The 72,089-nt window shown below is 36.0% G+C and overlaps 1 protein-coding gene across 1 annotated transcript; it reads right to left on the reverse strand.

Annotated features, from left to right (window-relative positions):
* Positions 1 to 1,874: 1,874 nt before the first annotated feature.
* On the reverse strand, positions 1,875 to 40,491 carry LOC141649492 (uncharacterized). Its single transcript, XM_074458182.1, has 4 exons — positions 39,941 to 40,491; positions 22,097 to 22,100; positions 21,858 to 21,944; positions 1,875 to 2,275 (listed from the first exon to the last, which is right to left on the reverse strand). Exons 1-4 carry the CDS (start codon positions 40,457 to 40,459, stop codon positions 1,875 to 1,877), a joined length of 1,011 nt encoding a protein of 336 aa, XP_074314283.1. The 5' UTR covers positions 40,460 to 40,491.
* Between the last annotated feature and the right edge of the window lie 31,598 nt (positions 40,492 to 72,089).

Below are 72,089 nucleotides of genomic sequence, written 5' to 3' on the forward strand. Positions count from 1 at the left end.
CGGCCTCAAGCAACTTATCAACTTCCTTCCTTACCACCTCCTTCAATTTTTCATTTAACCTTCTCATAGGTTGGGCGGAAGGAGTGAATCCATCCTCAAGTGTGATGCGATGCATGCACACTCGGGGATCGATTCGCGTGAGTTCATCAAGGCTATACCCAATGGCTTTCTTGTTTTCCTTAAGAACTTTCAAGAGTTTTTCTTTTTGTGAAGCCAATAGGTCCGCATTGATGATGACGGGGAAGGAGTGTGCCTCATCGAGATAGGCATACTCAAGGAAAGGGGGCAAAGGTTCGAGATCTACCTTAGGAGGGTTTGGACCCTCAACTTCATCCAAAATATGTGGTAGAACTTCATAATCTTCCTCCAAATGCTCCCCCGAGCACTTGTATTTGGCTTCTTCAATAACTTCTTCCAACATGTCTATGGAGCAAACACTTTCAAACATAGGTTGTGATATGGCTCCGATCAAAGAGAACTCAACAACATTCCCTCCCACCTTGAAGGTGAGTTTACCCTCCTTGACGCTTATATTAACATCTCCGGTTGCTAGGAAGGGTCTTCCTAGCATGATTGGTGTTTGTTGATCCTCCGGAATGTCAAGTACTATGAAATCCGTCGGGATGTAGAAGTTGCTAACCTTAACCGGCACATCCTCAATCACACCCATCGGTCTTTGGACCGATCTATCGGCAAGTTGCAATGTCATGGAGGTGGGAATCATATCATGTAACCCAACTTTCATTGCAATGGGAAGAGGTAAAATGCTAACACTAGCGCCAAGATCACAAAGTGCTCTTTTAATGCTCACATTACCCAACGTGCACGGGATGTAAAAACTACCCGGATCTTGTAATTTCTCCGGCATGGGATTGAGTAAGATTGCACTATAGTCTCCTCTAAGAGGTACTACACCATCTCCTCCAATGCTTCTCTTCTTGGTCAAAACATCCTTCAAGAATTTTGTGTAGAGCGGCATTTGTATCACTACCTCGGTGAAAGGTAATGAAACCTCAAGCTTTTTCAACACATCCACGAATTTGGAGAACTTTATCTCCTCATTCATGACTCTACTTCTATTAGGAAATGGGAGTGGAGGGTTAATTGTCTTTTCGGGAGTTGTGGCTTGCTTAGTGTTAGCTACTACATGTGCTTCCTTCCCTTTCCCTTGGTCTCTTTTAACCACTCTTTCTTGGTCTCTTTCAACCACTATATCCTCCAAAACGAAGTGATCATCATCCTCAACATAGTCACTTACCTTCCCCTTCTTAGTGTTGTCCATTCTACCTGATCGATGGTGATGGAGTTGGACTCTCCTGCCCATCTCTCATGACATCTCTCTTTTTCTTTGATTCATACTCCTTGTAAGGGTCCTCCAAGTCTTTCCCACTCCTCAAGGTAACCACATGAGCTTGTTGGTGTGGTGGTGGTCCATCCCTAGGATGAGAGCCTTGAGGAGGCAATGAGTGGGGAGCCCTTTGTGAAGAAGAAGGGTTTTGGTTGGCCATATATGAGTCAAATGTTCTTCGGTGTGCTTGAACATTTGAAAGTTCGGTCTTCAAAGCTTTAAATTGATTGTCAACCTTGGCATCCATGTCCCTTAGCAATTTCTCAAGAGAAGAGGTGAGGTTGGGTGGCTCTATGTATTGTTGTTGATTTTGTGGAGGTTGGTTGAAATTTTGTTGTTGTTGATACCCTTGTTGGTATCCTTGTTGTTGGTTGAATGGTTGCTGATGTTGTTGGTGTGATTGGTAGCCTTGTTGGTATGGAGGGTTTTGGTTTTGGTTGCGGTAGTTGTTTCTTTGATGAGGTGGGACATAGGTGGGATTATCATGTTGCCTTTGGCCTCGGTAGTTGGAGCATTGGCCTTAGTTTTAATTGTATTGCCGAGAATTATCGGGCTTTGGTGGAGGCATGTATTGAAGTTGTTGATACTTTGGGTCCAATGGTTGCCCCGCATATAAAAGTTTTGGGTCTTGATTAGAGGAGGCGTGGTAGAAGGACTCATGACGTTGGTAGTAGACCCTCGATGCACCTTGCCCTTGAAGAGCAAAGCACTCTTGTTGGTCCTCTTGAGGAATAGATGAACAATACTCAACGGTGTGCCCCACACCGCCACAATAATCGTAAAACATTTGAGGAGGATAGTGCATAGGTGGAGACCTAGGTTCTTGAATGTAATAAACCTTGGAATGGCTAGGTCCACCTTCATTGGCATGTTTCGAGTCTCCATGCTTCTTTGCCAATTTGAACTCTTCAAATTTCTTTGTCAAAGCTGTAAGATTCATTAACCTCTTATTAGACACATCTAATAACTATATATGTTTAGTTTAGTCATAAACTAATAAGATCTTATGCATGCATAACAAAAATATAAAGTAAGGAGAAAATCAATCAACTTACAAAGGAGGTCCGAATGGTTATACTAATTGGACACCTTCCAAATTAGTCTTCTTAAAAAAAATCCTAGTGCTCCAAGGATGGTCTTAGATTCAATAGTAGAATCTACTCCTCAAGCATTTGTACCAAGATAACACACTTAATACTTTTACTAATTTTGTTACTAGAAATTAGTATAAGTGCCCTAAAATTTACAACTAATATTATAGTTTACTACTTCTAGTAATGATAGAATAATATAGCGATTTTTGAGATTTTCTTTCTTATTAGTTCTTCACGAGATCTAGAGAGAATATGTGAAAATTATCAATATAATTATTTGTGTGAATGAATAATTGTAGAGAACAATTCTCAATATGATGAGAGAGGAAGGGGGTGCCGGTTCCTAAGGCTGTATAGGGGAACACACTTCTCTTTTTAAGACACCCTTTTTCTCTTATCTAAGTATAGGGTAGGGTGTTGTTCTTGTTTTATGCAAAAGGCACATCATTATGTCCTTAAGCATGCTAATAAAATAATTGACAAAACAACATCCACTATCACACCCTTTGTACCGGTTTTACCTCATATTAGGTGACCTCCATTTTAACTTTGTCAATTGTCAATTTGTGTAGTGTGACATATTGGACATGTTACTAGACATGTTACTTAATAATGCATTTTTAACTTATTAAAACTCATTATATAAACAAAATAAATCACACACAAAAAAATAATTAGTAATTCATGATTACAAGAACTTAAAATGGGTCATAGAATTATAATCACAACTACTTGTATTTATAATAAACCATTCATTCTTATTTTAATTGTTTCACAAACAATAATAAAACCTAAGTAATAAAACAATTTAATTACTTAGTACGAATCTTATTTAATCAAATTACAATAAGATACGTATTCTCACTCACAAAATCATTTGTTCAATTTTAAGGAATTAATTAACTTGTATCAACATACAATTAATTAATTAATCAATTAAGAGTGTTACCCTAGAGGTATGACCTTAAGGGATCAACTGATCACCACCGTCATACGACAGTAATGTCAAACTCTAGCCAGCCAATAATTACCGATTAATGTGGATCAGTTGACAATAAAATATTATATTCCCTCAGCATTCTTAATATGAGATTTAAACATGTGATCGCATTATTGTCGAGGACACAAACTCCAACAATCTCCCACTTGTCCGCAACAAGTGTGCGTCACCAATTCTCCCTTCCTATTACTATCTCCCACTCAATGCAAGGTGTCTTGCAGGTCGTACTTGCATTTGATCATATCATGAGTGGTTTGGTCGATCTGGAGAATAACTTGTTGGGAAATGTGTCCTCAACAATAGTGCGATCACATGATTTAAATATCATTATTAAATCTCATTTTAAGAATACATGTGGGATGTAATATTTTACAGTCAACTGGTCCACACATATCGGTAATGATTGGCTGACTAGAGTTTGACATTACTGTCGTGCGACGGTGGTGATCAGTTGATCCCCTTAGGTCATACCTATAGGGAAATACTCTTAATTGATTATTTAATTGATCGTATACCGATACGAGTTAATTAAATTACTTAAAATTGACGGATGATTTTGTGAGTATAATTTACGTATCTTATTGTAAATATGATTAAATGAGATACGGTCTAAGTAATCGAATTATTTTATTACTTAGATGAAATTATTGTTTAAAGAAACAATTGAAACGGAATGAATAAATTATTATAAATACAGAATGTTGTAGTTTATAATTTGGAAACATTTTTGGTACAAGTAATTACGAATTACTAGTCGATTTTGTAAATGACATATTTTATGAGTATGTTGATTTTTAATATGTTAAAAATACATTACATTGTGACATATCATGTAACATGTTACATGTGACAAATTTGACAAATTACAAAATAAAATGGGTTCTCCATTTTATGCTTAAAAACCGAAAATGAGGAGGTAGTGTAAGATATATATTGTGTTTTTATCTTGAGTGGAAAACACAATCATGATATCTAAGTACTAGCCTTGCAAGCCTAAGCTTTTGAGAAGAGCAAAAACAAAAGGCATTGGGTATACTACCCAATGCTCTCTTTTTCGGCCTCCCACAAGAAAGAGAGGAGAGCTCTTCTCTTTAATTTTAATTATTCATTCTTCCCATCTTTTTCTTGTGTAAGAAAATCCTCCAAAACTCTCTACAATTTATGATAATTCTAGAGAAATAAAATCTCACAAAAACATCACCTCTTGACCGAAATTTTCAAGAGCCAAAATACAATTTATTTTGTGTCATTTTTATGGTGAAACTAATATTATTACTAGATCTAAATAGTATTGGTTTATTAAGATGTATTCCTTGGGTATATGCTTTTGGGAGGGATTCTACATTTGAGTCCTTGTTCTTCCATTTGGAGAGCTCAAGAACAAGTGAGTAGGTGAACTCACTTGTGCCCATAAATCCGAAAATCACATGGTGAGATATAGATTTTTCCATCTCTTTAATTAATGTTTGCATGCATAAGACCTTTATTAATTTTATGACAAATTAATTTATAAACATATATGAATATGTTAGTGTATATAGATCTACATTTCCTTCAATCGGTATTATGAGCCACGGTTGTTTCATGCAAATCGGTTAAAAGTTTTTCCGAGTTATAAGAATAACATATAAAACTTGTAAAATTTGTGTTATTATGAGATATCACGAAATTAATCCATACATGTTAATATTTCTGGTCCTAAACTGTTTTAGGATATTTTGGTTAATTTTACGGATTTTTATTGTTCATATTAATACAATAATGGCATTTAAATATGATTTTATGAGTAAAAATGTCATTTTTGGTCTAAAATTAGCTATACTTCGAATTTTCAGTTGATTTTTGGATATGTTGTCACATATATTATTTTGAGATAACCTGTAAATTTTCATAATTTTTGGACTTGTTATGCTCGAAAAATGATTTTTTCATTATTAAATTCGGATTTAGGTGAAAAATAGGTTAATATGAGTTAAATTTCGAATCTGGTCATAGAAAATTAATATGTTGTCACATGCAATTTTACAAGATGTGTGTAAAATAATTGGCTATAAAGAAGTCTTTTTGCATGATTTATGGATTTTTGAAGAAAAATAGCATAAATAGTGACATTATTAGTGAAAAATTAATAAAACATAATCTATGACTTAGGAAAAACGTCTAATGTTGCTTTTTATTATCTTTTTCAGATCTAAAATTGAAAAGTTAATGAAAATAATTTTTCCATGTTTTTATGATTATTTTATTAAAAATCGATAAAACGCAACATTGTTTTTCCGGAAAAATTTCGAAATTTTTAACCTAATATTTTTAACATTATGAGTGTCATGGTATTTTTCCAGAATGTTCATGAATTTAAATTTCAAATTTTGAATTTATTTGAAATTTCGTGATTTATTTGAAGTTTATGGCTTATTTTTGTAATTTTTGGTCCTTTTATGAACAATTTTGTAAATATGGGTTAATTATGGTCAAATTATTAGTGAAGACTAAATTTTGAGTCCTAAGAGGTTAGGGTAATTAACTTATGCATAAATATGAGTTTATGTATTTTTGTGATTATAAAATGTTGAAATCACGCAAATCCGTAAAAACCGAGTAATATACGATATTGGCTAATTAAAGGCGATTTAGCATAAAATTGAGCATGTTCATACATATTATAATGTTGCATTTTTCTTTATGATTGTCATAATTTTAATTTATGTAATTTTGAATTATGTAATTTTTACTTAGTATGGCCTTAGATTTTAATTGATATTGCCCGAAATGTATGGGAATATCGATTCGGTTGTAATTTTATTGTGATCTCGTATCACCGTTTTGTAATTTAATAGATTTATTTTATTTTAGTTACAAATGTATAATAGGAAATTATGTAATTTATTATGTAATTTTATTCATTCCGGAGTTCCCAAAGACGGATTTCTTCAAGAATGGCGATACATAAAGACGGTGTTACCTCGAGATGCGTGCCACAACCGAAGTTCAAGGGACCAATGGAGTTGGTTTCCGAATATGTAATAGTTAAATAGTTTTTCTATTTTAGGAAAGGCCATACTAGGATTTATTTATTTTTTTATGCTTGCATTTTATTTTATGTCGCATGCATCGCTAAATCGCCATAACTAAAACATGCATCCTATTTTATCGAGTTCATCGACCGTGTCAATTAAAATTATCGTAGTTCACCGCTTTAGTTCACTTAAAACGTGATAGATAATAAATTGACATGACCTCTCGCTAAAACAATCAATTGAGACATAGCCTTACCAAATAGTAGAAACCATGAAAACCTATTTCGCGAGGGAGTGCGCTCGGCCCCACCGGGGTACAAACCTTGTTACGTAGGGGAAGTGGGTGATGAATGTTAATCCACCGAATTCATGTTGATAAGGGATGTATCGGCCACACCGTGCCCAAGTTAATATGGGTTTGGATCATGGACACATTTATTCGAAATTTGGATTGAACTCAACAAAAGTTTTTGATAAGGGATGTATCGGCCCCACCGTGCCCTTGTCGGATGTGTTTTGGGCTAAAGATAATTGTTAATGTAATATTATCGACCAAGAGTTCTAAAAGTAGAATCGATTAAACGTTAATCCACCGAGTTATATTGATAAAGGATGTATCGGCCCCACCGTGCCTAAGTCAATATGAATTTGGGTCTTGGAATCATTTATCATAGTTGGGTAGAGGTCACTATGTAAATGCTATACTTGTTCTTACAAGTATTAATAAAACGATAAATGTTAAGTTTTTTCCACTATTCCGTTGTTATATTGTTCTATTTCTTTACCACAATTCATATACGATATCATTTCGTTTTTGATTCAAAACTCCATTAAAACATCGTAACTAAAGACAAATATGAATTTGCTTCTAAAACCTCATATGAACCATTGCTAAGGATCTCTTCTAAAGAGTATAGATTAAAGTTATTCATTATCAAACAGGTTTTTGATTCTTGATTAACACATCTACTTACAATGGATTATTTTTCATGTACTTAAATGAATTAAGTACCTTGAAGCGATAAATTGTTTTGGTAATTAGTTTTGTCAAGAATTCGTAATTGACCAAAATAACGAAACCACTTCAATGAAAGTTTTAAGACTAAAACGAACAAATGAAGAGTGAATCTTCATGAATTCAATTTTGCTTCTCAAAGCAAAGACTCATTGAATTAAGTGGGAGCATTCTCTTAAACCGTTAAGATGAGGACGAGGTTCAAGAAGTAAGGATTATAATGGAATTGATACAAGGTAATGTTAAAGGTAAAGTTGTTGAGAATGACGATACTAAACCTATCAATCCCGACCAATAAAGTTTCCATTGTCCTAAATGTTGGGAACAAGAAAGGAAACTACCCCAAATTATTGAAGAATCAACAAGTTAGTTGTGGGACATCTAATGGGACCTTCTTCGTTAAATTTTTATTTGATTAAACATAATTTTGCTAGTATTACTTCGTCAATATTAGAAACCGGTGGTGGTTTTCATCATTATGTTTGACACATAGGATGATTAGAATATGACGACTAGCAACAATGAAGTCAAGAGATAGAGTAATTGTGTACTCAATCTAGTTTTTGGATTTAAAGTGGTACTTAATTGTGACTATTAAGTGCATAAACTCTAAATAAGAATATAAACTTGTTAAGAGACAAAAGAGGTTTTCACTTTTGTGACCCTATACACCACGATTTGATGTATGGCTAGCCCATTATCAAGGTGATTATATTCTAAACCAAACTAGTATAATATATATCATGTAGATGATGTAAGACTCAAATTGGTAACCCAAGATTAAACCTTAAATTTTGGAAAGATGAACATAAAGAGTTATCGAGTACTCTTGAAACCATTAGATTGTTAATGGTATATGCGTATCTTGTATTCAAAGCAAGATGTCTCGTGCTTTTTGGTTGAAAAGGAGATCGAGGTTGTATATCATCGATCCAAAATAGGTTGATCATTTTCTTTTACCAACGATATAATTTGACGCTAATATGTTCACTTAATAAGGTAAAAGGAGAAATCTTTGAAGAATTTCAAAGAGTTCAAGGAATCACGATTTAGTCGTGATGGGATTATCAAAGTGAAGACTTTGATATAAGCCAAAGGAAATGTGATATAGTATCACAAGTTAATCTCTCTTAGCACGCATTATGAAATAATGTGTGATTGGATAAGAAATCAAACGCTATTCGATATGGTTTGGACTTCAATCAAGTTACTTTGAGTTACTTGATCCTTTTGGGGATTTTATCATTTTTGTCTAAATTATTTTTTCACTAAATCGAATCATATGAGATATGAAATGGTAAGGGTACCATGTTTGTAAGTTTTCACAAGAAACAAATGCTCATTTTTTCCCTTTTCAATTATCACGAGTACACCGGGTTTGTGGCTCGTGAAGCTGTCTTTCTAAAATACAAGTTTATTTTTAGAAGACAGAGTGGGAGAAATTATTCAAGAGCCACAAAGAATGCCACAAAAAAAAATGTTATGTCGCAAGAAACTGGTCTTTCTTGGCTACATGAGACGTTTTGTGTAAGACGTTGTTTCTTCAAAACCTAGGAGGTTAAATTCGTCACTTGTTAAAAATGATGAATTCATGCTACTTTTAAGAAAGTAAAGAGCTTATAACTTACAAAAGAAATTGTTTGATTCAAGTTGATTACTTCGGAAAGTAATCAACAAATGACTTACATAAGAGTGTTTAAGTCACAACTCAATACAAGGCTTAGAGCCATGAAAATCCGAAATAAAGGCTTGATTAGTGACAAAGGGTTTTGCACTAATAAAGAGATATTTCATAGCAAGATTAGTTGCAAAGGGTTTTGCACTAATTGAAATGCTTAAGTCTATTTGGATCTTCTTAGGGATTGTGTTTCATTATAAGGTTATGAAATACACAGCAAGTGAATCTAAAACCCACTTCTTCAATAGAAGCAATGTATTCAATACATGTCATAAGTTTTATAGATTCTTGCAACCCTAAGATAATGTGAAACTTGAGAGAGGGTCTTAAGTAGGACATCAATGAGTTAGAATCAACATTTTGATCATGTGATAAAACATTTCTCGATAAGTCGAGAAGTTGTGTTTATACATGGAGTTTAGTGGGAGTTACGGAAATTTTAATTAGTCCGATATGTGGATGACATATTGATCATTGCGAATGATTGAAGACTTTTGGAGTATTATAATACATCTTGAATATCCGGATTTATGAAGATAAATCCACATGATATTAGCGTCAGTAAGAAGTCTTATGTTGATAAGATTCATGACTAGTTCAATTAAATTGAACATATTTGATTGATTTCATTTGTTTCCGCTGCCGAATCAATTAAAAAGAAATGATGTATAACACTTCATATGCTTTGAGTATGATGAATTGTTTTTCAAAAATCGAATTTAAGTAATCTTTACGAAGTAAGCTATAAAGATTACCCTTAAGTGCTTGCAGAAGCATTAAGGAAGTAAAGCAAAGTGTTTATGATGCAATATTGTGTAAGGGTGTTACACAAGTGACAATTGACAATTGAGATTGCGCATGGTTTCCGACAAAACCATAATCAAAACACACTAGGATGGTTAATATACCATTGTGGCAATGTTAATTAAGAAGTAGATTTTCTAGAATCGTTCTAGGCAATAAAGAACAATGAGAGATATTTATAACGGAAATTGAGTACACTTGCGATCATGAGATGTGCAAGAAAGATGAGTCCCGCACACTGTGAAAACAGTGGGAGCTATTCTTAGGCTAGAGGGCCTATGTCTTGATTGGATCTCGACATGTACTCAGAAAGTTTTGTAATGCAAATGTATACATTACAAAGGAAAACGAGTATGTAGTGAGGTTGAGTAAGGTACAAGAAATTGATAAAACCTACTAACCAAAGCCTTCTCAAAGGCTAAACATGATGAGTCATGTCATTTCAATTGAATTGAAATGAACAACTATGTACAAGATCAAATTAGATTATAGAACATGAAATAGTAATCAGGCATTGACTATTCATGTGTGATAATCGCATTTGTCGTTCGAGTTTTATTTTAAAACTCTTTTATTATACTTTGTTACATCCAAACGGGTTGTAGAGACAATTGAACCCCGTTAAAGTGAACACGGATTAGCATAGTATTCGCCCATAGTCACTTGTATGAGGTGACGTCTCGAAGTGACTAGAGTGTGATGCGATTGATGGCAAGTTTAAGTGCCATACAGTCATGTGAGATGACTAGTCGATCACATAGGCAGATGTTAGGAACACCTTGTCGGGCCTTATGACCGCTTATAGAGTTCTGGCAAATTTATATAGCCTGGTCGTGGCGAGAGCTGCTATAGTATTCTAATGAGTCGATTCTTTTGACTAAAGACTATTCTCCTAAGATGGCACAGTTTCAGATTAACTTTGATTTGTGTTACTACGACCTTCGTAAATGGGGTCAAATGGGCATATTTTGGGTTATGATGGCTGTGGCTAGTCGAAGGGAATGAGTGCGATAGGAATTGTCCATCCCTTGTCAGGGTTAAAACAATATCTCAGGGCCACTCGAGGAGTAATGAACTGGAAATGCGTGGCCACGCTCGGAAGGAATCCAGAGTGGATAAATCCGGTCAAAACAGTTATTCTCCAGATCGAGGAAACCACTCTCGATATGATCACTTGCAAGTACGACCTGAAAGACACCTTGCATTGAGTGGGAGATAGTAATAGGACAAGAGAATTGGTGACGCACACTTGTCGAGGACAAGTGGGAGATTGTTGGGAAATGTGTCCTCAACAATAGTGCGATCACATGATTTAAATATCATTATTAAATCTCATTTTAAGAATACATGTGGGATGTAATATTTTACGATCAACTGGTCCACACATATCGGTAATGATTGGTGACTAGAGTTTGACATTGTCGTGCGACGGTGGTGATCAGTTGATCCCCTTAGGTCATACCTATAGGGAAATACTCTTAATTGATTATTTAATTGATCGTATACCGATACGAGTTAATTAAATTACTTAAAATTGACGGATGATTTTGTGAGTATAATTTACGTATCTTATTGTAAATATGATTAAATGAGATACAGTCTAAGTAATCGAATTATTTTATTACTTAGAAGAAATTATTGTTTAAAGAAACAATTGAAACGGAATGAATAAATTATTATAAATACAGAATGTTGTAGTTTATTATTTGGAAACATTTTTGGTACAAGTAATTACGAATTACTAGTCGATTTTGTAAATGACATATTTTATGAGTATGTTGATTTTTAATATGTTAAAAATACATTACATTGTGACATGTCATGTAACATGTTACATGTGACAAATTTGACAAATTACAAAATAAAATGGGTTCTCCATTTTATGCTTAAAAACCGAAAATGAGGAGGTAGTGTAAGATATATATTGTGTTTTTATCTTGAGTGGAAAACACAATCATGATATCTAAGTACTAGCCTTGCAAGCCTAAGCTTTTGAGAAGAGCAAAAACAAAAGGCATTGGGTATACTACCCAATGCTCTCTTTTTCGGCCTCCCACAAGAAAGAGAGGAGAGCTCTTCTCTTTAATTTTAATTATTCATTCTTCCCATCTTTTTCTTGTGTAAGAAAATCCTCCAAAACTCTCTACAATTTATGATAATTCTAGAGAAATAAAATCTCACAAAAACATCACCTCTTGACCGAAATTTTCAAGAGCCAAAATACAATTTATTTTGTGTCATTTTTATGGTGAAACTAATATTATTACTAGATCTAAATAGTATTGGTTTATTAAGATGTATTCCTTGGGTATATGCTTTTGGGAGGGATTCTACATTTGAGTCCTTGTTCTTCCATTTGGAGAGCTCAAGAACAAGTGAGTAGGTGAACTCACTTGTGCCCATAAATCCGAAAATCACATGGTGAGATATAGATTTTTCCATCTCTTTAATTAATGTTTGCATGCATAAGACCTTTATTAATTTTATGACAAATTAATTTATAAACATATATGAATATGTTAGTGTATATAGATCTACATTTCCTTCATAACTATATGACCGGAATTTTCTACCGTAGATACCTTTCGAGCGTGGCCACGCATTTCCAGTTCAATACTCTTCAAGTGGCCTTGAGTTATAAGATAACCCTGACAGGGATGGACCATTCCTATTGCACTGTTCCCTTCGAATAGCCACAGCTCATCATGACCCAAAATATGCCCATTTGACCTCAATTACGAAGGTCGTAGAACATAGATCAGTCACTCTGAAACTGTGCCATCTTAGGCGAACAGTCTTTACTCGAAGAATCGACTCATAAGAATACTATAGTAGCTCTCGCCAGGACCAGGCTATAAAAATTTCCAGAACTCTATAAGCGGTCATTAGCCCGACAGAGTGTCCCATACAGTCTGCCTATGTGATCGACTAGTCATCTCTCATGACTTTATAGCACTTGAACTTGTCATCAATCGTATCACATTCTAGTTACTTCGAGACGTCACCTCATATAAACAACTAGGGGCCAATACTATGTTAATGCAGTTCACTTTAATAGGGTTCAACGTTGTCCTTACAACCTATTTGGATATAACAAACTAATAGAAGAGTTTTTAATAAAACTCAAACGATGAATGCATTATCACATATGTAAAATTGATACCATATCAATTACTACATAATCTATAATACATACTCAATATTGAATGTAGCTATACATCTCAACTTAATTGAAATGGCATGACTTATCATGCTTAGCCTATGAAAACGCATTAGTTAGCAAGTTTTAGCAACACTTTGCACTTTCCCTAACCTTATACCATTTCCCTTTGTATAATATTTATTATAACAACCTTTTGAGTACATGTCCAGGTCGAATCTAGAGATAGGTTCCTTAGCCTTGGAATCACTCCCACTGTCCTCACAGTATGTAGGGATAGGACCTTCGGTTGTTGGAACGAACTATCATGGTTCCTCCCATTTATAAAACCGAATCTTAATAACATCCCTTCCTACTTGCATTTTTCATAATTGCAAGTGTACTCAATTTTCGTTGTAAATCTCTCATTGTTCTACTTCCTCGAGCGTATCTAGCAGATGTCCTCCTTAAATAATAGAGCCAAGATGGTTCTCTAACCATCCTAGTGTGATTAGAATATGGTTATCGTGTAACTCCTTGCACATAAATCCATATAAATTCTAATCACTTAGCTTCATTTCTTTAGTGCTCCAAGAGAACTAACCAATGAACTATATGTCTATATAGAGACTTCTCTCAAAAATTCGATTTGTAACATCTCATCATACTCCAAGTATACGAGGTATAAGAATGGTGATACATCTATGCATAATGAATTAATCCCGCAGCGGAAGCAAGTGGATTAAATTTCTTCATGTTCAACATCTTGAACTTGTCTAGACTCTTATCAATATAAGAATATTCATTTATCGCTAATATCCTCTTAGATCTATCTTTGTAGGTCTGGATACCTCACAAATCTCTAATATTATTCTTCTCCTAAGTCTTCTATCATTCACAATGATCAATATGTCCCTTACATATAAGACTAATGACACCACATTACTCCCACTAACACTACTACAAATCCAGGCAACTACAACGCCCCTTTAACAACGGTTATTGAGAAACAACCCGTTGTCTTTAGTTATAACAACGGTTTTGTATATTACAACCCGTTGTTATAACTTTCCCCCCAAAATTGAGTCACACTTTCCACAACGGGTTTTTATACATAAAACCGTTGTTAATAGTTTTAACAACGGTTTCGTTAAGTAAACCAACCGTTGTTAAAACCTTCTACAACGGACGCTTTAACAACGTCCGCTTTTTTATATAACAACGGTTTTTGACCGTTGTTATAGCCTGTATCTGTAGTAGTGTAAACTCCATGTATAAATAAAACTACTTGACAATTTGAGAAATTTTTATCACATGATCAAAACATACAATTCAACTCTTTGACATCTACTTAAGACTTCCTCTTAAGTTCGCATTCTACTTTAGGATGGTTGCGATTTTACAAAATTCATGCAAGATGATTTTAAAATCCAACTACATCAAATCATATCCGAATACAATGAAGCATTTTTTTGCATGCAAAACCCTTTCCACCAACCAACCAAGCTAAATAAACATTTTCATGTTTATGCTTGATTCGAACTTTTGCGGATTGGAACTAGATAAAGCATCATAATAAGTTACAGGTTTGTTATTTTCTAAAATAACATGACACCTGTCCACTTAGATTTCGAAGAAATAACTACTTATTTTGACCAAGAAGGAACATCTTCCTATGTCTTATTCTCAGTTTGTGGCTCTTGAACATTTTCTCCCACTCTATCTATAAGAAATAATCCTCTTTTCTCTAATAGACAGCATCACGAGCCACAAACCTTTTTTTCTCGTGATCATGTAGGAAGAGAGAGCATATGTTTTCTTTCAAAACAAGCTACAACTTAAGTACCATGCCTAATCATATCATATATGAATTATACTTGATTGCGTTAACTATGTTTTGTTTTAGTGGAATAAATAAATAAATACTAGATAAATTGTGATAGAAACTACTTCCAATTTTATAGTAAAGATACAATCATGTCGTAATGAAGAACTTGTGATACCATATCACATTCTTTTTGGTGTAAATCAAAGTCATTACTTTATTGTTCTCCATTTTAACAAAGTACTAATACTTTGGTTTTATAATCTGTGGGTTTTGATACTTTTTTAAACATTCATTGAATTTATTCAAAGAATTCCTCTTCTTACCTCATTAAGTGGATACCAAGTATCTACCTAGTTCGTTGATAAAAGAGATGAAGAAGTAATAACCCTTTTTGATTGAAATTGTATTCGACCATACACTTCAATGTGTAAATAGGGCGAAAATCTTGCTTTATTCATAATTCTTTTCTAGAAAGAAGTCATGAATTAATCTTGCTTTGAATACAAGATTCGCACACATACCAAGAGATTCCCAATCAGATGGTTGGGACACTAGTCAAAACTAGTCTTCTAAATGACATTTCAATCGAGAATCGAGAAATAATTGGGGTCACCCATTTGAGTCTTATACAATGAATACACTATAACACTTATATGTCTTTGGATGAAATGGCAACTACCCTAGTTCCATTCATGTAAATTTCTGACTTTATTCTTGCTAGTCGTCGTACGATTATTCAATGTTAGGATTCCAAGGATTTGAAAAACCCTCGGATTGTGATATGAACACATCCTCCTCTAAATACCCATTTAGAAAGGTGGTTTTAAAATCTTTTGCCATATTTCATAATCATGAAATGTGGGATTATCTAACATTGTTCACAAATTTGTATCAAATACTCATGATGTGGTAATTGGCAAGAATGCTATGTCAATGTCATACATATTCAAGAAGGAATATGTTGGTGTCACACGACCAACTTCCTTGATCTTTACTTATTGGGGATTTGTCTCTATTTTAGTGTCTAACACCTTCTCTTTCGAGCCTAGTTCTATCCTTAACAATTAAGATAGGTACTTACTTCTTATTGCTCCCACTGACTTCAAGAATTTCTACTTGATGAAGACTTATCTTCATATAAATTCTTAGTCAATCCTTCACAAGGATGAATTTTATAGTGGTATTTGGTCAATCAAAATTCCTAACAAATTAATTTACCAATCTTACATTGTCATGTGCTTAACAACTTAAGTTCTTTGACGAAAAGTGTTTAGTTTGAGCAGTAAGAGTTTTGAACCGTGGATGCATAGAAGACATTATCAAACCATATTTTGATTAATCATTACTTCTATTCACATTTCTTCATAAGAAATCATAGGTATGTAAGGAATTTAAGATGTTAATCTTATATTTGCATAGGACGATTCCTATTGAGTTCTATGGAATAGAACGATTCCTATGGATCTAGTCCACAACCTACGACACGGTTCATTTTAGAAAGAGATTCTATTTGTCGTAAGTAATAGTGGTTTAGCGGAGACTCGTGTTACAACTGAAATGATATCATATTGTTAGTTATTTAGACCAAATTAATACTCATCTTATGATATCAAAATTGCAATTTAATTTTAGGTGGTCTAAATCTACATACATGCAAAGCAAAATATAAAAGAGATGGCATTAAACCATCTTAAGACAAAAATTCCTTACATTGTTATAAGGCAAAATGGGGACAACTCAAGGACTCCTTCCTTGATGTTGTTCTTGTGCTAATGCAATAAGGATGATCCTCCAACACCTTAATTACCAAAGTAGGTAATCTCCTAAGGTGGCACCCAAGATAAACCCAAAATACTACTAAAATACTAACAAGGTAAATGTAGTAGTAACCTTGTTTATTTGTATATTTGATATACTAATTAATATTATTACCTTGATAATATTATTAGTTTACTTTTATATGTGTTTATTGTAAAAGGATGAACAAAATAAGAAGAAAAATATGGTCTATTGATGGTGTATATGAACCATCCACAACAAGCACACAAAGACCAATTTTTCTTCAAATTTCCAACCTTAGAAATGATGGAAGAACTTAGGTATATATAGGCATGCAAATGTATATAATTCACATACAAATGCTAGTGGAAAATGCCTACCTTTTCCACTCACAATGAGTGTATTAGTAGTGTATAAAAATCTGTCCAATTGTTCCCGACCTTGTCCATTTCGATTTTCGACATTTGCCGCACAAATACTTATAAGTCTTATATTTAATTATCTGACAAAATTAAATATTAATTTGATTATTTAACACTTAAATAATATAAATTAACTAACAATGACTACTTAACTATTAAGTAATCATAAGACCATTTTATCAACATACAATGTGTCAATATTATCCCAATTAGCTAATTTTACAACCTCTTGTAAAATATAAATAGCTAATTAATTCCACCTCAAAATATATACACATATCGCATTAAATTAATTAATTAACAATTAATTAATAAATTATTAATTATTAATTTATTACTTAAATATCACATAATTAAATAATAAATCTTCTCTGCCCGAGTTCGTAACCCGTCATCAAATAATACTTTCACGTGACTAATTAAATGTCAAATAATACAAGGAATTAATTATCTCGTATCTCATAAAAAACAATTAATTCATTTTATTTGGGCGTCATCCTATAGTTGTGACCTAAAGGGATCAGCTGATCACCGCCGTCACACGACAGTAATGTCAAACTCTAGTCAGCCAATCATTACCGATTAACGATGACCAGCTGACAAATAAAAAGATAAATCCCTGATATTCCTTTTACGAGATTTAATATGTAAACCCACTTAATGTGGAGGACACTACTCCAACAATCTCCCACTTGTCCGACACAAGTGTGCGTTACCAATTCTCTTGTCCAATAATATCTCCCACTCAATGCAAGATGTCTTTCTGGTCGTTCTTGCACGTGATCATATCATAAAGTGGTTTCCTCGATCAGGAGAATGACTGTCTGACCGGATAATCTACTATAGATCTCATCCGAGCGTGGCCACGCATTTCCAATCAACTCTCCTCGAGTGGCCTTTAGATAAAATATGACATAAATGGACAATCCCGTTGACCTATCTTCTTCGTTCGATACAGATCACAATAACCCGGTAAAGGCTCATCGGCCTCCTTTTACGGTGCGACCTAGAACAAAAACCAAAGCCACCGGAAAACCGCACCAACTCAGACGAATAGTCACCAGTCAAAAGAATTGACTCGTAGGAATATATAGAAATCTTCGCTACGACCCAGCAACAAAAGGACTCTATAAACGGTCACTGTCCGACAAATCGTCTCACAATCTACCTATGTAACCGACCAGTCATCATTATGACCATATGACAGTCGAACCTATCATCTATCGCCTTACAATCTAGTCACTCCGAGACGTCACCTCATTAAGTATCTAGGGACAAAATACAATGTTAATCCAGTTCACTTTAATAGAGTTCGACTTTGTCACTACAATCTATTTGGATAAAACAAAGTATATAAAAATTCAGATATAAACCTGAATGCAACGATACATGTAATTATCATATATGAAATAATAAATACAATATCTTAATTATTACATATCATGAAATTTACAACAGTTCTGGCATTCGTCTCAATCCCTCGAAACTACATGACTATCATGTTTGGCTTGAGACAAAGGTTTGGTTAAAGGATCAGCGATGTTGTCAGCTGTTCCAACCTTACAAACTGTAATTTCTTTCCTTTCGATTAAATCTCTAATTACATGAAATTTCCTAAGTACGTGTCTAGACTTGTTACTAGACTTGGGCTCTTTTGCTTGAAAAATAGCCCCACTGTTATAACAATACAAAGTGATAGGATCCTCGGCGGTAGGAACTACTTTCAGTCCCTCTAAAAATTGCCTAATCCAAACAGCCTCCTTTGCAACTTTAGAGGCTGCAATGTACTCAGCTTCCGTTGTAAAATCAGCAGTCACGGACTCTTTAAAACTTCTCCAGCAAACCGCCCCTCCGTTCAACAAAAAGACAAAACCAGCCTGGGATTTCAAATCATCCCTATCGGTTTGGAAACTGGCATCCGTATAACCTCTTATACGTAATTCAGACTCTCCTCCAAACACTAAGAATGAATCTTTAGTCCTTCTCAAGTACTTTAGAATATTCTTGATGGCTATCCAGTGACTCTCACCTGGAGTTTTCTGAAAACGACTCGTCATACTCAAAGCATACGAGACGTCGGGACGAGAACACATCATAGCATACATGATCGATCAAACAGCGGAAACATAGGGAATCGATTTCATGCGTTCAATATCCTTAGGCTCAGTAAAACACTGTGACTTACTCAAAGATATCCCACTGCCCATAGGTAGAAAACCTCTTTTGGAGTTTTTCATATTGAATCGGTCAAGAATCTTATCGATATAGGCTTCTTGACTCAATGCTAATATCCTTTTGGATCTATCCCTATAGATCCGGATACCCAAGATGCACTGAGCTTCACCCAAATCTTTCATTTAGAAGTGATTTCCTAACCACTTCTTGACAGAAGCAAGTATATCTACGTGATTCCCAAGGAGTAATATGTCGTCCACATAAAGAAGTAAGAAAACAACTTTACTCCCACTAAACTTCATGTATAAACATGGTTCCTCAACACTTCGAGCTCTGTTTAATAACATGATCAAAACGATGATTCCAACACCTTGACACTTGCTTAAGACCATAAATGGATCTCTTAAGTTAGCATACTTTGTTAGGATTTTTAGGATCTACAAAAACCTCAAGTTGTGTCATGAACACTTCCTCTTCCAGAAACCCGTTCAAGAAAGCGGTTTTGACATCCATTTGCCATATCTCATAATCATGAAATGCAGCAATCGCTAACATTATCCGAACATATCTAAGCATAGCAACTGGTGCAAAAGTTTCATCATAGTGTAAACCATGAACCTAGGTGAAACCTTTTGCCACCAATATAGCTTTGTAGACATCTTTATGTCCATCCATGCCGATTTTAATCTTGAATATCCACTTACACTAAAGAAGTCGAACATCTTTAGGTAAGTCAACCAGGTCCCATACCTGATTATCGTACATGGAATCCATTTCAGATTGCATGGCCTCGAGCCATAGCTTAGAGTCAGAACTCATAATAGCTGCTTTGTAGGTCTTGGGTTCATCACTTTCCAAAAGTAAAACCTCATAGTCACCATCTTCCTCGACGACACCAAGGTAACTATCAGGCTGGCGACTAACCCTCTCTGACCTCCTAGGTTCAGAAGGAACAATAACCGATTCAAATGTAGAAGGAACATCTTCCTGTATTGTCATATCAGTTTGTGGCTCTTGAACTTCATCAAGTTCAAATTTTCTCCCACTCTGTCTTCTACAAATAAACTCTTTTTCTAGAAAGACAGCTTCACGAGCCACAAACACTTTGTTCTCGCTACTATTGTAAAATTAATATTCAAAAGTTTCTTTAGGGTAGCCTATAAAAATACATTTTTCAGAACGAGGTGCAAGCTTATCGTCAGACTTGCTCTTGACATAAGCATCACAACCCCATACTTTCATATATCGTAGATTCAGGACTTTCCCTTTCCATATCTCATATGGAATTTTGTCAGTTGCTTTAGTGGGACTTTGATTAAGTGACCGTACAGCAGATAAAATGGCAAAACCCCAGAATGACTTAGGTAACTCTCTTTGACTCATCATTGATTGGACCATATATAATAAAGTTCGATTCCTCCTTTCAGCCACACCATTTAATTGTGGTGTGCTAGGAGGAGTTAACTGGGATACAATACCACAGTTTGTAAGGTGATCTCGAAATTAATTGCTTAAATACTCCCCACCACGATCTGATCGTAATGCTTTAATCTTCTTATTTAATTGGTTTTTTAATTCATTCTGAAACTCTTTGAATTTATCAAAAGCTTCACTTTTATACCTCATTAAGTAAATATACCCATATCTACTCATGTCATCGGTAAAAGTAATGAAATAGTCATAATTACCTCTAGCAGTAACAGTCATTGGACCACATACATCGGTGTGTATTAAACCCAACAACTCACTAGCTCGAGATCCTTTTCCTAGAAAAGGTGAACGAGTCATCTTGCCAAGAAGACTAGATTCCCATGTACCAAATGATTCGAAATCAAAAGCTTTAATTATACGAGTCGACACTAGTCTTTTAATGCGTTTCTCGTTAATGTGTCCTAATCGACAATGCCATAAATAAGATTGATCGGGATCACCTGTTTTGAGTCTTTAATTATCTAAATGATAAACATCATTGCAAGTATCTAGAATATAAATACCATTGATTGAAATAGCTTCGCTATATACAATCCCATTAAGGGAAAAAGTACAACGTTTGTCTTTAATTACAAAAGAAAAACCTTTTGTGTCTAACACAGATACTGATATTATATTTCTAGATAACGTTGGTATAATATAAAAATTATTAAGAAACAACTGCAACCCCGAAGCTAAGTTAAGTACATAAGTTCCTACTGAGACGGCGGCTACTTTAGACCCGTTACCCATTCGAAGATCAACATCACCCTTGTTTAGCTTTCTTATGCTTTTTAGGCCCTGCATATGATTGCACAAGTGAGAACCACAACCAGTATCTAATACCCAAGTTGTATTTGAAGCATAATTTATGTCTATCATAAAAGATTCGCTTGAGAAATTACATCTTGGCTTCACAATGCCAGCTTTGATGTCATCCAAGTATTTCGTGCAATTACGCCTCCAATGTCCCTTGTTATTACAGTAATTACAAGTATCTTTAAGAGGATTACTCTTTATAGGTTTAGGCTTGGTAGAGCAATTCGCAATTGCTTTACCTTTGCCCTCCACCTATATGGGCTTCTTACCTGCATTCCTCTTAAACTGCATCTTTCCCTTCACATTTATCGCAAGCACATCTTTCCTTGTACTCCCACTCAATACCATGTCCGTCTCTGCTTGCACAAGCAGAGAATGGAGCTCATTTAAACTCTTTCTCATGTTCGTCATATTATAATTTACCCTAAATTAGGTAAATCCTTTGACGTGCGAGAGAGAGTGGAGCACTCGGTCCACCACAAGTTCGTCGGGGATCTTGCATACTAACCCCTCTAAAGTTTCCACGTATTCAATCATTTTAATTACGTGTGAACTTACAGGTTGACCATATTTGAGGTTAGCCTCAAAGAAACGAACTGCGAGGTCATATTGAATTATTCTCGGGGCTTGAGAAAACATAGTTGAAAGCCTCGAGAATACTTCATGTGCATCACGAAACTTGACACATTGCCTTTGTAAAGCAAGATCAATTGAAAAAATCAAAACATTTTTAATTGCAGCGGATTCCTTTGTATAGCAGGTTATTTTAATTTTATTACAAATTGTATAATAGGATATTGTTATGTAATTTAATTATTAGTAATTAGATGAAGCATCCAAAGACGGAGTTTTCATGAAGACGGTGTTTTCGGAAAGGCGTTCCGAAATCCTAAAGAAGGAGGCCAATTTATGAAGACTCAAGGGACCAAGGAGTTGGTTTCTGAAGTGTAATATTTTTAGTTAATTAGATTAACTAGGTGGCCATATTTGGACTTGTTTGTTTTAATTCTTATATGCATTCATGTCAAATCGTCACTACATGTTTTATTTTTGTTGTTATCTATTTAATCGTCTAGCATTCACTAATTTTGTTCACTTTGAAGGAAATGTAGATCTATATACATACTAACATACTCATATATGTCAAAATTAATTTGTCATAAAATTAAATACGGATTTTATGCATGCAAACAATATAAAAATAGAGGAGAAATCATGTCCTTACATTGGTGATTTCGGTTTAATGGGCACAAGAGAGATCACCTTTCTCTCTTGTTCTTGAGCTTTTCCTTATGGATGAACCAAGATCCAAGTGTAGGATCTCTCCCTAAGCTTTATACCCAAGGCTTTCTCTTAATTCAAATTAATATTATAAGTACTAGTATAATATTAATCTAGTAGAAAATTGACCCAAAATATTATAAACACATAAATATTTCGGTATTATGGAGGGAGAAGAAGAGAGCTTTTTATCTCTCTAGAAATCTTAATTTTTGGATGATAGAATGAATGAATACACTAAAACATTTTAGTGTTATTAGGTAAAAATTATAGAAAAAATCATGATGGGTTTTGTCTTCTCAAAACCGTGTAAGAGGAGGGATTTTGGGGAGCCAATGCATGAAAAAATTGTTCTTCACAATAAACAATAGGCTTGCATGGCTAGTGACTAGGGTAATCATCATGCCTTCCACTAATTACAATCAACATATAATTAGCATAAAAACCCTCTAATTTTCAGCCCACTTGATAATATGGATTCCATATTATTTTTGTCAATTGTCAATATGTCACATGTCATATGTGACATAAATTTGTTATGTATTTTTAACATATTAAAAATCAACGTATTAATAAAAATACGTCACATACAAAATCGACTTAGTAATTTCATAATTACTTGTGCCAGAATATTTTACCATTTATAAATCACAACAGATTGTATTTATAATAATTCATTCAATTTAATTGTTACATTAAACAATTATTTCATCCGAGTAATTATACAATTCAATTACTCAGACCGTATCTCATTTAATCACATTTCAATTTGATACGTAAATTTTACTTCCAAAAATCGTCCGTCAATTTTCAAGTAATTTAATTAACTCGTAACGTTATACGATTAATTAAATAATCAATTAAGAGTGTTGCCCTATATGTATGACCTAGGGGTCAATCGATCACCTGCTTGTCACACGACAAAGTAATGTCAAACTCTAGTCACCAATCATTACCGATATATGTTGACCGGTTGACAAGAACAATATTACTTCCCAATTGTATTCTATATAATGAGTTTTAAACATGTGATCATCATGATCAACAGTCGTGATCGCATTATTGTCGGAGGACACATATTCCAACAATCTCCCACTTGTCCTCGACAAGTGTGTGTCACCAATTCTCTTGTCCTATTACTATCTCCCACTCAATGCAAGGTGTCTTTCAGGTCGTACTTGCAAGTGATCATATCGAGAGTGGTTTCCTCGATCTGGAGAATAACTGATTGACCGGACTTATCTATCATAGATACTTTCCGAGCGTGGCCACGCATTTCCAGTTCATTACTCCTCGAGTGGCCCTGAGATATTGTTATAACCCTGACTAGGGGTGGACAATTCCTATCGCACTCATTCCCTTCGACTAGCCACACCATCATAACCCAAAATATGCCCATTTGACCCCATTTACGAAGGTCGTAGTAACACAAATCAAAGTTAATCAAATCGTGCCATCTTAGGTGAATAGTCTTTAGTCAAAAGAATCGACTCATTTGAATACTATAGTAGCTCTCGCCACGACCAGGCTATATAAATTTGCCATAACTCTATAAGCGGTCATTAGGCCCGACAAAATGTTCCTAATGATCGCCTATGTGATCGACTAGTCATCTCACATGACTCTATGGCATTTGAACTTGCCATCAATCGCATCACACTCTAGTCACTTCGAGACGTCACCTCATACAAGTAACTATGGGCAAAAACAATGTTAATCCATGTTCACTTTAACGGGGTTCAATTGTCTCTACAACCCGTTTGGATATAACAATGTACAAGGTGAGTTAATAATAACTCAAACGACAAATGTCGACATCACACTCGGGTAGTCAATATCATATTACAACCTTGTGATGTATATCGTAAGTGTAAACACTTATTGATTGCAATAGAAGTTTAACATGCCATGTGTCCATGTGTTCAAACTTCTTACACTTGCAATTTCCTTTACATTCATGTTCTCTCTCATATCATGAATCTTACCAAGTACACATCAAGGTTCCCGACCTTGGTTTTGGTTCTTTAACTTGAAAGAACTTTCTTCTCGATTATCTCATAACGAACGAATTTGTGATGAATGATATAACTTGTACTGATCAAGTACTCCATCCACACACAATGCACTAGGTATACGTTTTGTAGAATCTTGTAACAATTGACAAGATTATTTAGCTCAGTACTTCTCACAAGTCCTAGCTTAACTAGGAAAGATTGATTTTTGAATAACCTCTTATTTAACCAAGCATCATTCCAAAAACTTCTCATTTCTCTTTCTAGGCTTGAAAGAATTGGGATTCTCATAAATCCTCATATGTGCTCGGATTTTTTACAATATGTGCAACCTCTTATCACATAATGGAGTATTCCGTCAAACACCGAAATCGCTCATCGGATTCTTCTTGAGAATACATGACGTTTCTATTATGGCTTACCATCCATCATCATGCTCTTATGCATATGATTCATAATTGGACATGTACATGATTATTCTAATGGCGGAAACATTAGTTACTAATAATCATGAGATCAACCGTTCATAGGTTCAATGAACGACCATGACTGCTAATGGCAATTCCATTTTCATCTACATGAATAACCTATGTGAATGTTGATACGATGTGTATCTCTTAATACTAATCCAACATCCCTTGATGTAATTGGATTCATCATAGTCCATTTTCATCCAGAATTGAAAACTCAAAAGCTTCTTTATGAAAGAAGGTATTAGCTCGTCATTCTTTAATGAGTAATGAGTTTTATACATTCAAGGATGATAGCTCCCACTATATTCCATGTCTTCACATGAGAATTTCCTAACTCCCACTCAATTTTACACATTTCGAAATTGACTTCTCAATCGAAATTTATTCAAGATTTGAAATATAAATTTCATTGCCAAGTTATTAGGATAAAACCATATATGTTCCATCATATCCTTTCAAAATACCTATTTTGAAGTGGTCTCATCTCAACCTTACGCAAAGAGATTTTAAATCTCCAACACACTCATGTCATAATGATGTGTAGTAATGTCATTATTCAAATATAAACAATATCTAGAATACGTCCTTCGCAAATACCCTTTTGGAAGGAGGTTTAACCATTTCATAGCGAGGTTAAGTAATGACATTTGCGTGGTTAAAACTTTGGTCATTGAAGATATCGGTATATCAATCTTTGCAACTCGATCATGACTAGTATGTTACTATGATTCATTTAGGCTCTTAAGTAAATCTCAAGGTTGAAACTATTGGTCAAATGTTTCATGAACTTAGTCAAAAACTTGTTAAGACTTTACATTAGTCATTTTTCTTCCAAAACTTTCTTTTTGTCTCCTCGTGTAGTTATCTTGAGAATAATCTCTTATGATTACTACACTTGGTCTCTTTAGTCATATAGAACTAACTTGAGACCATAGATCTCATCTATTCGGCATACTATGTAAATAAATATACCTTTATTCAAATCATTCTCTCTTGTGTAGATCTTCATATACACAAGTACACAATTTTATCTTGCCTTGTGTGTTGTGTCCTCATTTTTCTCCCACTCTATATTTAGAATAAATACACTAAACATTCAAAGATAGCATATGAGACACAAATTAATGATGTTGAAGTATAAGGAGAACTATCTCATAGATAGACTAATAGTTATTGATTTTATATGTGTACTTGGTGATTGACATTCCTTTAAGAGAGTTCATAGACTAAAAAATCGGTTCATAAATGATCATACACAAGCCTTAAGCATGTGGACATATAATGAAACCCGTCATTATATTTGTCTATTAGATCACTTTAAGTGACTAATCTTATGTTTCAAAGTGCAAGCATTTAAAGATGAATTTTAGAACATGAAAGGATAAATGATAAAGCGGGTGACTTGGGTTGCAAACCAAGTCACCATCATCCAAAATACAAACCATTATCCAAAATACCTTTCCATGTCGAACACGGAAACTTAAAGTTCTAAAATCCAAAATATAACTTAAAATAAGACAATGAAAAGCAAAGCTCCAGAAAAGCTATCCTTAGCTTCTCCATGGTTTCTTATGCTTGCTTTTCCTTTCCTTTGTCTTTGCTTGGTGGAGGCCCTATTTACAATAAAAAGGGAGATACATTATCACAAACTTTGCATCATAATACCATAGTTGAATTAGAAACATAAAAGAAGGATAGTCATTTACCTACTGGAGTGATCTTTCCAGTTTTGATATCACGAAGGTATTTGGAACAATTCCTTTTCCAATGTCCCATGCCATTACAATAATGGCATTTATCAAGAGGACCCTTCTTGACTTTTGAGGTGCTAGCTTCACAAGACTTAGCTTTGGTGAATGTGGGAGCTTGCTTCTTGCCCTTTCTCCCATTCTTCTTGAACTTCCCCTTACTTTTAGTGCTTATGTTAAGCACATCCTTGGGAGGGTTCACATTTAACCCCATGTTCCTCTCGGCTTGCACAAGTAACTTGTGCAACTCCTCAAGAGACACATCCTTGTCTTGCATGTTGAAATTCACCCGGAATTGCACATATGCCTAGACTTTGGACAAGGAGTGTAGAATCCTATCTACGATGAGTTCTTTGGGGATTTCAACCTTTTGAATTTTCAAGGTCTCGACAAGCTCCATGAGTTTGAGCACATGAGGGCTAACCTTTTGGCCCTCTTTGAAGTCGAGATCAAAGAATGCCGCGGCCGCCTCATATTGGACGATCCGCGGAGTTTGTGAAAACATGGTCACAAGTTTGGAGTATATCTCATTAGCATTGCCCATTTTAAAGGCTCTCCTTTGGAGGTCCGCCTCCATCGCAAATATCAAGACATTTTTCATTGCGGCGGACTCCTTTTGGTAAGCCTCATATGCTTCCCTAGTGGCCGCGGTGGACCTAGTGGAGGGTTCGGGTGGAGAGGCCTCGGTAAGGTAACGAAGCTTGTCGTCACCTTCGGCGGCTAATTTGAGTTGGGCATCCCATTCGGAGAAATTTGACCCATTCTTTTCAAGTTTACATCGATCCATAAAGGATCGGAGCCAAGACGAACTAGCGAGAGGTGTAGCATTAGGAGTTGGTGTTGGTGTTGCCATTTGTTATGAAAAAGAAGTGGTCTACAAAACAAAATATAAGGAGTAAAACAATTGTCGTTTTAATAATACTCGTAAAAATGTATGATTTAAACAAGTTTTATGCATTTTTCTAGTGACCTCTACCCAAGTAGATAAATGATTCCAAGACCCAAATTCATATCGACTTAGGCACGGTGGGGCCGATACATCCTTTATCAATATAACTCGGTGAATTAACGTTTAATCGATTCTACTTTTAGAACTCTTGGTCGATAATATTACATTAACAATTTTCTTTAGCCCAAAACACATTCGACAAGGGCACGGTGGGGCCGATACATCCCTTATCAAAAACTTTTGTTGAGTTCAATCCAAATTTCGAATAAATGTGTCCATGATCCAAACCCACATTAACTTGGGCACGGTGTGGCCGATACATCCCTTATCAACATGAATTCGGTGGATTAACATTCATCACCCACTTCCCCTACGTAACAAGGTTTGTACCCCGGTGGGGCCGAGCGCACTCCCTCGCGAAATAGGTTTTCATGGTTTCTACTATTTGGTAAGGCTATGTCTCAATTAATTGTTTTAGCGAGAGGTCATGTCAATTTATTATCTATCACGTTTTAAGTGAACTAAAGCGGTGAACTACGATAATTGTAATTGACACGGTCGATAAACTCGATAAAATGACAATGCATGTTTAGTTATGGCGATTTAGCGATGCATGTGACATAAAATAAAATGCAAGCAAAAATAAATAAATCCTAGTATGGCCTTTCCTAAAATAGAAAAACTATTTAACTATTACATATTCGGAAACCAACTCCATTGGTCCCTTGAACTTCGGTTGTGGCACGCATCTCGAGGTAACACCGTCTTTATGTATCGCCATTCTTGAAGAAATCCGTCTTTTGGAACTCCGGAATGAATAAAATTACATAATTTCCTATTATACATTTGTAACTAAAATAAAATAAATCTATTAAATTACAAAACGGTGATACGAGATCACAATAAAATTACAACCGAATCGATATTCCCATACATTTTGGGAAATACCAATTAAAATCTAAGGCCATACTAAGTAAAATTACATAATTCAAAAAATTACATAAATTAAAATTATGACAATCATAAAGAAAATGCAGCATTATAATATGTATGAACATGCTCAATTTTATGCTAAATCGCCTTTAATTAGCCAATATCGTATATTACTCGGTTTTTACGGATTTGCGTGATTTCAACATTTTATAATCACAAAAATACATAAACTCATATTTATGCATAAGTTTATTACCCTAACCTCTTAGGACTCAAAATTTAGTCTTCACTAATAATTTGACCATAATTAACCCATATTTTATAAAATTGTTCATAAATGGACCAAAAATTACAAAAATAAGCTATTAAACTTCAAATAAATCACAAAATTTCAAATAAATTCAAAATTTGAAATTTAAACTCATGAACATTCTGGAAAAATACCATGACACTCATAATGTTCAAAAACTTAGGTTAAAAATTTCGAAATTTTTCCGGAAAAACAATGTTGCGGTTTATCGATTTTAACTAAAAAAAATCATAAAAACTTGGAAAAATATTTTCATTAACTTTTCAATTTTAGATCTGAAAAATATAATAAAATGCAACATTAGACGTTTTTCCTAAGTCATAGATTATGTTTTATTAATTTTTCACTAATAATGTCACTATTTATGCTATTTTTCTTCAAAAATCTATAAATCATGCAAAAAGACTTCTTTATAGCCAATTATTTTACACACATCTTGTAAAATTGCATGTGACAACATATTAATTTGCTATGACCAGATTCGAAATTTAACTCATATTAACCTATTTGTCACTTAAATCCGAATTTAATAATGAAAAATTCATTTTTCGAGCATAACAAGTCCAAAAATTATGAAAATTTACAGGTTATCTCAAAATAATATATGTGACAACATATCCAAAAATCAACTTAAAATTAGAAGTATAGCTAATTTTAGACCAAAAATGACATTTTTACTTATAAAATCATATTTAAATGCCATTATTGTAAAATATGAACAATAAAAATCCGTAAAATTAACCAAAATATCCTAAAACATTTTAGGACCAGAAATATTAACATGCATGGATTAAATTCGTGATATATCATAATAACACAAATTTTACAAGTTTTATTTGTTATTCTTATAACTCGGAAAAACTTTTAACCGATTTGCATGCAAACAACCGTGGCTCATGATACCGATTGAAGGAAATGTAGATCTATATACATACTAACATGCTCATATATGTCAAAATTAATTTGTCATAAAATTAAATACGGATTTTATGCATGCAAACAATATAAAAATAGAGGAGAAATCATGTCCTTACATTGGTGATTTCGGTTTAATGGGCACAAGAGAGATCACCTTTCTCTCTTGTTCTTGAGCTTTTCCTTATGGATGAACCAAGATCCAAGTGTAGGATCTCTCCCTAAGCTTTATACCCAAGGCTTTCTCTTAATTCAAATTAATATTATAAGTACTAGTATAATATTAATCTAGTAGAAAATTGACCCAAAATATTATAAACACATAAATATTTCGGTATTATGGAGGGAGTAGAAGAGAGCTTTTTATCTCTCTAGAAATCTTAATTTTTGGATGATAGAATGAATGAATACACTAAAACATTTTAGTGTTATTAGGTAAAAATTATAGAAAAAATCATGATGGGTTTTGTCTTCTCAAAACCGTGTAAGAGGAGGGATTTTGGGGAGCCAATGCATGAAAAAAATTGTTCTTCACAATAAACAATAGGCTTGCATGGCTAGTGACTAGGGTAATCATCATGCCCTCCACTAATTACAATCAACATATAATTAGCATAAAAACCCTCTAATTTTCGGCCCACTTGATAATATGGATTCCATATTATTTTTGTCAATTGTCAATATGTCACATGTCATATGTGACATAAATTTGTTATGTATTTTTAACATATTAAAAATCAACGTATTAATAAAAATACGTCACATACAAAATCGACCTAGTAATTTCATAATTACTTGTGCCAGAATATTTTACCATTTATAAATCACAACAGATTGTATTTATAATAATTCATTCAATTTAATTGTTACATTAAACAATTATTTCATCCGAGTAATTATACAATTCAATTACTCAGACCGTATCTCATTTAATCACATTTCAATTTGATACGTAAATTTTACTTCCAAAAATCGTCCGTCAATTTTCAAGTAATTTAATTAACTCGTAACGTTATACGATTAATTAAATAATCAGTTAAGAGTGTTGCCCTATAGGTATGACCTAGGGGGTCAACTGATCACCACCGTCATACGACAGTAATGTCAAACTCTAGTCAGCCAATCATTACCGATATATGTTGACCAGTTGACAGTCACAATATTACTTCCCAATTGTATTCTATATAATGAGTTTTAAACATGTGATCATCATGATCAACAGTCGTGATCGCATTATTGTCGGAGGACACATATTCCAACACACTTAAAGGTGATAGACAATTAAATTGATAAGATCTCTCACATTTGATTAAAATTGAGATTAAGCCTTACCAAATAATAGCACCTATGAATCCCTTCTTCATTAGAGGTAGGTTCAGATCACCGAGGTACACTCTTTTTAAGTTGGGTAAGTAGGGTAATAAAAGTTATTACGCGTGAAAATTGGTTGGACTCAACGGGATAAATATGAGTTGAATCGGTCCACCGTGCCCATATTTATTCTGGGGCTAAAAGATAGATTTTAAGAAAATCCGTCAACCAAGAGTTCTAGTAGTAGAATCAGTCAAAATGTTGACTCACCAAATTTATATAAATATGGGTTGAATCGGTCCACCGTGCCCGTGTTTATATAAAATTGGATCTTGGAATCATTTATATAATTCAGTGGGAGATCATTATATAAATGGGAACTTGTTAAATAGTTTCACGAGTTAAATATTTCTATACGATAAATGTTAATCTTTCTTTTATTTCCTTTGTAGTAATCACGATGATTTCTACTAGTGAAACCGTCACCATAGCTAGAGATTCATGGCTACGTTCTTTTATGGACAAATATGTTTTAAAAGCCGACGGTAGTAATTTTAAAGATTGGGAGGAACAACTTCGATTAGCTGCCGCAGGTGATGGCAAATTACGCTACCTTGTCGATCCCTCTCCCCCTTCGCCTAGTACTAGGGCCACTGCCGATGTAAGGGAGGCTTTTTCAAATTATCAAAAGGATATTAGCATTGAGTCAAGAAGCCTATTTCGATAAGATTCTTGATTGATTCAATATGAAAAACTCCAAGAGAGGTTTTCTACCTATGGGCAGTGGGATCACTTTGAGTAAGACAAAGTGTCCTACTGAGCCTAAGGATATTGAACGCATGAAATTGATTCCTTATGCTTCCGCTGTTGGATCGATCATGTATGCTATGATGTGTTCTCGTCCTAACGTCTCGTATGCTTTGAGTATGACGAGTCGTTTTCTGAAAACTCCAGGTGAGAGTCACTGGATAGCCGTCAAGAATATTCTAAAGTATTTGAGAAGGACTAAAGATTCATTCTTAGTGTTTGGAGGAGAATCTGAATTACGTATAAAAGTTTATACGGATGCCAGTTTCCAAACCGATAGGGATGATTTGAAATCCCAGGCTGGTTTTATCTTTTGTTGAACGGAGGGGCGGTTTGCTGGAGAAGTTTCAACGAGTCTGTGACGGCTGATTCTACAACGAAAGCTGAGTACATTGCAGCCTCTGAAGCTGCAAAGGAAGTTGTTTGGATTAGGCAATTTTTAGAGGGAAAGAAGGTAGTTCCAACCGCCGAGGATCCTATCACTTTGTATTGTGATAACAGTGGGGCTATTTTTCAAGCAAAAAAGCCCAAGTCTAGTAACAAGTCTAGACATGTACTTAGGAAATTTCATGTAATTAGAGATTTAATCGAAAGGAAAGAAATTACAGTTTGTAAGGTTGGGACAGCTGACAACATCGCTGATCCTTTAACCAAACCTTTGTCTCAAGCTAAACATGATTGTCATGTAGTTTCAATGGGGTTGAGACGAATGCCAGAACTTTTGTAAATTATATGATATGTAATAATCAAAATATTGTATTTATTATTCCATATATGATAATTGTATTTATCGTTATATTCAGTTTAATGTCTTAATTTATATACTTTGTTTTCTCCAAATAGGTTATAAAGACAATGTCGAACCCTATTAAGTGAACTGGATTAACATTGTATTTTGTCCCTAGTTACTTAATGAGGTGACGTCTCAGAGTGACTAGATTGTAAGGCGATAGATGACGGGTTCGACTGTTATATGGTCATAGTGATGATTGGTCGATTACATAGGCAAATTGTGAGACAATTTGTCGGACAGTGACCGTTTATAGAGTCCTTTTGTTGCTAGGTCGTGGCGAGGATTTCTATTTATTCCTTCGAGTCAATTCTTTAGACTGGTGACTATTTGTCTGAGTTGGTACGGTTTTTCGGTGGCTTTGGTTTTTGTTCTAGGTCGCACCGTAAAAGGAGGCCGATGAGCATTTACTGGGTCATTGTGATCTGTATCGAATGAAGAAAATAGGTCAACGGGATTGTCCTTTTAAGTCATATTTTATCTCAAGGCCACTCGAGGAGAGATGACTGTGAATGCGTGGCCACGCTCGGATGAGATCTATAGTAGATTATCCGGTCAGACAGTCATTCTCCTGATCGAGGAATCCACTTTATGATATGATCACGTGCAAGAACGACCTGAAAGACATCTTCCATTGAGTGGAGATATTATTGGACAAGAGAATTGGTAACGCACACTTGTGTCAGGCAAGTGGGAGATTGTTGGAGTAGTGTCCTCCACAATGAGTGCATTTACATATTAAATCTCGTAAAATGAATATCAGGGATTTTTCTTTTTATTAATCAGCTAGTCATCATTATTCGGTAATGATTTGCTGACTAGAGTTTGACATTACTGTCGTGTGACGGTAGTGATCAGCTGATCCCTTTAGGTCACACTTATAGGATGACGCCCAAATAGAATAAATTAATTGTTTGTATAAGATACGAATAATTAATTCCTTGTATTTTTTGACTTTTAATTAGTCACGTAAATGTATTATTTGATGACGGGTTACGAACTCGGGACAAGGAGATTTATTATTTAATTATGTGATATTTAAATAATAAATGATTAGAATTTATTAATTAATTGTTAATTAACTAATTTTATACGATATGTGTATATGTTTTGAGGTAGAATCAATTAGCTATTATATTTTACAAGAGGTTGTAAAATTAGCTAAATGTGTTAATATTGACACATTGTATGTTGATAAAACGGTCTTATGATTACTTAATAGTTAAGTAATTATTGATAGTTAATTTATATTATTTAAGTGTTAAATAAGTAAATTAATATTTACTTATCTAAGATAATTAAATATACGACTTATAAGCATTTGTGGGGCAAATGTCGAAAACCAAAATGGGGTCGGTTTTTTGAGGACATACAAGTGTCCTTTGTAGTGGATTTTCCACTAAGGATTGTTCCCAATATTCCCCACCACGATCTGATCGTAATGCTTTAATCTTCTTATTTAATTGGTTGTCTACTTCATTCTGAAACTCTTTGAACTTATCAAAAGCTTCACTTTTATACCTCATTAAGTAGATATACCCATATCTACTCATATTATCGGTAAAAGTAATGAAATAGTCATAATTACCTCTATCAGTGACTGTCATTGGACCACATACATCGGTATGTATTAAACCCAATAACTCACTAGCTCGAGATCCTTTTCCTAGAAAAGGTGAACGAGTCATCTTGCCAAGAAGAATAGATTCGCATGTACCAAATGATTCGAAACCAAAAGGTTTAATTACACCAGTCGACACTAGTCTTTTAATGTGCTTCTCGTTGATGTGTCCTTATCGACAATGCCATAAATAAGATAGATCGGTATCACCAGTTTTGAGTCTTTTATTATCTAAATGATAAACATCGTTGCAGGTATCTAGAATATAAATACCATTGATTGAAATAGCTTGGCTATATACAATCCCATTAAGGGAAAAAGTACAACACTTGTCTTTAATTAAAAAAGAAAATCCTTCAGTGTCTAACACGGATACGGATATTATATTTCTAGATAGCGTTGGTACAAATTAACAATTATTAAGATGCAACTGCATTCCTGAAGCTAAACTAAGTACATAAGTTCCTACTGAGACGGCAGCTACTTTAGACCCGTTTCCCATTCGGAGATCGACATCACCCTTGTTTAGCTTTCTTATGCTTTTTAGGCTCTGCAAATAATTACACAAGTGAGAACCACAACCAGTATCTAATACCCAAGTTGTATTTGAAGCATAATTTATGTCTATCATAAAAGATTTGGTTGAGAAATTACATGTCGGCTTCACAACGCCAGCTTTTATGTCATCCAGGTACTTTGTAAAATTACGTCTCTAATGTCCCTTGTTATTACAATAATTACAAGTATCTTTAAGAGGATTACCCTTTATAGGTTTTGGCTTAGTAGAGCAATTCGCAATTGCTTTACCTTTGCCCTCCACCTGAACGGGCTTCTTACCTGCGTTCCTCTTAAACTAATTCTTCCCCTTCACGTTAATTGCAAGCACATCTTTCCTTGTACTCCCACTCAATCCCATGTCATTCTCTGCTTGCACAAAGGCAATGTGTGTATTATAATTATGTGATATTTAAATAATAAATGATTAGAATTTATTAATTAATTGTTAATTAACTAATTTTATACAATATGTGTATATGTTTTGAGGTAGAATCAATTAGCTATTAAATTTTACAAGAGGTTGTAAAATTAGCTAAATGGGTTAATATTGACACATTGTTATTATTTATCATAACATGTTGATAAAACGGTCTTATGATTACTTAATAGTTAAGTAATTTGGTATCATAACATATAAAAGAGATGGTTTAATACCATCTCATTTATATTTTGCTTTGCATGCATGTAGAATTAGACCATATTAAATTAATTTATAATTTTAATATCATAAGATGAGTATTAACATGGTCTAAATAACTAACAAGTGGCCTAAAATTAATTTGTAATTTTGATATCATAAGATGAGTATTAATTTGGTCTAAATAACTAACAAGTGGTATCAGAGCAAAATATAAAAGAGATGGTATTAATCCATCTTAAGACAAAAATTCCATACATTGTTATAAGGCAAAATGGGCACAACTCAAGGACTCCTTCCTTGATGTTGTTCTTGTGCTAATGCAATAAGGATGATCCTCCAACACCTTAATTACCAAAGTAGGTAATCTCCTAAGGTGGCACTCAAGATAAACCCAAAATACTACTAAAATACTAACTAGGTAAATGTAGTAGTAACCTTGTTTATTTGTATATTTGATATACTAATTAATATTATTACCTTGATAATATTATTAGTTTACTTTTATATGTGTTTATTGTAAAAGGATGAACAAAATAAGAAGAAAAATATGGTCTATTGATGGTGTATATGAACCATCCACAACAAGCACACAAAGACCAATTTTTCTTCAAATTTCCAACATTAGAAATGATGGAAGGACTTAGGTATATATAGGCATGCAAATGTATACAATTAACATACAAATGCTAGTGGGAAATGCCAACCTTTTCCACTCACAATGAGTGTATTAGTAGTGTATAAAAATTTGTCCAAATGGTCCCCTCCGGGTCCATTTCAATTTTCGACATTTGCCCCACAAATACTTATAAGTCTTATATTTAATTATCTGACATAATTAAATATTAATTTGATTATTTAACACTTAAATAATATAAATTAACTACCAATGACTACTTAACTATTAAGTAATCATAAGACCATTTTATCAACATATAATGTGTCAATATTATCCTAATTAGCTAATTTTACAACCTCTTGTAAAATATAAATAGCTAATTAATTCCACCTCAAAACATATACACATATCGCATAAAATTAATTAATTAACAATTAATTAATAAATTCTAAATTATTAATTTATTACTTAAATATCACATAATTAAATAATAAATCTTCTCTGCCCGAGTTCGTAACCCGTCATCAAATTATACTTTCACGTGACTAATTAAAAGTCAAATAATACAAGGAATTAATTATCTCGTATCTCATACAAAAAATTAATTCATTCTATTTGGGCGTCATCTTATAGGTGTGACCTAACGGGATCAGCTGATCACCGCCATCACACGACAGTAATGTCAAACTCTAGTCAGCCAATCATTACCGATTAACGATGACCAGCTGACAAATAAAAAGATAAATCCCTGATATTCCTTTTACGAGATTTATTATATAAACCCACTTATTGTGGAGGACACTACTCCAACACATATATGAGTAGGAGCGATAATAAAGAACAACATAAAACAATGAAATAGTAGGAAAAACAAACATTCATCGTTATATAAAAACATTTAAGCATGTTTTAGCATTTATATAATGACCTCTACCCAACTATTATAAATGATCCCGAGATCCAAATTCATATCAACTGGGCACGGTGAGCCGATTCATCCCTAATCAATATAACTCGGTGGATTAACTCTTTAATCGATTCTACTTCTAGAACTCTCGGTCGATAAAATTACTTTAATATTTATCTTTAGCCCGGAACACATGCGACTACGGTCACGAATACTTCCATTGAGCTCAATCCAAATTTCGATGTAGTAACAATTTACCACCCACTTACCCAACGTAACAAGTTTAGCACCCCGGTGGGCCGAGCCTACTTTCTTATGAAATTGGGATTCATGGTTCTACTATTTGGTTAGGCTAATTCTCAATTATTATTCAGTGAGAGGTCTTGTCAATTTATTATCTATCTCGTTTTAAGTGAACTAAAGCGGTGAACAAGCGATAATTATAATTGACACGGTCGATGATTCGATAAAATATGATATACATGTGTAGTTATGGCGATTTGGCTATGCAAGCAAACATATAAAACAAATGCAAAGCAAAACAATAAAATCCTACTATGGCTTTCCTAAAATAGTAAATCTAATAAACTATTTACAAATTCGGAAACCAACTCCTTGGTCCCTTGAACTTCATTTGGCACGCACTCCGAGGCAACACCGTCTTTGTTGGAACGCCTTTCCGAATGGCACCGTCTTCAAAGAACTCCGGGATAAATAAATTACATAGCTTTTGTACTTTATACATTACAAAAACAAAAACAAAAATAAAAATAAAAGTGATACGAGATCAAATTAATTGCAACCGAATCGGTATTCCCATTCATTTCGGGAAATATCAATTAAAAACTAAGGCCATACTAAGTACAAATTACATGTAACACCCCCTCATACCAAGGTGCCTTACCAGGACCACCCTACCATGAAAGTGCGTTACCATCTCGGTTTCCCGAGGTTAGTATATACCAAAGCGTCTGAATTGAGCATCATTATTAAAGTAATGTAAAATGCAAAGTTTACAATATCCAAAACCAAATACTGTCTAACAAAATACAACTTCAAGGTCTTAACAATAAAAGAAAACTCGCTAAGACTCAGACGGTGATGCTATGACTCGTGGTGGCAAATCTCCCAAGATAATCCCCAAGCTCTCACTAGCAAAACCTGTCAAGCCTGCTCACCATCCCCGAATGGATCACCGCAGATTCCACAAACAACAACGGGGTCAGTATTATGCAACAAACAAGACAAACAAATGCAATACTCGTCTGATCATCATCAACTCCCAATCACCCAAGCTCACATAGTAACCGACTACACACTAAAGTGTGTAGCCCTGCCAGATTACCCATCGCAACAGGTAATCCTCGCCGCCAGTGGGTGACCGCAGCCGATCCCACCTAGTCCAGCTCCTCAACGAGCGACAACGATCCCTGTCCCTTAATGTGCACATCCCCTCCCGTGGCGGGTTCCACGGAGGGCGAACTAGGGTGTGAAGCCACTCCCGCAAGTTACTCCACCACAATCACTATCACATGACATTACTGTCATCTCGATCCCCTCACACCAACACTGTCACAAAACCTTCATTCTACGATGATCAATAGACGACGATAATTACAACAACAAGTCATGTAAAGCACAGTAAACTGAGTAGGGAAACCCTACCTTAGCAATCACAGCAGTATGCAACACGGACAATCAAAAAGGCTCCTCTACGAAGTCTTCTCCTATACAATGATCATACAACACAATTACACTTTGTACAATTCCCAACATCCCCTTCCCATATAAATGTACAGTAACCCAAAAAGATGCAATAATTACAACGATAGAACTTACCAACAGTGTAACGAGAACTTAACGCAAGAACCACGACGATTATCCACACAATGACGCTACGGAATGCTTAAGAGGAGGATTAGGGAATGATTTGGGTGTGATTAGGTTAACGTAGAAATGATAAAGCTTTTGAAAATGATATTAGAAACTGACGCGGTTGTATAAAATACCCTAAACATTCCCTAATCAAACCGTCGAAATAACACTCCGCCAAACCGGACACTCGGTCGAGTAAGTGCATACTCGGCCGAGTGTCCAATACTCGGTCGAGTATTCACTATACTCGGCCGAGTATTCCTCGGCAGAACCAAAATAACACGCACTCAGAGCACTACTCGGCCGAGTAGGCTCTACTCGGTCGAGTAGGCTCCAAAGAGAATCCGTAGTGTTACAATCTTTCCCCCTAAAAAGAACTTCGTCCCGAAGTTCACACTCTACTACACAAGCAAGCACAACACTATGTCACACGACTATGACAATCACATGAGACAACTCCAAGGAACTATACAAGCATCACAACAAGTTACCCCAAACGCATCTCCCGACTCGAGCCAAATAAAGAAAAGAAACCACAAAACACCATCGCGACCATCTCCTACCCGCCTAAAAAGATAACGGTTACGTCCCCGTAACCAAACATACCTGATCAAAAAGGTTAGGAAAACGTTCTCGCATAGCTTCCTCAGGTTCCCATGTGGCTTCCTCCACATTATGATTAGACCAAAGGACCTTGAGTAAGACCGTCTCACCATTCCGGGTCTTACGAACCTTGCGATCAAGAATTTCTTTAGGAATCTCGGCATAGGACAAGGATTCATCAAGTTCGATGTTCTCCATCTCGAGGATGTGCGACGGATCACTCACATATTTCCGGAGTTGAGACACATGAAAAACATTGTGCACTCTATCCAAAGCTGGTGGTAAAGCTAACCTGTAGGCTACCTCGCCAACACGGTCCAGAATTTCATAAGGACCTATAAACTTTTGGCTTAGCTTACCCTTTTTCCCAAACCTCATAACACCTCGCATAGGTGACACTTTCAAAAGCACCTTGTCACCTACCGCGAACTCAATGTCCCTGCGGTGTAAGTCGGCGTAGCTCTTCTGACGATCTTGAGCTGCTCTCATCTTTTGGCGAATCAACTGGATTTGCTCAACCATATCTTGAACCAATTGTGGCCCTAAAACCACTGTCTCGGAACTATCATCCCAACAAACTGGACTTCGGCATTTCCGGCCATACAAAGTTTCAAAAGGTGCCATCCCAATGCTTGTATGATAACTATTATTGTATGAAAACTCGATCAAATCAAGTCTGTCTTCCCAACTGCCTCCAAAGTCCATAACACATGCCCTTAGCATGTCTTCTAAGGTCTTGATGGTCCGTTTCGACCGACCATCGGTTTCCGGATGAAAAGTGTACTCATCTTCAGCGTTGTACCAAAGAACTCTTGCAGTTCTTGCCAAAACTTTGATATGAACCTCGCATCACGATCGAAAACAATATCTTTCGGAATACCATGTAACCGAACCACATGCTTTCTGTAACCCAATGCCAGCTGCATCTTAGACCAAGTATCCTTCATGGGGACGAAATGGGCTGATTTGGTTAACCGATCCACAATCACCCAAATCATGTTGTTACTTTGTTGTGACCTAGGTAAACCCACAATAAAGTCCATGGAGATCGACTCCCACTTCCACTCGGGCACTGTCAGAGACTGAATCTTACCTTGAGGTCTCCTTTGTTCACCTTTGACCCTTTGGCAAGTCAAACATCTAGCCACAAACTCAGCTACATCTCTCTTTATGTTCGGCCACCAAAAAGTCTTCTTAAGGTCTCTGTAAAGCTTGTCACCACCCGGGTGAACTGAATAAGGAGTGCAATGAGCCTCTGACAAGATCATTCTCCTTACCTCTTCATCATCAGGAACACACCATCTCCCATCAAAACGAACACTCCCATCTGGATGTATAGAGAACCTGGAAGCTGCTCCACTCTCTACCTTAGACTTCCACTCCTGGATCTTAGGATCAAGCTCTTGCTTGCTTTTGATGTTTTCATACAACTCTGGCTCGATCGTCAAATCCCCGATGGTATTCCCCTCTCGAATCATAAAGATCCCCAATCTAGACATCTCATCTCTCAACTTCAGCAAGGACATAGATGTACACAGCGATTGAACGCTCTTCCTACTCAAAGCATCTGCGACAACATTAGCTTTACCCTCGTGATAGATGATCTCCATATCATAATCTCCAATCAGCTCCATCCACCGCCTCTGTCGCATGTTAAGCTCCTTCTGAGTGTATATATACTTTAGACTCTTATGATCGAGAGAACACCTTAAAAGTTGCGCCATAAAGGTAGTGCCTCCAAATCTTAAGAGCGAACACAATCGCACCCGACTCCAAATCATAAGTAGGGTAATTCTCCTCATATTGCTTCAACTGCCTCGAAGCATAAGCTATCACTTTCCCTCCCTGCATCAAAACACAACCTAGACCGTTCTTTGAAGCGTCGGTATAGACCTCAAAGTTCTCACAACCCTCTGGCAAGGCTAGGATAGGAGCTGTGGTCAAGCGTTCTTTTAAGGTCTCAAACGCCGTTTCACAACTCTCATCCCAAACAAATCTGACTTCCCTCCTCATCAAGGATGTCATAGGCCGTGCTATGGTAGAGAAATCTTTCACAAATCTCCTGTAGTAGCCAGCAAGGCCTAAGAAACTCCGAATCTCAGCAACATTCTTCGGCGATTCCCACTTGGTAACGGCCTCAATCTTACTAGGATCCACAGATACCCCCTTCTTGGATATTACATGGCCTAGAAAAGCCACTTCCTCTAACCAGAACTCACACTTGGATAACTTGGCATAGAGCTGATTTTCTCTCAAAGTCTGCAAAACTATCCTCAAGTGCTCTTCGTGCTCTTCCTTAGTCTTGGAATAAACTAGGATATCGTCGATGAAAACAACCACAAACCTATCCAAAAACGGTGTGAAGATCCGGTTCATCAAATCCATAAAAGCTGCTGGCGCATTGGTCAACCCAAAAGGCATCACTACATACTCGTAGTGACCATAACGAGATCGGAACGCTGTTTTAGGAATGTCCTTATCCGCTATCCTCAGTTGATGATACCCCGACCTCAGATCAATCTTAGAGAACACACCAGCTCCACTTAGCTGATCGAACAAATCGTCAATCCTTGGCAACGGATACTTATTCTTCACTGTAACCCGATTGAGCTCTCTGTAATCAATGCACAATCTCATACTCCCATCTTTCTTCTTTACAAAAAGAACTGGAGCTCCCCACGGTGACACGCTAGGCCTGATATAACCCTTGTCTAACAACTCATGTATCTGCTTCTTCAACTCAGCCAACTCTTTGGGTGACATACGATAAGGTGCTTTGGATATAGGACTCGTTCCCGGCTTAAGCTCCACGCTGAAATCGACATCCCTCTTGGGAGGCAAACTCGGTATTTCCTCAGGAAATACATCTTCAAATTCTTTCACCACGGAAATCTCAGAAGTTGTCGGCGGCTCTACTCGGTGATCTCTCACATGACAAAGAATTAAGGGACACTTCTTCCTTAAACATGACTTTAAAGTCATAACCGCTATAAACCTACACTTAGGCCTTATCACAAACCCTCTATAGGACACCTTAACACCCTTGGGACCCTTTAAAGACACTCTCTTTTGTCTACAATCTATCCTGGCGTCATACCTACCTAGCCAATCCATTCCGACAATCACCTCAAACCCATCCTTAGGAAACTCTAACGGGTTCTTGGTAAATCTACCCCTCCAATCACCATAGATATACCCTTATATAACTTGAGACACGACACAGACTCCCCCGAAGGTATGAACACATCATCTTTTACAACCTCAAACTGTCCCAAACCCATAGACATAGCATGACTTTTAGACACAAAAGAATGTGTAGCCCCGGAATCAAACCAAACAAAGGACGGTACATTATTAACAAGAAAGGTACCGGTAACTAAATGAGCATCATCTTGTGCTTCCTGCTTATCCATCATGAAGAGCTTTCCACTATTCTTCTGTCCTCCACCCTGAACTGAAGCATTGGAGGTACTTGGCTTAGCTGCCGAATCCTGGGTGACACTGTTATTCTGGCGCTGATAAGATCCACCACCACCGAGGTTGTAACCGCCCTGGTTACCCTGTCCACCTCTATTGCCCCATGAACCTCCCGGTCGGTTGCTAGCAAAACTCTGAGTCGGCCCCTGAGAGAAATTTCCTGATCGAGCTCCTGAACCATTGCCGGGCTTGTAGCTCGTGCATTCCCGCCTTTTGTGGCCTATCCCACCACAGTTGAAACACGTAAGGTTGGTGTTGTCACTCACAGCCCGACCTCCATTCTTTCCCCAACCACGAGAACCTCCAGAGAAACCAGCTCCACTAGAGAAAGCCTTGGCATGATTGAAATTCCCTTTCTTGTTGGTTGGCTGATTGTTGTTCCCACTATCAGCCTTCCTCTTTTCATGTGATCCTCTCCTCGATCTCCCTTGAGAGATCCACCATTCTCTCAGCTTGACCCGCTCTCAGATACACTTCCTTGAGGTCAGTAGCAACCCCAGCCGGCATACGACTCACGATCTTAGCAGACAAACCCCTCTCAAATCGGAGAGCCAAACCTCTTTGTCCGAGCTGCAAATCTTCCACATAACGAGATAGCTCCATAAACCGATGATAGTAGTCAGTGACTGTCATCTCCTCAGACATAGTGAAAGATTCAAAGTCGGATCTCATCTTGTGTCGGATATGCTCCGGCACAAACTGCTCTCTCATAGCACTCTTCAACCCAGACCACGGAATAGCCCCTTCCGCCTGGTAGTAAGCTCTAGCATCATCCTTGACGTTCTGCCACCAAACTGCGGCTTCTCCTCTTAGGTAGTACACTACCTGCTCAACAATCATGTCCTCGGGGCACTTAACCATCTCCATGAGAGCTTCAATCTCACGGTGCCACTTCTCGAGCAGCTTTGGTTCACCTACCCCGTCATATGTGGGAGGGTGGAAACGAGCAATGTTGATGCTAAGCTGGGTTGCATCCATCGTCTTCTCGTTTCCTTTTCCCACATTTTTGAGAGCTTTAAGGAGAGCCTCTTGTTGCTCAATCATGCGAGCAACCTCATCAAGAGACATCTCTGAAGCTTGGATCTGCGTGGGAGTTCTTTTGGGCGGCATTTTGAGCTGATAAGAAAGAAAAAAAACGTAAACACATGCTCAAAATTTAACACTCCTTCCGCCATAAGAACACTCGGCCGAGTATACATCATACTCGGTCGAGTAAAGATAACTCGGTCGAGTATCCTCCCAGCCACTCGGTCGAGTATCGACTCCAGAGACAACCGTCAAAACACAAAAAGAACACTCGGTCGAGTGTAATAACACTCGGCCGAGTGGCCTATACTCGGTCGAGTATACTCTCATACTCGGTCGAGTAATCACAAACAGTAGCAACTGTTACTTTCCATCAAACAACACTCGGTCGAGTTTTTGGCTACTCGGCCGAGTACTCCATACTCGGTCGAGTACCTGCGCTGCTCGGCCGAGTTACGCTATATAAACAGATATACAGGTTACGATCCCCCCTATCATGCTCACTATTCCCGCAGTAAATACTTAAGGATTTAAAACTATGTTATAATCACGTCAGCATGTAATGCATATATTAAAGCTTTAACACCATATTGTAACCATATCAGCATCCAATTTGCACATATGCTAAATCCAACGTTGAAATCACAACCCGTTTCATCTACCACTCCTCCCATCACAACAGTTAAGAACTTCATCACACATATATGCAACTATCGACTTTTACCAACATGTATCTTCACATACGTGCACATACAAAGCCTAGTCCTCATCACACTTTCCCCCATGTTACCGGCTCGAGTTAGTAAGGGCCAATGTGCGACTCCGGGACGTCTCCCGAGTCTTTGCGGTAGCTCCAAACAACTCTCCCCGGGTTCATTTTATTTAGACTCCCTAGGTTCATTAAATTCATTTGTTTAGGTGCCGGAATCTTCGGCTCTGATACCACTTTGTAACACCCCCTCATACCAAGGTGCCTTACCAGGACCACCCTACCATGAAAGTGCGTTACCATCTCGGTTTCCCGAGGTTAGTATATACCAAAGCGTCTGAATTGAGCATCATTATTAAAGTAATGTAAAATGCAAAGTTTACAATATCCAAAACCAAATACTGTCTAACGAAATACAACTTCAAGGTCTTAACAATAAAAGAAAACTCGCTAAGACTCAGACGGTGATGCTATGACTCGTGGTGGCAAATCTCCCAAGATAATCCCCAAGCTCTCACTAGCAAAACCTGTCAAGCCTGCTCACCATCCCCGAATGGATCACCGCAGATTCCACAAACAACAACGGGGTCAGTATTATGCAACAAACAAGACAAACAAATGCAATACTCGTCTGATCATCATCAACTCCCAATCACCCAAGCTCACATAGTAACCGACTACACACTAAAGTGTGTAGCCCTGCCAGATTACCCATCGCAACAGGTAATCCTCGCCGCCAGTGGGTGACCGCAGCCGATCCCACCTAGTCCAGCTCCTCAACGAGCGACAACGATCCCTGTCCCTTAATGTGCACATCCCCTCCCGTGGCGGGTTCCACGGAGGGCGAACTAGGGTGTGAAGCCACTCCCGCAAGTGACTCCACCACAATCACTATCACATGACATTACTGTCATCTCGATCCCCTCACACCAACACTGTCACAAAACCTTCATTCTACGATGATCAATAGACGACGATAATTACAACAACAAGTCATGTAAAGCACAGTAAACTGAGTAGGGAAACCCTACCTTAGCAATCACAGCAGTATGCAACACGGACAATCAAAAAGGCTCCTCTACGAAGTCTTCTTCTATACAATGATCATACAACACAATTACACTTTGTACAATTCCCAACATCCCCTTCCCATATAAATGTACAGTAACCCAAAAAGATGCAATAATTACAACGATAGAACTTACCAACAGTGTAACGAGAACTTAACGCAAGAACCACGACGATTATCCACACAATGACGCTACGGAATGCTTAAGAGGAGGATTAGGGAATGATTTGGGTGTGATTAGGTTAACGTAGAAATGATAAAGCTTTTGAAAATGATATTAGAAACTGACGCGGTTGTATAAAATACCCTAAACATTCCCTAATCAAACCGTCGAAATAACACTCCGCCAAACCGGACACTCGGTCGAGTAAGTGCATACTCGGCCGAGTGTCCAATACTCGGTCGAGTATTCACTATACTCGGCCGAGTATTCCTCGGCAGAACCAAAATAACACGCACTCAGAGCACTACTCGGCCGAGTAGGCTCTACTCGGTCGAGTAGGCTCCAAAGAGAATCCGTAGTGTTACATTACATAATTCAAAATTATATAAAATTAAAATATGACAATCATAATAAAAATATAGCATTAATATATGTATGAAACATGCCATGTGATGTGCCGAATCGCCCTATTTAAGCTAATATCGTATATTTGGTCCGGTTTTATGGATAATTGTGACTATTAACTTGTTAAAATCACGGACACAAACAAATGAGAGAGAAACTAGTGAGAGAGAGCGATTTCTGATTTCTTCGACTTGCAATGGCGAAACGTAAGAAACAGAAAAATAATCTCAATAAAACTAGTAATAATAATCCTATTAATCAAAAAAATTCACAACAATCAGATTTATCTGAAGCTAGTACTAGTAAGAATAATAATAATCAAAAATCAAGTTCCCCCAAATCTGCAGGACGACCTTCTCTTAGGGTTTCGCCTCTGCGATTTGAGTCGGAGCTTGAACCTATTGTAGAAGATGTGGAATCCGAATCTGATGCTGAAGCGGAAGTGGAAGCACCATTAGAACGTCCTATCCTTCAATTGTTGCCTGGTGATGTTGAAGGTGAGATATCATTTTGGTCAACTGCTGTGTTTTGTTATATTCTTGGAGCTAATCCCCCGAGTTCTGTTATAACTGGATTTGTGAAGAGAGTGTGGCCAAATAATGGCGTTGATAAAGTGTCTTTTCTACCGAATGGGATTTTTATGGTGAGATTTAAAACAAAAGCGCAGCAGCAGGAAATTCTAAGAAATGGTCACTTAATGTTTGATAACAAGCCCGTTATCATTAAGGAATGGAGTCCTGATGTAGCGCTTATCAAACATGATGTGCAACGAGTACCTATCTGGATGAAATTGTATGGTCTTGAGGTGAAATTCTGGGGGAAAGATAGTCTGAGGAAACTAGGAGAGGAGGTTAAGAGCTTCATTAAATGTGATGACTCTACAGCTAATCGTAGTTTTTTTGGGTTTGCTCGGGTGCTTGTTGAAGTACAAATTGGGCAGTCTTACCCTAAGGAGATTAAGTTCAAGGATGAATTGGGTCAACTTCAGACAGTGCGTGTTGAGTATGATTGGTTGCCTCTTCTCTGTACAAAATGTAAGGGGATGGGGCATCTGAAAGAAGAGTGCAGGAAGGGCGAGGTGACAGGAGTCCCAAAAAAAGTTTGGAGACCCAAACCAAAGCCTGCTGTTCCAGTGCCACACCCTCAACAGAAGAATGGTCCTAAACAGAATGTTCCTAAACCTCCTGTGCAGCATGCCACTCCAGCTCCAGTACGCCTGTGTGTACTCCAACTCAGCCTGTGCCAGCAAGGACGGAGTCTCCTGTGGATGCTCCTGTGAAGGGGGGGGGTGAAAGACAGTCTTTCCCAAGGAGAATCTTATCTAGAATGATGAGACAAGAGTTCCCTGAGAGTAGACAGTATACTCCTCGAGGTATAACTTTTATGGATGCTCTGAATCTCTCAATTTCTAGGAGTGTGAGTGCTGGTAAGAGGGGTCTCATGAAATTGCAGCTTGAGAATGGGTAGTATAGGGTTTTGGAACATTAGGGGTATGAATAGTATAAATAAACAGAATGAAATAAAGTGGTTCCTTAATCAAAATAAGGTGGGACTGTTTGTTTTAATAGAAACTAAAATAAGAAGTAGTAATTGGGTTAAAGCTAGAAACAATATCTGCAATAATTGGTCTATTTACACTAATAGTAGCAAGCATAAAGGGGGACGTCTCTGGTTAATTTGGCAGCCTAGTCAATTTCTGGTAGATGTTAGGTGTATTAGTGCTCAGGTTATTCATACTGCGGTCCTGTGATAAAGGCGAGGGGCATTACCTTTTGGTTTACACTGGTGTATGGGTTTAATAAGGAGCAGGAGAGAGTTGGGCTTTGGACTGAGCTTACTCAGATTAGTAGAGGAGTTGACAGTGCTTGGATGATCTGTGATGATTTCAATAGTCTGATGAACATCAATGAGAGAATTGGGGGGGGGCACTTGTCTCTTGGAATGATGTTTTACCAATGAGACAAATGGTCCTGAACTGTAATCTTATTGAAATGAAAACCGTTGGAGCTTTCTTCACGTGGAACAACAAACATGAGAATGGGACCAAGGTTTATAGTAAACTGGACAGAGTGCTTATCAATGCAGATTGGCTAACCACTTTTCCTGAATGTTATGCAAATTTTTTACCTGAAGGGTTGTTTGATCATTGCCCATGCTTGATTAAATTAACTGCTGATATGCCTAGGAGAGGCCCTCTTTTAAGTATTTTAATATGTGGTCTCTTGTGGAGGAGTTTGAGGGAATTGTTCAGAATAGTTGGTATAAGGATATTCAGGGCACTCCCATGTACAAGGTGGTGACAAAACTTAAGATGCTGAAGAAGGGGCTTAGGGAGCTTAATAATAACAACTTTAGTGACATTGAAAATATCACAAGAGTTGCAGAAATATCCCTTAAAGAGTTTCAGACTCAATTGATTCAGGATCCTCTAAATAAGGGGCTTTGTGATGCTGAAACTGCTTGTGCAAAGGAGTTGATGCTACTGAAGAAAGCAAGGGAGCAGTATCTCCTTCAGAAATCCAAGGAGAAATGGATGAGTGAGGGGGATGAAAATACTTCTTATTATCATGCCAGTATCAAACAAAGGAGAATGAGGAATAAGGTGTATCAAATTAAGGATATGAATGGCAAGCTGTGCACTAAACCTGAGGAGATTCAAGAAGCCTTTGAAAACTATTATAAAGAGCTTCTTGGGACCTCTAAGAAATTAAGTCCAGTACACAGCCATCTTGTTACCAAGGGTAAATGCATCACTGCAGCTCACCTGGCCATTCTGAATGCTCCAGTAACAGATGAGGAGGTCAGACAGGCTATGTATTCCATTCGTGGTACCAAAGCACCTGGTCCAGATGGTTACAGTAGCCAGTTCTTTAAGGATTGTTGGGCTATTGTAGGAGTGGGAGTGAGTGCTGCTGTGAGGAGTGTCATTCATTCTGGTAAATTGCTGAAGGAGTGTAATACAACTACTATTACCCTGGTTCCAAAAATAGATGCCCCAGAGAATGTGACTCAATTTAGGCCTATAGCCTGTTGCAACACCATCTACAAGTGTGTTGCCAAGGTTCTTTGTAATAGGCTCAGTACAATTATGCCTGATATTATTAGTCCCTCCCAGAGTGCCTTTGTGAAAGGAAGGGACATAGTTGGGAATATCTTGTTGACTCAGGATTTGGTTAAAATGTATAAGAGAAAAGCTTGCTCTCCCAGACTTTTAATGAAGATTGACTTACAAAAAGCCTATGATAGTGTTGAGTGGTCTTTTCTGCAAGAGATGTTAACAGCTATGGGGTTTCCTAATCATGTGGTGGGTCTCCTCATGCAGTGTGTGTCTACTCCTACTTATTCAATAGCCTTTAATGGTGAAGTCTTTGGGTTTTTCCAGGGTAAGAGGGGTTTAAGGCAGGGTGACCCATTATCACCTTTGCTTTTTACAATTTGTCTTGAGTACTTAAGTAGGATACTGGAGTGGGTTCAGCAGCAGCCTGACTTCAGGTTTCATCCTTTTTGCAAGAGGGTTCAGTTAAGTCATCTCTGTTTTGCGGATGATTTAATCATGTTTTGCAGGGGGGATAAGAAGTCTGTGGTTTTATTGTTAAGAGCATTTAAATCCTTTTCAAATGGCTCTGGGCTTTGCATGAACCAAAACAAATCTAGCATGTATAGTAATGGTGTTGATGCACAAACTATGATTATGCTGGAAAGGGTGTCAGGGATGAGAAGGGGCACGATTCCTTTTAAGTATTTGGGTGTAACCACTACTCCTAAAAGGCCTGGGGTGGAGGAGTGTCATTGCCTCACTGAGAGAATCAGTGCCAGAATTAGAGGATTAGGAGCAAGAAAACTCTCCTATGCTGGGAGGGTTGTTCTTATCAAATCAGTCCTAAGCACGTTGCATAACTACTAGGCTCGTATTTTCATACTCCCAAAGACTATCATCAACAAAATTGAAGAACAATGCAGGCAGTTTCTATGGCATGGGAATGATAGCACAACCAGACCTGCTTTGGTTGCCTGGAGTCAAGTGTGTCAGTCAACTAAAAAGGGAGGGTTGGGCTTAAAACAACTATACTGGTGGAATCTTGCAGCAATTGCTAAATATGTATGGTGGATTGCGGCCAAAACTGATCATTTATGGGTAAGATGGATTCACTCTGTCTATATAAAACAGCAGGATTGGTTGGAGTATAAACCTGGTGTGGGTGTTAGTTGGGCCTGGAAGAAAATTTGTGGAGTAAAGGAAGCAATGAAACCTCTTCTTCTCTTGCAGGGGACTGGGACATATACTATCAAATTGGGGTATGACTGGTTGGTTGAGGAGTATCTGACAGGCCTGGCACCCCCGGATCACTAACCACCTGATTATACCAAGACATAAATTTACTGTATGGTTAATTGCTCATAACCGGTTATTGACAATGGATAGGCTGATGAAGATGAACATTGTTCATGAAAATGAATGCTATCTGTGTGGGGATGCAGCTGAGTCCATTGACCATTTGTTCTTTCAATGTGAATTCAGTAAACGATGTTTGATGCTGGTTGAACAATGGCTGATGATAAAGATACCTGTACAGGGGGTTATTGAATGGTGGGTGCAGTATAGGGTAAGATCTCTATTGATGAAGCAGATTGTAGAAATGGTTTTGGCGAGTCTAATGAATCACATATGGGCCAGTCGAAACAGAAGCCGAATAGAGGAGGTTGTGCCACTTCCCAAAAATCTGGTACAGCAATGTAAGGTTGACACTAGAATGAGGATACGTGGATGTGGCAAATGTTCAAACATAGGGAGAGTCCATGATTGGATAGATACAATTTGTAGAGGATGAATGATTTGTAATTAGCATGAGTAGCACAATTTTGTATGGGTGACGATAATTATAATATAATACTTACCTTTTTCCCAAAAAAAAAACTTGTTAAAATCACACAATATTACATAAATCAAATCTACGTCCAAGTTAATTACCCCAACCTTCTTAGGACTCAAAAATTTAGTCTTCACTAAATATTTGACAATAATTCAACTTGATATTCTATTATTGCTCTTTAAACATCTTTCATTCATAATAATAAGGAAATAATTCCCAATAAGTCATAAAATTCGAAAAAACTTTAAAATCATAATTTTGTATATTCTGGAAAATTTCCAACATTCCAAAATTTTAATAAAATATTCCCATAGAATATTTTTTATTTACTTAACAAATAAATCGCATAATACATAATTTTAACCCTTTAATTCCAAATTAAACATAAAATTATGCAATAAATCAAAATTAAAATTTTGAATATTCTATATAAGTTTCTAGAACATGGAAAAGACAAATTTTTATGTCCAAAAATCGAATTTACAATTATGACTATTTAAAGTTGCTATTTATCAATTTTACAATATAAAAATCAATAAACATCCAAATCAAATGAAATTTGACATGCAAATTTAGATCTGATGTTCATATCAGATATACAACATTGAGAAAAAATTTCATGCCATAAAATTCATTTTAGCTATTTTTGCTAAAATAGTCACTATTTATGTTATTTTTATATGTAAAAATCATAAATCATGCAAAATAAAACCATTTTATTTCAAAAGTTATATACAGTGTGTAAATATTCCATGTGACAACATACTAAAATTCATGGCCAGAGACGAAGTCTAACTAATTTTAACCAAAATACCTCCAATTAATTCATTTTATCATGTAAAAATCATAAAATATGCAATATAAAACACTTTTATACGAAATTTTACATAAAATAAGTAAAATATTTATGTGAGGTTATATTAAAATTTCAAGGTCAGAATCATAGTCTAACTAATTTTAGTATTTTAAGTGTCATTTTATTCAATAAAATATAATAAAAATATTAAAAATCATTTTAAAAATCAATAAATTACCATAAATCATCAAAATGACCTAAAATTAATTTAGGACCAGAATTTTATTCATGCAAAAAATTCGTGGTATTTATCCTCATAAATCACAAATTTCAAGTTTTATATGTTAACTTATTAACTCGGAAAAACAATGACCGATTATGCATGCAACAACCATTGCTCTGATACCAATTGTAAGATTCATTAACCTCTTATTAGACACATATAATAACTATATATGTTTAGTTTATTCATAAACTAATAAGATCTTATGCATGCATAACAAAAACATAAAGTAAGAAGAAAATCAATCAACTTACAAAGGAGGTCCGAATGGTTATACTAATTGGACACCTTCCAAATTAGTCTTCTTAAGAAAATCCTAGTGCTCCAAGGATGGTCTTAGATTCAATAGTAGAATCTACTCCTCAAGGATTTGTACCAAGATAACCCACTTAATAATTTTACTAATTTTGTTACTAGAAATTAATATAAGTGCCCTAAAATTAACAACTAATATTATAGTTTACTACTTCTAGTAATGATAGAATAATATTAGTGATTTTTTAGATTTTCTTTCTTATTAGTTCTTCACGAGAGCTAGAGAGAATATATGAAAATTATCAATATAATTATTTGTGTGAATGAATAATTGTAGAGAACAATACTCAATATGATGAGAGAGGAAGGGGGTGTCGGTTCCTTAGGGTGTATAGGGGAGCACACTTCTCTTTTTAAGACACCCTTTTTCTCTTATATAAGTATAGGGTAGGGTGTTGTTCTTGTTTTATGCAAAAGGCACATCATTATATCCTTAAGCATGCTAATAAAATAATTGACAAAACAACAGCCACTATCACACCCTTTGTACCGGTTTTACCTCATATTAGGTGACCTCCATTTTAACTTTGTCAATTGTGAATTTGTGTAGTGTGACATATTGGACATGTTACTAGACATGTTACTTAATACTGCATTTTTAACTTATTAAAAATCATTATATAAACAAAATAAATCACACAAAAATTAACTAGTAATTCATGATTACGAGTACTTAAAATGGGTCATAGAATTATAAATCACAACTACTTGTATTTATAATAAACCATTCGTTCTTATTTTAATTGTTTCACAAACAATAATAAAAGCTAAGTAATAAAACAATTTAATTACTTAGTACGAATCTTATTTAATCAAATTATAATAAGATACGTATTCTCACTCATAAAATCATTTGTTCAATTTTAAGGAATTAATTAACTTGTATCAACATACAATTAATTAATTAATCAATTAAGAGTGTTACCCTAGAGGTATGACCTTAAGGGATCAACTGATCACCACCGTCATACGACAGTAATCTCAAACTCTAGCCAGCCAATCATTACCGATTAATGTGGATCAGTTGACAATAAAATATTACATTCCCTCAGCATTCTTAATATGAGATTTAAACATGTGATCGCATTATTGTCGAGGACAAAAACTTTAACAATCTCCCAGTTGTCCGCGACAAGTGTGCTTCACCAATTCTCTTGTTCTATTACTATCTCCTACTCAATGCAACGTGTCTTGCAGGTCGTACTTGCATTTGATCATATCATGAGTGGTTTCCTCGATCTAGAGAATAACTGTCTGACCGGAATTATCTACCGTAGATACCTTCCGAGCGTGGCCACGCATTTCCAGTTCATTACTCCTCGAGTGGCCTTGAGATATAAGATAACCCTGACAGGGATGGACAATTCCTATTGCACTCTTCCCTTCGAATAGCCACAGCTCATCATGAACCAAAACATGCCCATTTGACCCCAATTACGAAGTCATAGAACATAGATCAAAGTCACTCTGAAATGTGCCATCTTAGGCGAACAATCTTTAGTCAATGAATCGACTCATAAGAATACTATAGTAGCTCTCGCCACGACCAGGCTATAAAAATTTCCAGAATTCTATAAGCGGTCATTAGCCCGACAGAGTATCCCATACAGTCAGCCTATGTGATCGACTAGTCATCTCTCATGACTTTATAGCACTTGAACTTGCCATCAATCGCATCACACTCTAGTTACTTCGAGACGTCACCTCATATAAACAACTAGGGCCAATACTATGTTAATCCAGTTCACTTTAATAGGGTTCAACGTTGTCCTTACAACCTATTTGGATATAACAAAGTAATAGAAGAGTTTTTCATAAAACTCAAACGATGAATGCATTATCACATATGTAAAATTGATACCATATCAATTACTACATAATCTATAATCCATACTCAATATTGAATACAGCCATACATCTCAACTTAATTGAAATGGCATGACTTATCATACTTAGCCTATGAAAAGGCCTTAGTTAGCAAGTTTTAGCAACACTTTGCACTTTCCCTAACCTTATACCATTTCTCTTTGTATAATCTTTATTATAACAACCTTTTGAGTACATGTCCAGATCCAATCTAGAGATAGGTTCCTTAGCCTTGGAATCACTCCCACTATCCTCATAGTGTGTAGGGATAGGACCTTCGGTTGTTGGAATGAACTACCATGGTTCCTCCAATTTATAAAACCGAATCCTAATAACATCTTTTCCTACTTTCATTTTTCATAATTGCAAGTGTACTTAATTTTCGTTGAAAATCTCTCATTGTTCTACTGCCTAGAGCGTATCTAGCAGATGTCCTCCTTAAATAATATAGCCAAGATGGTTCTCTAACCATCCTAGTGTGATTAGAATATGGTTATCGTGTAACTCCTTGCACATAAATCCATATCAATTCTAATCACTTAGCTTCATTTCTTTAGTGCTCCAAGAGAACTAACTAATGAACTATATGGCTATATAGAGACTTCTCTCAAAAATTCGATTTGTAACATCTCGTCATACTCCAAGTACACGAGGTATAAGAATGATGATACATCTATGCGTAATGAATTAATCCCGCAGCGGAAGCAAGTGGATTAAATTTCTTCATGTTCAACATCTTGAACTTGTCTAGACTCTTATCAATATAAGAATATTCATTTATCGCTAATATCCTCTTAGATCTATCTTTATAGGTCTGGATACCTCACAAATCTCTAATATTATTCTTCTCCTAAGTCTTCTATCATTCACAATAATCAATATGTCCTTTACATATAAGACTAATGACACCACATTACTCCCACTAAACTCCATGTATAAACAGAACTACTTGACAATTCGAGAAATGTTTATCACATGATCAAAACATACAATTCAACTCTTTGACATGCAGTTAAGACTTCCTCTTAAGTTCACATCCTACTTTAGGATGGTTGCAATTTTACAAAATTCATGCAAGATGATTTTAAAATCCAACTACATCAAATCATATCTGAATACAATGAAGCATTGTTGTTGCATGCAAAACCCTTGTCACCAACCAACCAAGCTAAATAAACATTTTCATGTTTATGCTTGCTTCGGACTTTTGCGGAGTTGGAACTAGATAAAGCATCATAATAAGTTACAGGTTTGTTATTTTCTAAAATAATATGACTCCTGTCCACTTAGCTTTCGAAGAAATAACTACTGAGTTTGACCAAGAAGGAACATCTTCCTACGTCTTATTCTCAGTTTGTGGCTCTTGAACATTTTCTCCCACTCTGTCTATAAGAAATAATCCTCTTTTCTCTAATAGACAGCATCACGAGCCACAAATCCTTTGTTCTCGTGATCATGTAGGAAGAGAGAGCATATGTTTTCTTTCGAAACAAGCTACAACTTAGGTACCATGCCTAATCATATCATATATGAATTGTACTTGATTGCTTTAACTATGTTTTGTTTTAGTGGAATAAATAAATACTCCCTCCTATTCTCTATTTTCTTCCCTATTTCCTAAAACGGATTATTCAGGTTTTCTTCCCCTTTCCTTTTTTGGAAACTTTTAATCTTATTTTATTCATTCCTCTCTCCTATCACCAAACCCCACTCAACTCACAATTTCTTATTTAATTCATAATTATTCATTTCTCTCTCCTATCACCAAACCTCACCCAACTCACAATTCCTTATTTTATTCATTCTCTCTCCTATCACCAAACCCCACCCAATTCATAATTCATATTTTATTCACTTCCTTAAATATTGTGCCCCATCCAAAGGGGAAGAAAAAGAAGAATAGGAGGGAGTATTAGACAAATTGTGATAGAAACTACTTCCAATTTTATAGTAAAGATACAATCATGTCGTAATGAAGAACTTATGATACCATATCACATTCTTTTTGGTGTAAATCAAAGTTATTACTTTATTGTTCCCCATTTTAACAAAGTACTAATACTTTGGTTTTATAATCTGTGGGTTTTGATACTTTTTTAAACATTCATTGAACTTATTCAAAGAATTTCTCTTCTTACCTCATTAAGTGGATACCAAGTATCTACCTAGTTCGTTGGTAAAAGAGATGAAGAAGTAATAACCCTTTTTGATTGAAATTGTATTCGACCATACACTTCAAACTCTAAATAGGGCGAATATCTTGCTTTATTCATAATTCTTTTCTAGAAAGAAGTCATGAATTAATCTTGCTTTGAATACAAGATTCGCACACATACCAAGAGATTCCCAATCAGATGGTTGGGACACTAGTCAAAACTAGTCTTCTAAATGCCATTTCAATCGAGAATCGAGAAATAATTGGGGTCACCAATTTGAGTCTTATACAATAAATACACTATAACACTTATATGTCTTTGGATGAAATGGCAACTACCCTAGTTCCATTCATGTAAATTTCTGACTTTATTCTTGCTAGTCGTCGTACGATTATTCAATATTAGGATTACAAGGATTTGAAAAACCCTCGGATTGTGATATGAACACATCCTCCTCTAAATACCCATTTAGAAAGGTGGTTTTGACATCTTTTGCCATATTTCATAATTATGAAATGTGGGATTATCTAACATTGTTCACAAATTTGTATCAAATACTCATGATGTGTTAATTGGCAAGAATGCTATGTCAATGTCATACATATTCAATAAGGAATATGTTGGTCTCACACGACCAACTTCCTTGATCTTTACTTATTAGGGATTTGTCTCTATTTTAGTGTCTAACACCTTCTCTTTCGAGCCTAGTTCTATCCTTAACGATTAAGATAAGTACTTACTTCTTATTGCTCCAACTGACTTCAAGAATTTCTATTTGATGAAGACTTATCTTCATATAAATTCTTTGTCAATCCTTCACAAGGATGAATTTTATAGTGGTATTTGGTCAATCAAAATTTCTAACAAATTAATTTACCAATCTTACATTGTCATGTGCGTAACAACTTAAGTTCTTTGATGACAAGTGTTTAGTTTGAGCAATAAGACTTTTGAACCGTGGATGCATAGAAGACATTATCAAAATATATTTTGATTAATCATTACTTCTATTCACATTTCTTCATAAGAAATCATAGGTATGTAAGGAATTTAAGATGTTAATCTTATATTTGCATAGGACAATTCCTATCGGGTTCTATGGAATAGAACGATTCTTATGGATCTAGTCCACAACCTACGACACGGTTCATTTTAGAAAGAGATTCTATTTGTCGTAAGTAATACTGGTTTAGCGGAGACTAGTGTTACAATCGAAATGACATCATATATGAGTAGGAGCGATAATAAAGAACAACATAAAACAACGAAATAGTGGGAAAAACAGACATTCATTGTTATACAAAAACATTTAAGCATGTTTTAGGATTTATATAGTGACCTCTACCCTACTATTATAAATGATCCCGAGATCCAAATTCATATCAACTCGGGCACAGTGAGCCGATTCATCCCTAATCAATATAACTTGGTGGATTAACTCTTTAATCGATTCTACTTCTAGAACTTTCGGGCGATAAAATTACTTTAATATTTATCTTTAGCCCGGAACACATGCGACTACGGTCACGAATACTTCCGTTGAGCTCAATCCAAATTTTGATGTAGTAACAATTTACCACCCACTTACCCAACGTAACAAGTTTAGCACCCCGGTGAGCCGAGCCTACTTTCTTATGAAATTGGGATTCATGGTTCTACTATTTGGTAAGGCTAATTCTTAATTATTATTTAGTGAGAGGTCTTGTAAATTTATTATCTATCTCGTTTTTAGTGAACTAAAGCGGTGAACTAACGATAATTATAATTGACATGGTCGATGATTCGATAAAATATGAGATGCATGTGTAGTTATGGCGATTTGGCTATGCATGCAAACATATAAAACAAATGCAAAGCAAAATAATAAAATCCTAGTATGGCCTTCCTAAAATAGTAAATCTAATAAACTATTTACAAATTCGGAAACCAACTCCTTGGTCCCTTGAACTTCATTTGGCACGAACTCTGAGGCAATACCGTCTTTGTCGGAACGCCTTTCCGAATGGCACCGTCTTCAAGGAACTCCGGGATAAATAAATTACATAGCTTTTCTACTTTATACATTATAAAAAGAAAAATAAAAATAAAAATAAAAGTGATACGAGATCACATTAATTACAACCGAATCGATATCCACATTCATTTCGGGAAATATCAATTAAAAACTAAGGCCATACTAAGTACAAATTACATAATTCAATATAATATAAAATTAAAATATGACAATCATAATAAGAATACAGCATTAATATATGTATGAAACATGCCATGTGATGTGCCAAATCGCCCTATTTAAGCTAATATCGTATATTTGGTCCGATTTTATGGATAATTGTGGCTATTAACTTGTTAAAATCACACAATATTACATAAATCAAATCTATGTCCAAGTTAATTACCCCAACCTTCTTAGGACTCAAAAATTTACTCTTCACTAAATATTTGACAATAATTCAACTTGATATTCTATTATTGCTCTTTAAACATCTTTTATTCATAATAATAAAAAAAAAAATTCCCAATAACACATAAAATTCAAAATTATAATTTTGTACATTCTGAAAAATTCCCAACATTCCAAAATTTTAATAAAATTTGTCCATGGAATATGTTTAATTTATTTCACAAATAAATCGCATAATACATAATTTTAACCCTTTAATTCCAAATTAAACATAAAATTATGCAACAAATCAAAATTAAAATTTTGAATATTCTATATAAGTTTCTAGAACCTGGAAAAGACCAATTTTTATGTCCAAAAATCGAATTTACAATTATGACTATTTAAAGTTGCTATTTATCAATTTTACAATATAAAAATCAATAAACATCCAAATCAAACGAAATTTGACATGAAACTTTAGATCTGATGTTCATATCACATATACAACATTGGAAAAACTTTTCATGCCATAAAATTCATTTTAGCTATTTTTGCTAAAATAGTCACTATTTATATGATTTTTATATCTAAAAATCATAAATCATGCAAAATAAAACCATTTTATTTCAAAAGTTACATACAATGTGTAAATATTGCATGTGACAACATACTAAAATTTCATGGGCAGAGACGATGTCTTTAACCAAAATACCTCCAATTAATTCATTTTATCATGTAAAAATCATAAAACATGCAATATATATAAAACACTTTTATACGAAATTTTACATACAATAAGTAAAATATGCATGTGAGGTTGTATTAAAATTTCAAGGTCAGAATCATAGTCTAACTAATTTTAGTGTTTTAAGTGTCATTTTATTCAATAAAATATAATAAAAATATTAAAAATCATTTTAAAGAGCAATAAATTACCATAAATCATCAAAATGACCTAAAATAAATTTAGGACCAGAATGTTATTTATGCAAAAATTTCGTGCTATTTATCCTCATAAATCACAAATTTCTAGTTTTATATGTTAACTTATTAACTCGGAAAAACAATGACCGATTATGAATGCAATAACCATTACTCTGATACCAATTGTAAGATTCATTAACCTCTTATTAGACACGTCTAATAACTATATATGTTTAGTTTAGTCATAAACTAATAAGATCTTATGCATGCATAACAAAAACATAAAGTAAGAAGAAAATCAATCAACTTACAAAGGAGGCCCGAATGGTTATACTAATTGGACACCTTCCAAATTAGTCTTCTTAAGAAAATCCTAGTGCTCCAAGGATGTTCTTAGATTCAATAGTAGAATCTACTCCTCAAGAATTTGTACCAAGATAACGCACTTAATACTTTTACTAATTTTGTTACTAGAAATTAGTATAAGTGCCCTAAAATTAACAACTAATATTATAGTTTACTACTTTTAGTAATGATAGAATAATCTTAGTGATTTTTTAGATTTTCTTTCTTATTAGTTCTAAACGAGATCTAGAGAGAATATATGAAAATTATCAATATAATTATTTGTGTGAATGAATAATTGTAGAGAACAATTCTCAATATGATGAGAGAGGAAGGGGGTGCCGGTTCCTTAGGGTGTATAGGGGAGCACACTTCTCTTTTTAAGACACCCTTTTTCTCTTATCTAAGTATAGGGTAGGGTGTTGTTCTTGTTTTATGCAAAAGGCACATCATTATGTCCTTAAGCATGCTAATAAAATAATTAGAAAAACAACACCCACTATCACACCCTTTGTACCGGTTTTACCTCATATTAGGTGACCTCCATTTTAACTTTGTCAATTGTCAATTTGTGTAGTGTGACATATTGGACATGTTACTAGACATGTTACTTAATAATGCATTTTTAACTTAATAAAAATCATTATATAAACAAAATAAATCACACACAAAAATTAACTAGTAATTTATGATTACAAGTACTTAAAATGGGTCATAGAATTATAAATCACAACTACTTGTATTTATAATAAACCATTCATTCTTATTTTAATTGTTTTACAAGCAATAATAAAACCTAAGTAATAAAACAATGTAATTACTTAGTACGAATCTTATTTAATCAAATTACAATAAGATACGTATTCTCACTCACAAAATCATTTGTTCAATTTTAAGGAATTAATTAACTTGTATCAACATACAATTAATTAATTAATCATATAAGAGTGTTACCCTAGATGTATGACCTTAAGGGATCAACTGATCTCCATCGTCATATGAAAGTAATGTCAAACTCTAGCCAGCCAATCATTACCGATTAATGTGGATCAGTTGACAATAAAATATTACATTCCCTCAGCATTCTTAATATGAGATTTAAACATGTGATCGCATTATTGTCGAGGACACAAACTCCAACAAAAGCATCCAATTTCGCCTTATACTCCGTCTCTATCTTGGAGGGTCCTTCACTTTTGTAGTCCACATCTTTAGCATAACTACTCTCCATCTCGGAAATATTTTGAATCATTTCCGTGATTTGAGCGTAATTCATTCCATCAAAATTTCCACCCGATGCCGCCACGATCATGTCCCAGAACCTTTGTTCAAGAGTTTAGAAAAAGGTTTGGGTGGTCATCCATTTCGGGATACCATGGTGTGGGCAAGATGCTAGGAGGGTCTCTAAAGCATTCCCAAGCTTCACTTAGAGTCTCCATTGGTTTTTGTTTAAATGTTTGAATCTCATGGCGAATTCTTGCGGTTTTAGAAGGCGGATAGAACTTGTTGATGAAGGCCTTAGATAGGGCTTACCAAGTAGTGAACGTGCCCGGCTCGTGCGAATTTAACCATTTCATAGCGTTATCCTTTAAAGTGATGGGGAAGAGCATCAAGAGCATTTGTTCCTCCGTCACACCGTTGTGCTTAATGGAGCCCGCTTTCTCCTTGAAGGATGTAAGATGTTGGTGTGCATCTTCATTCTTCATTCCATGGAAAGTGTCTTGTTTCATGTAGTTGATTACATGATGCCGGAGTTCAAATGTATTGGGAGCAAGAGCTCCATAGTTGATAGCCGAACATGCACGATTGGGGTCCGGTCTATGGTAATAGCCCATTGGTTGGTCCGCCATGTCTTCGTTTATGAGATTGTTTCGAGGAGATTCGGGTTCGTTTGTATGGTTGGAATGTTGTGAATGTGTTGGGGAATTTTGTGGTGAATCGATGTGAGAGTTTTGAGGTGGAGAGTTATGTGAAATGTGAAGTGGTGATAGGGTAGAGGAAGAGGGTGGTTGGTTTAAGTTATCTATTGTGGAATTGTGGTTGATTGGTGGGTTAAAAATGGGTGGAGATCCTCGAATTGCCGAAAGAGCTAATCTTCTTCTTGCCCGGAATGTTTTCTCGATCTCGTGATCAAGAGGGAAAAGAGGTCCGATATAGCACCTATTCATGCACTTAACAAAAGATCAAATAGTCCTAATGCAAGAGATGCACTAGGACAAAGGGAGAAAATAAACAAGCAACAGAATAAGAGGACTAAGCCTAGATGAAAACAACTAATCCTATCCAATGATGTCGTCCCCGACAACGGCGCCAAAAACTTGATGTGAATTTTATTTGTAATTCCTCGCAAGTGTACGAAGTCGTTGTACTTATAAAGGTCGAACCCAAGGGACGGTGTCTATGGCTCTAGGATTAGGTATTTAACTACTAGTTTAGTTCAAATAAAATAGGTTTGAGTAGGTTTAACTAACTAGAGGAAATTACTAAAACAAGGAAAATTAGATGAATGCTTAAGATGGTGAATAATAATAATTAAGAGACTAGGATATTGGGTTCACTCATGTAGATAAGGGGAGACATGCATAGGGCGATAAATTCGAAAGCAAAAGCATAGAAAAGACTCTATCTCTCGATGTGAGACTAATTCTTAAGTTAAGATCGATTAAGTCCTCACCTAATCAACCCAACCACAACTTTATCAGGCTAATCCTATTTTACTAGCCAAGTTCTCACCCAACAAGCAAAGATAGATAGTGGAAGCACTTAAATTCTCATTCAAGCATTAACACAAACACCTAGCATGCATAATAAAATTGAGATGCTTAAACTCAAGAATTGTAATATTTCTATGGTATAATCTACCTTTATGATTCTATATGAGATCCCCCTCCATCCTAGTAGGGCAGTACTCACACATAGCTATGATAACAAAAACAAAAGATGGATGCTTTGACATGTAACAAACAATGGAAAACATATTGCAAAGATGGATTGATTAAATAAACTTGAATATGTAAGAAATTGAAAGATAAACAAACTAGAGGAGAAATTATACCAATTCTAAGACAAAGTTGCAATCTTGGATTAATGGAACAGAATATCTTCACAAATCTTCAAATACAACCCAAGTACCAAATGTAAACTATTGAACAATACTAATTTTAAGCTAATATAACAAGTAATTAATGATTGATTAAGGAAATATTGATGTTTTGATTAAGGGTTTGCATAAGGTTAAGGAAATAATTTCAGATCTAGGGTATTGTGTACAAATGATTAAGGGAGAGGGTATTTATAGGATGCACCACAATTAGGGTGAAATTACAAAGAGGCTTTAAAATGCGGAGGAGTACTCCCAGCCGGTGGGCCGGCTGCCGGTGGCTGACCCGGCTGGGAGTTCGCTGGAAGGAAATTGTGAATTTGAAGTCATCAGGTGTCCTTGGCCGGGGGGCCGGCTGCCGGTGCATGACCGGCTGGGAGTACATTGACCTCTCCTTTCCTCTTGTTGACTTCTAAGCTTCACCTTGCACTCCCAGCCGGGTGGCCGTCTGCCGGTGGCTTGGCCGGCTGGAAGTTCTCTGTAACTTTCTTAATTTCTTCCTTCCTCTTGTTCTCCCAGCCGGGTGGCCGTCTGCCGGTGGCCTGACCGGCTGGGAGTTCGCTATAACTTCTTCCTAAATTGCTTGCAAAGTATGTTGGGGCAGTCCCAGCCGGCTGACCGGCTGCCGGCCTACCGGCTGGGAGCTCAACTCAGCTTTTCTTCCTCCTTTTTCCACACTTAGTCTATCAAACCATCTCCTTTGCTCCGATTCCTCCGTCCCCGCCTCAAAACCTGTAAGAGGGGCATAATATCATAGTCTAGGGAATCGGGGTACAAAATGCAAGGAAGGACGTTTAAAACCGACTCAAATTGAGTCGGAAAGTATGAAAATAGAGGAGGAAGGTGGTGCAAATGAATCCTATATCACCAATGCTCAAGTCAATCATCGTCCTAACTTCCGTGGCAAGAGACCCTTTGTGCCCTCATCTTCGTCATCTGCTAACAAGAAGAAGAAGCTCATACCAAGTGGACAAGTGCAAGGTGGACAAACTCCCCCGTTGGAAGATAACCTTGAGGAGACCCGCAAGTGCTTCAAATGTGGGCAAGCTTATCACCCCAGGATTGGATGCTATGATATGCCCTTGACGTGCTACCATTGCAAGAACCCCGGACATCTCATCAAGGATTGCCCCGAAAAGAAGATTGCTCCTCCTCCTCATGATCCGGGAGCTAAGCCAAGAAGAGCCATTCATGTCGAGAATCAAGTCGAAGCCGCCGTTCCTCCCGACACCGTTATGGGTGTGTTTTCTATCCTTGATTAACCTTACCTTACTTTTATCCCGTGATGCTCATCCTTCTTCTAAACTCCTTTTTGTTTTACTTTGGGAGTTCCTCTTGCATCCTTCTTTCCGCCTTACCCTTGGAATGCCCTTTTGCAAATTTTTCCTCTCGACTCACCTTTGTACCTTTCCCTCCACCTTGACCATAAACTTTGTCGCCTCCTACTCTTTTGCTGTGCTTCCCCTTTGAATTCTAATCTAGAGGCTTATAAAACTCTATATTTGACATCCTTGTTGACCTTACTTCGACTCTTACCCCTAGGAAGTTCATCATAGTTCTTTTATTGGTTAGGTTTGGATCCTCTTAGCGTACTTTGTTTTTATGATGTCCAAGTTGTTTTTCATTTCGTACAATTTCTAAACATTTCAAGCTACCATTTTTGGTTCGTTATTAAAAATTTATGTTACTTTTATAAAACTTTATCTATTTTAAAGGTTTGAAAATGAAAATTTGATTTAGTTCCCTTTTGCTCTTTGAATATAGACTTCTTTATCATGATTTTTGATTGATATACCCGAATTGCTTTTAAATTTTCCTCAATTTCTAAATAACTTTGATTTATTTATGATTCCTTGTCGAAGTTCAATGTTACATTTTCAAGAACTTGACTCCTTTTTGAGTTTAAAAGTGAAACTTTTATTTTTATTTTGGCTTTTGCAAAGGAAAATTTGAGTGGTTATCATTTTCATTGGGTTTTAACGTTGATGGGATTTTAGGACTCGTTATTAAAGGCGTCTAATAACTTACCGTACGCTTATCGGCGAATGATCTTTGGTTTTAAATTGGTCTTTGACTTTGAAAGTTAGCGCTCTTGTGTGCACGACAAGAGCAATTTCGTTCCATGAAGGAGACTTACACTTTTGAAAACTCTCCATAAATGTTTTTTTTTGGAAGTATTTCGATTTTGGATTTCTGCAAATGATTTGGTATTCGACCTTGTCTTTGATTTGGAATGTGATGTTCTTGAATGCACAATGAGAACACTTCCGTTCCTTTGACGAGAATCTGGTACTGTTGGAAAATTCTACTTGAAAGTTTTGAAGAAATTTTAATTCTTACAATGACAAACCTTTTAATGTAACACCCCCATACTCTAAGTGCCATACCAGGACCACTTAAGGCATGGAAGTGCTACCATCTCGGTTTTCCGAGGCAATGATAATCATAAGACAATAACGAAACGTACTTTATTAAATAATTTTAAGTGATTACATAACAACTCCAAAACTGGTAAAAAGAAATACAAGACTCTCAGACGGTCTACTGCTAAAACTATCAAAACTAGAAAACATCGTCTGACACAGCGGAAGACTTCTAACTGCCACGTGATGACTCATCCCAACTATCTCATACGCGTCATGTCATACCTGCTCAATAACTGCTCACCACCCCCGAATGGATCACCACTGTTTTTAAAACATTAAACGGGGTCAGTACTAATCACACAATTTATATAACCAACAACACAGTAAACAACACAGCTCAAACAGTCACACACAATCACCCACTCCAATCAATCTCCGTCACCGACTGTCCACTGGACCAGCCCTGCCAGTGGGGGACCGCAGCCGTACCCACCAAATCCCCGCTCATCATACCGAGCGATAACCCTGTCCCATTAATGTGCACATCCCCTTCCGTGGCGGGTTCCACGAAGGGCGAAACTAGGGCGTGAAGCCACTCCCGCAAGTGACTCCACTCAGCCGAGAACGCATCTCGAGAACCAGAGACAAACAATCAGCAATCACAATACAACATCAACAACCGTCTGAATCAATCAACAATCACTAACTACAGCACAATCACCACACATTATGTAATTAATACTGAGTAGGGAAACCCTACCTGGAAAGCAACACAATCATCAGACGACCTAGTAGCTGTCTCAAAACCTTTCCTCTACGAACCCTTCTCCTATACACATAATCATACAATCACTACCACATCAACATAAACATAGAAAACCGCCAATCCCAAAATTAGGGTTTAACGAAACCTAATTAAATATAACAAATTCGGTACGTAGATCTTACCCTCGACGCAAGGATCACAAAGATATAAAGAACGACAGGATCCGACACTTCTAGCTCCGGGATTTGCTAATAATGCGGCGAGAATGATTCAACGTAACTTCTAATCTTCTGTTGAAGGTTTTTAGATTGTAAAAGTGTTTTGAGAAAAGTGACGAAAGCCTTATATATCATTCCCGCATTATTAATAAAACCCGTCAAAACATTACTCAGAATGCAAGGGCTACTCGATCGAGTAGCTAAGGTACTCGATCGAGTGCCCCCTTACTCGATCGAGTATCAAAGTTACTCGATCGAGTACCCAACAGGTCAGAAACTATTTTAAAAACGCAACTCACCCCTACTCGACAGAGTAAGGCCTACTCGATAGAGTACCCAGAGACTCATAAAACCGTAGTATTACATTTAATGTTTTAGTTACCGATTTCAAAAGTCCTGCTTTATCTTTATAACCTTTTATTTTCTACTTTCAAGTTTCGAGGACGAAACTTTTTAAAAGGTGGAGTGATTGTAACACCCGCGAATTTTCCCTGTTTAACATTTATAATTAAATTGACCATTCTATTGTTTTATTTATATTTTAAATTATTTAATTTCATTTTTAAACATAAATTTTATAAAAGTCGCATTTTTATAAGCTTGTTTATATAAAAATAAATATATTTAGTTGGATAGTAATAATAATGATAGTAGTAATAATAATAATAATAGTAATAATAATAATAATAATAATAATAATAATAATAATAATAATAATAATAATAATAATAATAATAATAATAATAATAATAATAATAATAATAATAATAATAATAATAATAATAATAATAATAATAATAACAATAATAATAATAATAATAATAATAATAATAATAATAATAATAATAATAATAATATTTCCGTCTTAAGTTGTAGACATATTTCCGTCTAACAAAGACCGTCACATTTCGAGACTAAATTAATCCGGACCAATCACAGGTCGACAACGCACTCACCTACTCTCTAACACTCTATACTTAAATTAATTATTTAATCCCTTTTTTTATATCTCTCCCTCTCTTAATCCCTCACTCACCCGTCCCCTCACTCCATCTCACATCCCTCCTTCTTTTCGAAAAAGACCAACATTTACAGTAAATACCAAAAGCATACAAACTCCATTGAACACCCGTCTTCAACCCGAGATTCCTCCTTCATTACTCAACCATTTCCTTTGATTTTTGTGCCATTATCTTCCCCTTTCATCCTTCATCTTTCTAGGTAAGAAAGTTTCATTTTTGCTGAGTTTTCGAAATGACTCGTCTTATGGGAATTTCGGTTTTAAGCTTAAAGATCCCGTCTTTCTCGTTCTAGGTGAAGGTATTGAAAACCCGGAGGAAGACTCGTGCTTTGTTGACCGTTTACTTGAAGATTAAAGAGCTTTCGTGATAATGGTGATAGGTTACTTAACAAAATGTCGATATTTCGTCCTTCCTACTCGGTTTTCACTCTTGTTTGTTGTAAAGATTAGTTCTTTTTGTCTTCCTCTTGTATGTGATCGAATTTGTAGTGTTGGTGGTCAGTTTACATGGTTATTTGGGTGTTTTCATGGCTTTGTTCTCATGATGGAGTCGGCTATGGTGGTTTTGAGTGTAGGTTATTTCTCTTTTGCACGAGTAAATGGCCGCCCTTATTTTGGTTTTCTGAGTTTTATTATAATAAAAATTGTGGTGGTCATTCATGCTATAGTCGTACCTATTTCCGTCTTAGCTTCGCCCTTTTAATTTCCGTCTGAAACTCGACTTGCTTGGCTGCTGGAATCCTGTTTTGTACCGTGGCTGGTACTGTTTTTGGTTTCTATTTTGGGACGGTAAATCTGAGTCTTATGTGGGCGAAATTTTATGGTTTTGTTCGTGAATTATCTTTTTTAGTTTCTGTCTTGTTCATGTCTTAAATGGCTCGTTTTTGGACCATTTTAGGCGTGTGAATAGAGGTTATGAGGGACTGTGTTGGCCACGACAATGGGGCTGACCTTGGGTGGCATTGGCCACGATAGTGGCTGGTGGTAGCATGGCCTCAACCATGGCTTGGAGGTGTTGGGTGTTGGTTGTTAGACTTGGCATATAACCATTTCCGTCTCAAGTATATGTGTGTGTGTGTGTGTGTGTGTGTGTGTGTGTGTGTGTGTGTGTGTGTGTGTGTGTGTGTGTGTGTGTGTGTGTGTGAATTCTACTTGTTATTACATGTTTGTATTGCAATTGGATGGGTTATGTTGGTGGTAATATATGGGGATTTATTGGCATTAGTTTCCGTCACATTTATGAATATGAATTTGGTTTGCTAGTTACTTGTTTCGGTGCAATAAGAACTCGGGTTGTTGGTCACGGTTGGGGAGTCATTCACTCCTCTTGTTTTCATTCTTGTTTGTTTTCGTAACTTTTTATGAATCAAATGTTGGGATCACTATTATTTAGTTATTGCGCTCACTAAGTTGCACTTGATGGATTCACTACATCTTATTTGTTGGGCTTCATACATCTTATTTGCTGGGCTTGACACAATTTATTTGTTGGACTTGTATGTTTTCTTTTGGTTGGACTTGTATGCCTTTTGGATGGGCCAACCCATTATCATGGGAATGTTTAAAAATGACCCACTTGTGTCGGTTCCATTTTATTCCGTAATTTCACTTAACGTAAATTATTCATTACCGCTTGTTATAATTTATTGAACCGGCATGTTTAATTATGAAATGAAAGAATTATTTATATGATACAAGTATGAAAGAATTATTATAAATAATTACTTGTAAGGGGTCTTATTCTTATAGAAATGCCACAATACTATAATATATGCTTGATAATGCCTTTATGCTATACCTTACTGTTTGACTTATCTGTACGCCCTACTTGTGCGGATCTGCCAAGTATGGGTTTAGCTCATATATTCCGCCTCTTTCGGACTTTCCTGCTGATTGTGGGTTCTCGACTTCCAATCTATCGTTCGAGTCTTGGATGCGGACTGTCCTGCCGCATCTCGAATCTGGAACTGTACTGTCCCGAGAGTCTGGCCAGATTTAGACTAGGACTGAGTCTTTGTGATTATCATTGTCGTCCTACCAGGGAATTACATTTAATGAGTAGTAAAGGTCTTGCTTGGTTATAGATATTATCATTGTTTGGATGTGAGAGTCTTGGTCCTATCGGATATTGGAGGTGAGATGTAAGCCTTCTAGTTGCGATATGATCGCCGGGATTGATGTTCCCATCCGTTCTTATGGTGAGATGCAAGCCATAAGTATGAATGTGACATTAGTAGCCACGTCCCGTGTAATGTTTGTTCAGAGGTTTTCAAAGTAATGGCCATGGTTTCCATTCACGTGTTTTGTATTGGTTGATCCCTTACTTATCTACTTCATATGATTCGATACCTAATCTCATATCTATGTTACATTTCCTTGAAATGCGTGCTTTAGTATAAGTGATCGTATTCTTGTCTTTCATATTATTTAATTATCTCACATGAATAGTGGAGTCTCTATTATGCTAATATTGACCTATCTTGTTCCATCTCATTTAATTGTCATGTTTAAATATAAATTTATTGTTCATGTCATTTGTAAGTATCTTACATGATTTACCTATGTGAGTTCCTTGTTATGTTTGTTTAGATAATTTGTGGCAGGGAGAACCTTGAGTTACTCCCACACTGACTATGACATTCATGTTTACATGAATGACAGGTTTGTGAAGATGCATTTGTGGGGTTTAGATGTGTGAGCTAGCGAGCACCTTGGATTAGTAGTTTGCTTACTAGGATTGCGTAGACTCACCCTTTATCGTCTTGTCATTTTAGGGATATATTATCCCCATTTTGACTATCACCTTTGTATGAACTTAACTTTATTTCCGCATACTTTATTTATGCTTTAGGTTTTAACGAACCCGCGCTTTAAACTTTTAAAATTTTCAAAATTTTCTTAAATTTCCACATTTTCTTATTGTATTCTCTTAGCTTTATTGCGACGGTTCACACCCACGGCGGTGGCTATTTTGGTGGTGGTTGGTAGGTATATGTCTAGTGTTTTGGGTAGTTTAAGACGGGGTTTTCTTTAATTGAATTCGTATTTAAATTAATTAGATTAGTTAGTAATTCTATTAAATTATCGTAATTAGGTGCCGACTTTATGGAGGAGCACATTTATATTCGGTTGCTTTATTGTTTAGCGGGATTTCTAAAAGGTAGGTTTATCCTACTTTGTTTCAATAATATGTATGTTTGTTAGTGGGTCATTTGTCATTACTTGCATTATATGAGACGTATTGCATATCGTATTTGGGAATGTGTATCATGGCGAATCGTTCATATTGTGTGGTATCTTACATTTGTGGTGTTTAACATGTATATTGGAGGACATGATGGTTTGTGTTGGTTACTTATTGTTGAGGAAAAGTGAGGCAGTTGGGAGACTGTCTAACGCTCGGGTCGCCTCTTGGAGCTTCCCACTCCAAGAGGGATGTGCACATTAATGATTTGAGTACGGAGGGACTCGTGTAGTTGAGACACGACGTCTGGAAGAGGGCCCGGTTGGCTTCCGGCCCGGTACGTCTGGGCGTGTCCCGGTACCTGTTTGTGTGGTGTGGTGTCGTGGGCGTTTCCCTGGCACCGGTGGTTGTTTGTACGTATGGGCGTGTCCCGGTACCGGCGTGGTGGTTGTTTGATAGCGTCTTATTCATATCATAGTCATGTTGCATACTCATACACTTTGTGCCGTGTCGCACTTTATTTATTTAAACTGACGTGTTGGGTGTCTTTGTAATTGTCACCTATTTCCGAGGTGGCATGTGTCGATCCGTATGATATTTTCGATCATATGGGGAGCAGGTAAAGTACAAGTGTTGCTTGTTGACATGATCGGGATTCGGGCCGCACTACAAACTTTCTAGTCGAGTACATAGCCACTAGGTGGAT

Source organism: Silene latifolia, chromosome 3 (genome assembly GCF_048544455.1).
Source record: "Silene latifolia isolate original U9 population chromosome 3, ASM4854445v1, whole genome shotgun sequence".
Classification (NCBI taxonomy): domain Eukaryota; kingdom Viridiplantae; phylum Streptophyta; class Magnoliopsida; order Caryophyllales; family Caryophyllaceae; genus Silene; species Silene latifolia.

Coding starts and splice junctions, on each gene's coding strand:
- LOC141649492 (XM_074458182.1), bottom strand. CDS start 40,459: ATGGTTGAGCAAATCCAGTTGATTCGCCAAAAGATGAGAGCAGCTCAA. Junction 2,276..21,857: donor GCAGTTTAAGAGGAATGCAG/GTAAGAAGCCCA, acceptor TGAATCTTACAG/CTTTGACAAAGAAATTTGAA.